Genomic DNA, 72,089 nt, shown 5'->3' on the forward strand with positions numbered 1-72,089 from the left:
GTCAGAGGGTTCATTCGATTGAACTGTTCAACAGTACAACCTTCATGGGTTGGTGGACCATTCCATTCCTTGGAGTTCCACAAAATTTTTGCCATGACTTGTGCCATATCACGCAACACCATTGTAGCATTGTTGTCTTCTCCATTGCAAGTCCCCATATTATTCGTGTTTCCTTCAACATTCACGTTGTTGTTCCTCGGGTACATTCTGAGAGAAAGGACCAAAGTTATTTTAAACCCATAACCTTATATTTAAAGTTTAATCAAAGTCATAGGCAAAAGAAAAACATCCTAGTTTACCTGATCCTACCCACAACATGGTTTATGCCTATGTTCTGGTAAAATTATTTACGAAAGTCTACAGAACCTATAACCTATGCTCTGATATCAAATGTAAGGACCCAAACCCGAATGAGTTCCTAAATATAAATTTTCAACGGAAGCAATTAAATCCAGTGTTGTAGTGTACTGAGAAGTAGAGGGTGCTACTTGCTACATATAAATTGACAAGAGAGACTGAAAGATGGTGGACGACAGTGAAACTTCTAGAGCAGCAGAAGATAGTGTCTATGGAGATGACATAGGAACGATTTAAGGAGATATTTTTCAACAGATATTTTCCAACCTCGTCCAGAGAAGCCAAGATAGAAGAGTTCCTGAATCTGAAGTAGGGACAGCAGACAGTGTAGCAATATGCAGCGAGGTTCATTGAGCTATCTCGCTTCGCCCTGTACATTATTTTAGACGAGATGAAGAAGGTAAGAAAGTTTGAAAGAGGTCTGAGGAGAAAATTATAAAAGCAATTGTCGATACTGAAATTACAAGATTTTGCCAAGCTAGTAGATAAGGCAACTATGGCAGAAGCCGGAGAGTGGTTGGAGGCTGAGGAGCAGAGACAAAGAAAGAGATCCACGCCTTCTGGTTCCCAGCAGGGGTCCAGTCGGGGTTCGTGGAAGAGAGGTGGCTACTATAAGGATCGTGGGTTTCAGGGTATGCCATCTTTTCCAGCTTGCCCGACTTATGGGAAGAGACACTTGGGTGAGTGTCGAGTCGAGCAAGGTCTCTGCTACCGATGTGGGGAGCCAGGACATATGATGAGGGATTGTCAGGCTCAGATTGGAACTGCTCCCGCTCCTAGACCTGCTTGGAGAGGTTATCAAGTGCCTCGTGGAGGTTAGCAAAGGAATACGGCTCCAGCGAGAGTTTATAATTTTTCGCTTGGTGACGCTAAGACAGCCGGTGACGTGGTGAAAGGTATGGTTAGCATGCTTGCATTCAAAGTTATTGTATTATTTGATTTAGGAACCACGCACTCGTTCGTGTCTATGGGGTGTATTATTTTGTGTGGGGCAGAAACACATTATTAGACATTGAACTGTTAGTAACTACACTGACTGGGTCAATAATGAGGTGTAATAGGGTGCTCCGGGGTTGTCTAGTGGATATCTAGAGGGGAAGTCTTGCCTGCTGATCTGATAGTGCTGGACATGCATAGGTTTGATGTAATATTCGGCATAGATTGGCCAGCAACTAACTTTGCCAGTGTAGACTACTGTTCAAGAGAAGTGATTTTTAGACCTCTGGAAGATTAGAATTCAGGTTTATGGGGTCATGAGTACAATCCCACCTCAATTAGTTTTAGCTATTCAGGCGAGGAGACTGCTCCTGAGTGGTTGTCAGGGATTTGTAGCCTTTGTGAAGGAAATGTTAGGGAATGAATTGAAGCTCACTAGTACGCTAGTAGTAAAGAAGTTTACAAATGTTTTTACAGATGAGCTACCAGGTTTACAAACCTGATTGTGAGGTAGATTTTCCTATTAATCAGCTTCCAGGTATAGCGCTGATTTCTAAAGCACCTTATCGAATGATGCCAGCAAAGTTGGCAGAATTAAAGAATTAGTTGCAAGATTTGCTTGATAAGGGATTTATACGGCCTAGTGTATCTCTGTGGGGAGCTCCAGTGTTATTTGTGAAGAAAAAAGACGGGACCATAAGGGTGTGTATAGATTATAGGGAAATTAATAAGGTGACAATCAAGAACAAGTATCCTCTACCCTGTATAGATAATTTATTTGATCAGCTCCAGGGTACACGGGTGTATTCTAAGATTGATCTCAAATCAGGTTATTATCAAGTAAAGGTAAAGGCATAAGATGTATCGAAGACAGCCTTTCGGACCAGGCATAGGCATTATGAGTTTCTTGTTATACATTTTTGTTTGACGAATGCTTTTGCAATATTCATGGATTTGATAAATAGAATCTTCCACCAGTATTTAGATCAATTTGTTGTTATTTTTATTGATGATGTACTGGTCTATTTGAAGAACTATGAGGAGCATGAGACACATTTAAGGCAGGTCTTACAGACGCTCAGGGAAAAGAGGTTGTATGCCAAATTCAGCAAATGTGAATTCTGGCTCGAGAAGGTTGTGTTTTTGGGGCATGTCATCTCAGGGGATAGAATTTCTGTGGATCCTAGTAAAATTGATGCGGTAGTGAATTGGGCTGGATCGAGGAACGACTAGGAGATCAGGAGTTTCTTGGAATTGGCTGGTTATTACCATCATTTTTTAAGGATTCTCAGCGTTATAAAGGCCTATGACGTGACTGACTAGGAAGAACGTCATATTTGAATGAGACAACAGCTGTGAGTAGATCTTTTAGGAATTGAAGTAAAGGCTTGTCACGGCACCAGTGTTGATCATCCCGTCAAGAGGTGAGGGTTATGTTATCTACAGTGATGCATCATTGAAGGGATTTGACTATGTATTGATGTAGCATGGTAGGATGGTAGCATATGCTTCCAGGTAGTTGAAAGAATACGAAAAGAACTATTTTACCCACGATCTATAATTGGTTGCAGTAGTATATGCATTGAAGATTTGGAGGCATTACCTATATGGCGAGTGATGCGAAATCTTCTCCAACCATATGAGTTTAAAGTACTTTTTATTCATAAGGAACTGAACATGAGGCGGAGAAGGTTGTTGGAGTGTATTAAAGATTTATATTGTACTATCAGTTACCACTCAAGAAAGGCAAACGTGGTAGTTGATGCGCTGAGCAAGAAGTCTGTGGGACTAGTGCTGGCAGTTTTGGAGATTCAGTATCCGATCATGATGGATATAGAGAGACTAGGCATAGAGTTGGTCAAGAGTGATCCTTAGGCATGTATTGCTAGTTTAGTGGTGCAACCTACTTTGTAGGAAAGGATTAAAGCTGCTTGAAAGGAGGATCCAAAATTAGCAGAGGTAATGGTCAGAGTATAAAGTGGTCAAGGAAAGAAATTTAGTATTACAGATGACAGAGCTTTGCAGTTCCGTTCTAGATTATGTGTTCCTGCTGATGCTGATATCAGAAGGACCATCCTAGAAGAGGCTCACAGATCTCTATGCACAGTTCATCCGGGCAGCACGAAAATGTATAGGGATCAATGAGAGTCTTATTGGTGTAATGGTAGGAAGAAGGAGATTGCCGAGTATGTAGCACAGTGTTTGATGTGCCAGCGGGTAAAGGTTGAGCTTAAGAGGTTAGCAGGCTAGTTACAACCACTTTTTATCCTAGAGTGGAAATGGGATCACATATATATGAATTTTGTTTCAAGGCTGCCATTGGCATTGCATGGTCAGAATGTAATTTGAGTGATTATAGATCATTTGACTAAGACCGCCCATTTCCTTTCCATCAAGATCAACTACTCCATTAACAGACTGGCAGAGATTTATATTCAGGAGATAGTTCATTCTCACGGTGTTCCAGTGTCTATAGTATTAGATCGAAACCTGCGTTTCACCTCACGATTTTGGAGGAGCTTGTAGGAGGCTCTAGGGTCTCAGTTATCTTTCAGCACGGCGTATGATGACCCAAAAAAATATATTTATACGATTAAAGCACAATGATAATAAAATAATAAAAATGGTTATTAAGTTAATATCAATGCAGAAGTGTTTTTCAATAGGATCATTGATTCCATGTTTGATGTTTAAGAAAGACATTGTCTTAACGAGTGCTCAGAGACTATTGCGACTCAGTCACTCCCTAGAGGTCCGACTGGTCAAAATGAAATTTCATAGGATAAATAGGATAGACACTGTTTGTACACGTAAATAAGTATATATACATAAAATAGTGTTTTGACAGATATAATTTGTAAAAATACATAGTAAGATAATAATAATATAGGTATCATATGTGGGGCCCAAAAAACTATGTAGGGCCCACATAAGTCCCGAATCCATGTGGAGGTTTACACGAGTCTCAAAGCTGTGTAAGGCTCATAAAAATCGTATTAGGATTATTGGAGTTACGTAAGATTCATTTGGGTCTCGAAGTTGTGTGGGGCCTACATGAGTTTTCAAAATTCAAATTTCATTCTTTTTCAAAAATAATTAATAAAATAATAAATACTAAAAATAGTTTAAAAGTAATAATAATGATAATAATGATTAAAATAATAAAATAATAAAATAATTGATTAACTAATTAATTAATTATTTAAGTAAGTAATTAATTAAAAATTTATTTAATAGGAATGGTGGCAAGCACTCCCACATGGCCTCCATCCCTATCTCATACTCAACCCATACCTTGCCCATCCCTTGCCTATTCTTTAATTTTAAAATAATTATAATTTCACCAATCTCCCCACACTTTTATAAATTTTATTTATTCCCCAAAATTTTCCTATAAATAGGAAGCTCTCAACCTTCATTTTTCACAACAATTTTTTCAAGAAAGAAAAGGATTAGTGAGTGAAATAATTTGTGGTGGAGAGAGAATTTTTGAATAAGTTCTCACTCACCCACTCTTTCCAATCTCATTTCTTAGAGATAATTATTGTGTTCGTAGCATAAGGTAAAAGAAGAAGGTAAGTAAATTTGATTATGTTAGTTTTTTTTATTTAAAATTCATACCCGAGTTTATTTTGTAAGTAAATTTGATTATGTTAGTTTTTTTTTTCTATTTAAAATTCATACCTAAGTTTATTTTATAAGTAGATTTCAATTATGTTAGTTAGTTCCACAAAATTTTCATGAGTTTATTTTTATTCATATTTAATTATACCAGTTCTATCTTTAATATACTTGCATCTATTTTTCGGTTAAGAAATGTTCTCATCTCCTCGGGTAAATTTTCAGCATTTCTTTCTATTAAAAAAAATTATATATATTTTTAACACAAAAATTGTATGGCATGAGTTTATTTTTACGTTGCATTTTTCATGAAAATATGAGTAAAGATGAGATTTTCACGAAATTATTTTAAATTGCATAAATTATAATAAGATGATTTTAAAACCCCTTATGGCAAAGCAAGTTCAAAGTTACAGAAGCTCGATACCGCAACTTAAAGTTTAAACAGATCAGAGTACACCCACACTGTTTACAGAGTGGTTATTTATGTTAGTGAATTTCTCTTGAGTGCACACCTGGTTCCAGACCATGACTTAATAAGAAAAATCTCACTTAATATTTACGTACGTTGATTTAGTTTGGTCGACCAGCTAGCTAAGTCCAGTCTTCGGACCACACAACCCAATCATGGGAGTAAACATGACTTACGGCGAACAAAACTAAGGGTGGTTTTTATAATATATGTTTATACATATTTAATTACGTGTACAAAGTTATTGATGATTTGAAGGAAAAACGTAAGTTAACATGAAAATAATCATTCTTGTGCTTAAATGACGATATAAAGAAAACGTATAAGGAAACGTATATATATGTTTATCATTAAATATTTTTACAGTTTTAAAGTTAAAAGTTTAATTTAATAGTTATAGTATATTATTATAAAATTTTAATGTTGTAATTGATGACAAAAGTTTTATGCAAAAATTTTTAAATTTATATTTATTCTAGAAGCAGTTTTGAAGTTATAGTATTAAATATTTTTTTACGAAATTTTTAAAAAGCTCATTTTGGCCACATACTAATAATAATCTTATTTACTTACTGAGCGTTGTCTCACTCCAATCATATTTTTATTTCAGATAACTCTGAAGGGCATGTCGGAAATCAGGTTTAGCAAACATACGGGTGGAGATAGAAAAATAAAGATTGATTAGAAATATTAATATGATGCCAGATATTTATGCTTGTGTAATTTTTCTTCTTTTAAAATAAATGATTGTAAGATGGATAATTAGCGCACTGGTTTAATAATAATTGAGTTTATTTACTTCATGTAACAACCCGAATTTAAAGTGGAATTTAAATGATATAGAGGATGGGAAATGGAAACCGGAAACAGAAGGAACTAGTCGGCTTCGTCGACGAACGCGTATTTTGGAAGAGAAAACAAAAGGGGATCATCAGGGCTTCGTTGACGAATCCCCTATATTCATTGACGAAGGCTTAAGAAAATTCATCGATGAAGAAATACCGAGAGGCGTTTTGAGCTGACTGAATTTCGTCGATGAAATTATTGAAGGATTCGTCAACGAATGACGTGGCTCGTCGACAAATTCCCCTTTTCTATAATTATGGAAATCCAGATTTTAACTTTCTAAGGAAGCTATCTCTCCTCTCTCTCTCTCCTCTTCGGTTTCTCTCTCTCTCTCTCTCTTCGATTTTGGGCTCGTTTCTCGTCAGATCAAAAATTTAAGGCTACCACGACGCTCTTGGCGAAATTCTCTTCAAATCTGCTGGAACGAATTGTTGGTGAAAGCGAGTTGGAAATTATCCTTGAGTTGAGGTAAGGCTTTTTAAGCCAAATTTGGTCTTGTGATAGTTATAGGAAATGATGTACGTATGAAAATACGAAATTTTAATATTGGGAGTTTTTATTTCCAGGGTATTGAGTTAGGAACCCTGCGCACAGGGAAGATTTTCTTAGGGGCTTTTCAAGAATCAGGTAAGGGAATAAACTAAGCTAATTATTTTTTAGAAAATGTATGTATGTATGTATGTATAGTATGTGATTTTTGGAAAGTAAATATGTATATATATACATATGATTTATATTTGGAAAAATATTGTTTAAATAATGATATGTTGAATACGTGGAAAATATGTTTAGTGTGGCATGGGTATAATATGTTAAGAAATATTGTTTTCTGGAAATGTGAATGATACAGATTTTATAATGGAAAAATTAGAGTATGGGCTAAGATTTTTATATGTTTTGCAGGCGTACGGGCCATGCTATGTGATTGTGATTTGCCGGTATATGGGTCGTGCTATGTGGATGTGATTTGTCAGCGTACGGGTTGTGCTATGATATGTTTGCCGGCGTACGGGCCGTACTATGATGTGATTTGCCAGCGTACGGGTTGTGCTATGTGTTGCCGGCATACGGGCCGAGCTTTGATAAAATAAGTAATACCGGCGTATAGGCCGATGATTTTTATGACACACACATATACATGCAAATATGATTGATGTGGAAATTAATGATATGAGATATTCATGTATCATGATTTTAGTATATGTATATGATATCAGAACCTGGTTGGCTTGGTCTAGGCTAGCACTTGCACGGTACCATTGCTATGTGTCCATGGTCCTCATGATCATGATATTTGTGTTAACGCCACTGTACGGAGTGGTGTGAGATTGGATGGTCGATGTGGTTATTAAAGAAGTGTGCTGTGATCACCACTGGTGTACGGACTAGGTCTGACAGACCCATCGGACCTACAGACTACTGTTTGACTTGGCAGTGGTCGGCCAACCATTGTCAGGTCCCGCTTTCGGGCCACACAACCCAGTCATGTGGGGGTAATATATGAAAACAGCCAGCTAACCTACTAAGATGATTTTTATGTTATTATTACTATATGAGATGAGATATGTTTATGAAAATGCAATATGTTCTGTCATGATTTGATACATACATGTTTTCCCATATTTGATAAACAATACTGAATATGTTATATATGATATATGTAGAACATAGAATACTCATGTTACCACATACTGGTATTAGTTTACTTCCTTTACAAAGAGGTGTCTCACCCCTTAATCTTATAAACTTTTCAGGAGCCCCTGATAAAAGAGCGGGAAAAGCTCCGCTAACCTAGTGTTGGATATTTGCCCTTTTTGAATGGTAAGTTTCTTTTTGTAGGGATAGTTAGATTTGGTGGGATATGTTCCTAGATCTATTTTGGGATGTATATATGGAAATACTGTGGACTATAGCAACTCTGGTATATTATAATATATGGTATTGAGATGTACATTATTATATGTTTTCTGCTGCTAGGGCTTTTGCTGTATGTTCTGATATATCCCTGGTACCCACGGGTCCAGGTGGATTGTAACCTGCTGAATTGGAATATGGGAAATGTGCTATTGATATTATTATAAATAAATAAAAAATGAGCAAGTCGTGACACTTCCGCTGTAAATCAATGGTAAAAAGTAAATATCCCAGACCCTTTGGGGTTGGGGTATTACACGACGTTCCATCCTTAGTCAAACGGATAGAATGAGAGGACGATTCATATATTAGAAGATATGCTTTGAGCATGCGTGCTGGATTTTGGGGGTAGTTGGACTCAGTTCATGCCACTAGTGGAATTTGCGTACAATAACAATTATTAGGCCAGCATTGACATGACACCATTTGAGGCGCTCTACGGTAGAAGGTGTAATTCTCCTCTATATTAGGATGAAATGGGAGAACGGCGAGTTTTGGGACCAGAGTTAGTACAACAAGCGTATGATAAGGTTCGGATCATCAGGGATAGAATCAGTGTAGCTCAATGCCGACAAAAGAGTTACGCCAATACCCGCGGTAGGAAATTGGAGTTTGATATCGGCAATCATGTGTTTTTGAAAATAACTCTGTTAAAAGGGGTTATGAGATTTGGAAGGAAAGGTAAACTTAGCCCTAGATTTATTGGCCCTTTCGAGATTCTAGAGAAAGTGGGGCCTGTTGCCTGCAGGCTAGTTTTACCACCTGCAATGTCCAGGATACATGACGTATTCCATGTCTCCCTGTTGAGGAAATACGTACCAGACCTTTCTCACGTAATCAATTATGGAGAATTAGAGCTCAGTGATTCACTAGTTTATGAGGAGGTACCAATACAGATTTTGGACAGGAGACAATAGAAATTACGTAATAAGAAAATTCATCTAGTAAAAGTCTTGTGGAGAAATCACGTAATAGAAGAAGCTTCTTGGGAGCTCGAGGAACAGATAAGCCAGAAATATCCGTAATTGTTCAGTGGGGTTCAGTTATAATCAGAAAAGTGTAAGCGGTTATGAAATGTTTCTTTTGCAGGTTAGTTAGTACATGTAGTAGTTTAGTTAGTAAGTAGTATTTTGGTTTTGGGAGAATTTTATTTTGCATATGTAATCTCCTAGAACTTTGAATGTAACCATGGTATACATCCACCACAAGTGAGGGAAAGTAATAAAATAAGTAAATTGTTGGTTTTTAGGGGATGGATAGTAAATTTGGAGGACAAAATTTTTATAAGAAGGGGAGAATGTGGAGACTCGGTGAATTATATTAATTAAATAATAAAAGGAGGAAGAAAAAGAAATTATAATTTGGAGTTCAATAGGGTCTTGTCGACGAACGTAGCACGTTTGTCGGCAAACATGCCTGATGGGATCGTCGACGTGGACATGCGTCTCGTCGACACGAAGTTACTGAGAAGTTATTTTCAGTTCTGAATTTTGTCGAGGAGGAATAAGCATTTGTCGACGAACTCCCTTCGTGGCCTCGTCGATGAGGTGACGTGTCTCGTTGACAAGCGCAAGTGTACAAGTATCCTAAACTCGGTTTTCTCTGCAGTAATCACGCGAACAACTCCTCTCTCTCTCTCTCTCTCTCTCTCTCTCTCTTCTTTTCGATTTTCCTCCCTTCTCTCTAAGATTTTGGGTTCGTTCTTTGTCGTATCGACGATCCGAAGCCACCATGCTACTCCTAGGGAAGTTCTCTTTAAGTATTCTAGAGTAGATCGTTGGTGGGGCTAACTTGGACTCCATCCCAAGTTTAGGGTAAGACTTTTTATTGAGTATTTGACTTTCCTACAATTGTGAAAAAAAGGTAGCACTCAAAGAAATACTGAAGTTTTGTTCGGGGTAATGTTGTTTTCAGGGTTTTGAATGGGGAACCTTGCGAGTGCAGGTATAACGCCCCGAACCCTTAAACCCAGGTCCGGTGCATTATACCTAGTAAAATCCTGATAATCCATATCTTACGCAACGAAAAACATAAATATAATCTCCATATAACAATATACCAGAGTTTACTAACCCTATCTAAATTTCACAATATCCATCCAACACCTGCATTTTCATAAATACACAAATCTCCAAAACATTTCAGTATGTTCATAACCATTTCATTCTCAACAGACTTAAAACATAAAGACATAAAACATAAATATTTGCATTCCCCCAAAGTATATAAAAATATACCCTTTCTCCTTATACAATCCTCAGAAGGCTAAAAACCCTCGAGCTCTCTAAGCCTGACCTCGAGGATGTCCTAAAAAGAAATAATCATATTCGGGTGAGACACATCTCAGTAAGGGAAGAAATAATATATTAAAACAGCGTGTGGCCAACATGTGGTAAATAGATATCATTTTTATTTCATTTGCAAATCATCATATAACATTGAAATCGTTTTTTGAACCTAAACAATCACACACAAATATTTAACTCACGAAATTATCAAAGGATAGGAGTGATTACCCGCTCATACAAGTAGCACCCCTCTGCTTTGATACTTAGGTAACCCTAAGGTCACAATTAAAACATATTAGAGCACTCACCTTACTCAGTAAGCTCTCAAGTGTAAGATTAATCTCGTACTTACATAGTTCAACAACAGTTTACCGACAAAAACCCTAAAGATAGGGAAATCTACCCGCCCATACAAGTAGGTTCCCTCTGCCCTAGTATGTCATGCGGCTACTAGGGCCGCATAACAAACAAAGAGTAAATCATGATTAGTATAATAGAGTTGCAACTAGAGTTAAGCAATACTTAATATACTAATTAACCAACCATATTCAATAAATGGTTTTAGTTAATGTATAATTTCAGTCTTGTTTGGTACCAATTTTTGAGAGTTTTATTTTTCAATTTTTCTTATTCAAATGAGACCCTCGATGTATTCAATTAAATAAAATTAATTAAACTAATGTAAGCGTACCAGAGTAAATTATGTTCAATTAACTGATTAAACATAATTATAATGTAGTTAGTTAATAATTTAATTTTTTGTTAATCAAATATTTTAAGTTAGTTTGATTGATTAACTGTATTGAGTTTATTGACTTGATTAATCAGATGTCTGCTCCTATCTTTATTTTATTTATTTAATTTTATTTTAATAAATTAACAAGCAAATCAAATTTTTAGCTCATTAAAAATCAAATTAAAACTAAAGCCGAGTCTATTTAATCAACCAACTTCTATTAATTTATAATTTTAAATAAAATCTATTACTGGATTAACTGAACCAATTTTTCACAAAATTATAATTTTAATCTAAAAAAAAATTCTACAAACCTAACAAAAATTATGAAGAAAATTAAACCAAATTTGAAAAATATAAATAATACTTTTTAAATTTGATACCACATAATTTTGTGCATCCTCGAATTTTTTAGCCGTCTGCTTTTCTCAGTCAATGAGGGCCAAAAAACAGAGTCGGTTTGCGCTTGCAGGAGATTGAAAGTTCTTTCCCCTTACCATAAAAAGTCCAGAGAGTATAAAACAACATAGGTACAGATACGCTGATACCGTCTGCACGTGAGCTTTCACAATGCGCGCGTGCGAGATTGGGCCCCACTCCTCCCCGACGGCCCTGATGATTCCGATTGGATGAGACGCCCTCCATGCCTGCCACGTCCCGCGGTACCCATCAATTCCAGGAGAAAACGTGTCAAGCTTTTATTGGATGGGAGCACTGTTCCCCCAACCCAACCAATCTTGAACCATAGTTAACGTGCGAGAAACCGTGGTTGGATTAAAGCCACCGCCAAAAGCGGAGGTCTCCCGGCACTGGGTCCCGCTGTCGCGGCACAGCCCCGCAAAATCTGTGGCTCAAAAGGAATTGGGCCCCGGTTATTTATTTTTTTGAAATTATTCTCTGCCCCCCACCATGCCCATCATCCCATGCGCATCATCCGCCATTCAACCATGCATCTCCCCCGCCGTTGATCCGAAATCGGACTGCCATGATGGGGTCTGAAGTGGGCCCTAGTGACGTGGGGTGATGTGCATGTGGCATGATGCATGGGCATTGATTAACAATGATGCTGGTGAGACCGATGTGTATTATTACGGGAAGCATGGGCTTTATTAAATAGAGAGAGAGAGAGAGGGAGGGGTAATGATATAAAAAATGGGATGAGGAGAGAGAGAGGATGGAGGTTAGATGTCCCGCTCACCACCCGGCAACGCAACTTCAAATGCCGCTTTCTTGTCCCCCCGCCAATCACATTTCTACCCCTGTTTTCTTCTGTCCCCCTTCTTTCTCTTTCCCCTTTTGCCCTTGATTTATTGCACTTAATCTCAATCGTGTCCGTATCTTTTTAACAAAACCCCGCGCCGCCTACTCTCCTTTTACCCATCGAAATTGTGATTTTAGATTCTGGAAATGGGTATGTCCGACCCGTTTCGCGTTAAAACGGGTAGCTATTTCCAAATTACTATATTGCCCCTGCCCGAGGATGATGCTGTTATTACAACGAAAATTTCAATGGACCTGTGTGTGACAAGAATTGAGTATCTGGGGTTAAATATGAGTAAGGACGTCGGGCAAATCCAAAAACTTAAATAGTAGTATGAGAATTGGAAGCGTGAGATTGGTTTTAACCAATTGAAATTTTATTGGCTAGGTTGATATTTGATAAATATGAATATATGAAATTATTTATAAATTTAGACATTAGTTATGAATGAGTTGATGAATATTCATAGAATAAACATTAATGTTTGTCAATTGACCCTTTTAGTGGTAGATAAAATGTTTTAAACAATGATGGACTAATTTAACGTGTGTATTGATTATAAATTGATTTAAGCAAGTTGAATTTGATTCATATTAATAAATTTTTATTTGTTTTGTTAAGTCTAAATGTCATACCGGGGACTCGACGTCACCTGTCATAGAACTCCTACCTCAAGTTTGTAGGACTCTTCTTATCATCTTACATATGGACACTAGTGGCATATTTGAAAAAAAAAAAAAAAAGAATAAATTATTAGCTTTTAAATATGACTCGACACTTCATTTTTGACATTTTTTACTTTTTAAGAAAATAATTTGTAACAAAAAAGGTCAATTTTGTTAAAAAAAAATTGCATTCTTAAAAAGTCTTATGGTACTTTTCGGAAATTTAGAGGTACATTTTCATACATAAAAAATTCAAATTTGTATTTAAAAAGTGAAAAATAAGGATTTGTTTGAAAAATTATTTTCATGTTTCATTTTCAAAATTTCAGGTAAATTTAAAATTATTGATTATTTTTTGCCAAAAAACACATGGAAAAAATTAGGTATCTAGAAATAGTAAAAAATATATAAATTTATTAAATAAATAAACAAGGTGATATTTTGGTTGTTACTTAAAAAATAGAAATAAAAAATAAAATTAACTTCGACAAATTTTTTATTATTTATTAAGTTTTATATAAATACTTAAAAATTATAAAAATAAGATAAAACTTTTGTAATTTTTTTAAAAATAAAAATTAATTTTCATCCTCTACTTAACCGATCCAAACTTATAATTTTTACCAAAATATTTTTTAAAAAAATTAAAAAACACAAATATGAAGGAAATTGAGAAAATATACATAAATGTACCCAACCGACTTTTAAAAGTCGGTTGGGGCTTTAAAAAAAAAAAAAATGAGCCGCAATTCTTGACAGCCAAAAAAAAATAAATAAATAAGAACCGACTTTTCAAAATTCGGTTTGTGCTTTAAAAATGAATAGAATAACAAAAAAATTGAAATAATTTACTTTTGAGAATAATAAGACAAAAAGAACATCTTACTTCCTAATCACATAAATAAAAATTATTTAAAAAAACTAACTTCCATTTTTTTCCCAAAATAAAAAAATTGTCTCTAATTTTAATTAATCTTTCCTTTCCCCGCTATTCTACTTTTCTTTCGAATCAAATAGGACCAACGTACTACAATGGAATCTATCATCTCTTCTATCAGTGCAACCCAAAAGGAGCTATGTGGGGCAACATCGTTTGGGTTTACTCCATCTCAAAGGACCTCATCAACTGGGTCGTCCTTGACCCGACCATCTACTCGTCCAAGCCCTTCGACATAAATGGATACTGGTCTGGATCTGTCACTATCCTCCCGAGCAACAAACCTGTCATCCTCTACACCAAATTTGATCCCTAGAACAGGCAGGTCCAGAACTACACCGTACCTGCTAACCTATCTGACTCGTATCTCCGTGAATGGATTAAACCCGACGACAATCCCCTTGTGGTTTCCACCCCGAACATGAACACGAACGCGTTTTGTAACCCGACCACGGGCTGGATCGGATGAGACGAGCACTGGAGAATGGTCGTCGGCAGCTGAAGGAAGCACCAGGGAATGACCTACTTGAACCAAAGCAGAGATTTCATGAATTGGGTCAAGGTGAAGCACCCACTCCACTCTACTCCGAAAATCGGAATGTGGGAATGCTCGGATTTTTACCCAATTATGGTGTGCGAGTTGTAAAAACCCAAAATATGAAAAATGGGTTTAAATATTAAGAGGGGCAAAATTAGAAATTTTCGGGTCAAAGACTATAAAAGGAAATTTCTATTACTTCTTCATTAAGTAAACTCAATCCTATCTCTCTCTCTCTCTCTCTCTCTAAACTCTATCTACTCTCTCATTCTCTCTAGAATTCTTCGCCGATCATTGACGGAATCGAAATTCACCAATCATTGACGGAATCGAAAAACGGAAGCTACCACGAGGATCGTGGAAGGATTCTCTACAACTTCTACGAATCGGAATCTCATTTCGGAGATTTTCGGGTTTCGGCGTAAAATCGAGGTAAGGTTCGGTTTTTAATTCTGATCCAGTAGTTTTGTAGGTATTAGTCTTGTGAGTATATTCTGTATTGTGATTTGTAGGTTTTGAAACTCGGTTCGCTATTTAGGGACCTTGGAGTTCGGGATTTGCTTACGGGGTTAAGGTAAGGGGAACTATGTTTATATTGGTTATTTTTGAAATCGAATTCGGTGGAATTGTGGTCCACGGTCCTGTGTATGTTTTTGCTACTCATTTGAGGGGATCTAACGGGGAAAACTATAAGTTTTTCATTATTACAGTTTTGGGAAAAAGGGGGCGACGGGCTGAATCCCGGGTTTTGTTGAAAACCGAGTATATGTGTGATTTATACTGTGATATTGGGATGACCGTGCCTTGACTTTGTTTAAACTATATTCGTTTGGAAAACCATGATTTAGATTACCAAATGAGTGTGCTTTGTTTGGTTATATGAGCATGCATGTGTGTGTGATATGTTGAAGTGCTAGTAGGAACGCGGTTCCGAAATTGTTCCAGGTACTGAGAGTGGCTGGCTCTATATCCGAGGGCGTGAGCCTATTCCGGCAGATCAGGCCGAATGGTGTGGATCCACCAGTTAGCGCCGGTACGATGCCATGGGAGTCGAGGACTAGCCATGTGCCGGTGGCGCCGTGCTTCGTGGGTTGGCTACGGGCCAATGCCGGAATGCCAGACCGGCTTCGGGCCGATGGGTGTGACGACATCGGATTACTGATCATGTGTGTGTATTGTTACGGGGTTGCGTATAAATGGCCGCCGTGTGCGTGCATGTGTGCACTGTGTAAATTAGTATTGGATTGCATTCAACTGCTTGTATGCTGTGTCATGATAACACTCAAATGTCACACACTGATATAACTTGTATTCTTCCTTACTGAGAGGTGTCTCACCCTTACTGTACATACATTTTTACAGGTCCTTCGAGTAACCGAAACTAGCGTCCTGGTGTAGGGAGCGTAGTGGTCGGTATATTGCGTTAGCGCTTGGGTAAGTGCTAAGACTGTAGTTTTGTTGGGTTGTCATTTTGAGTTGTACTTGGGCACCCAATTTGTACGTTTTGTTAGAGCCATGTTCTGTTCTTGTATAGACTCTGGTATGGTACTGCATATGTTGATATATAATGATTTTTTCCGCTGCGTATATGATTATGATTATATGTGTTTAAGGTGCCTGGGAACCCCACGGGGTCGAACCCTTAGCCAGTGTACTGTATCTGTGATGATTTATATGATACAGGGACAGGTTAGGTTACAATTTTCACCCCCGGGTCCCATTTTCGGGTTCAGGGCGTGACACGGGCGGCATGAGTTGGACACATTAGTGATGGGAGAACACGTGAAACACATGTTATAATTTTTTTATTTCATTACATTTTTCTTCTATTTCATTATTTCTTTCTAATTGTTTTTTGTGCCTATATTTTTGTACAAGTTTTTTGTTTTGTTTGTTATTTTTTTAAATCAAAACCGACTTTTGGTAAGAAATATTAAAATTTAAAATTTTCCTATATAAAATATACATAAAATAATATGTTAAATAAATTTTCCATTCTTAATTATATATTAAATAATTTTTTTTATGTAATTAGGAAGTAAAATGTCATTTTTTGTCTTAATATTTCTAAAAGTAAATTATTTCAAAAATTTTTGTTATTGTATAAATTTTTATATAATTTTTTGAAATAAAAAAATTAACTTACTTTTTTTAATTCATTTGAAAAATAAATAAAATGTAAAAAATATTTTTGTATTAAATGACACTTAAAAATATATTTTTTATTTATAATTTTTTATTTAAATATTAAAATTTAAAAAATAATATATATTATATTATTATTTAAATTAAAAAAAAATATGATTCCCACTTTCAAGGGGGGAGGCGGGGGCAGCCGGGTGGGTGGGGGAGGTAGGGGCAGAATGTGGGGAGGGGGGAGTTAAGAACCGACTTTTGAAAAGTCGGTTCTCAATTTTTTATTATTTTTTTATTTTGCCAGTCAAGAATTGTGGCTGATGTTTTTTTTTTTTTTTTAAAACCCAAACTGACTTTTAAAAAATCGATTGGGTACATTTATATATATTTTCTCAATTTTCTTCATATTTGTGTTTTTTAATTTTTTTTTAAATATTTTGGTAAAAAACTCCAAAACTTAAAACTGTTTGGTTTCTGGCAGATCGCCACGTGTCCAAATAGACAGATAAAGGTTTTGAATCCGACCCGGACTGGTTTGCGACCCGAACCAAATATTCGAAAATGTCAGGTGTGAAGTGTCCGTCGAAACAGGCGAGTAAAGCTCATTGCGTCCACGAAAAGACACTTCCGACAAAAAAAAAAGGTTCCTTGAATCACAAAGACGACAAAGCCGTACCGTAACTAAAGCGATGGCAAACTCGTCATTTCAGTCGGAAAACATCGACACTTTGGCGCATACCCAGCGCACTTTAGCCTCAATCGTAAAGCCGGAACCAGAAACCGTCTTTACGAAAACCTTTCCCTCTCATTCCTCTCTGGAAATAAAAATTCCATCATGCCACCTGCCGCAACGACAGCCATTTATGTCGAGATCGGACGGCTCACATTCTCCCACTCTGACCAATCTCAGCCGTCGATCTGATTCCCCGTCCTAGATCGGCGCAGGTATATATATCGTAGACTGGGTAGGGACCGACTTTCGGAGCTCGAAGCTTAATAAAGGTAATTAACAATAAATAAACGAATTTTAAAAGAGCACAAACCTTTCCTCTCTATTTTCCGTTTTGCCCCTTCGGCTTTTTATTTTTTCGCTTCGCGTTTCTCGGCGGCCGGCTTACGTTTTTGTTGCCTAGTGCTTGATGGAGGGACCTTGATCTTTCCGGCTCTGTGCTTTCCGTTTCGTGCATTTCCTGCGATTTTTGAAGCGCTTGATCGATCTTCTTTCTCATACACTGCTCAACGGAAGTTTATTAGGTGCGTCTTGAATGTTCTACTTTGTTTTGAGCTTTTTTAATTTTGGCTGCGAGTGCGTTTGTTTTGAATTTTTTTTTTCAGTTGCTTGTTCAGATCTTGATGTTTTGTGATTTTAGTCTTATTTTCTTTTTTTCTTCAGTGCTTTTTGGTTAATTTTACAGTTAGTTTAACAGAAGATATCTCTATTTTTGATGTGTTCTTGCTTTGTTCGACTTTCATTGTCTTTTTTGTTTTCTGTTTGCATCTGTTATTTTGAAGAACCTGAACATTTTTGTAAGCAGGTTGAGCTGGCTTTCTTTGTTTATTTTTGGTCTGTTTGGTTTCCGCCACAATGGAGGGAGCCCGAAGGAAAAGAAAATGAAGTGTTACGCTTCTGCTGTTTGGTTAATTTCGAGAAAGCTGAGCGCTTAATTACGCTGATTTAGTGCTAGCTCTAGGCTTTTTTTACTTTATTATTATATTATCGTTAGTACGGCTAGGTGCCAATTCACTTCTCTTTTCCTATATCATAGAAGTTCAAAATCCATTTTAATTTTCTGACAGTTTGTAAGAAGTTTCTTATCGAACTGCGGAAATTGTTTAGTATTTTTCATCGAAAATTTTGTTCTAACTTTATCTTGTGTATACATATATATATATATATATATATATATATATATTTATTTATATTTATTTATTTATCTTTTTTGGATTAACAGTATCTTAACGATGAGAAATTTTTCCTCGAAATTTTTATTCTAATTTTATTCAAGATATATACTTATTTTGGATTAAAGGTATTTAACGTTGTTTTTTTTTTTTTTTGTTGTTGTAAATCGCTGAGAAATTTTCGTTACATCAATCTTCTACGCCCTAAGCGCTGTTTCTGCATAAGTCGTGGTTTTTCATTGACCATCAAAATTAGGATCAAATCACTATTCACTCGCTCTCAACGAGCCCGCAAACCTTCTGTCTTGTGGCTTTTTGCTAATATTGCTGGAATGGGGTGATTCGTAAGCTTTATGGCAGTTTTAACTTAGGGTTTGGAAGTTGGCATTTGCTTTTCCTACTTTTGGCGAGCCTAAAATAAATTGGACATTTTAATTCTAATTAAATGGTTTTTGTACGGGATATAGAGAATTGTTTTATATTCTAAAGTAATGCATGCTTTTATTATTTTGTGCATATTGTTTTTTACTCTAAGACTATGTAGTGGAGGAGTTTGTGTGAAGGAGCTACATCTGTTGTGCTCCTTGGACATTCTTCTTGACATTTATAAATGTGTGTATAATTTAAAAATTTATGTTATGGTTTATACACTTTTTAGCACTTCTTGAATGCTTATTTGATGCTTGCTTAATGCATTTTAGACACAATGATGATGTGTTATTGTAAAATTTTTGTTTTATTTTTTATTCAAGAAAAAGAGACCACAAAATGATTTATCCAAAACTACCATAAACTTGGCTGCATTTATAATTTGAGTGAGAAACTCAAAATTTTTGATAAAGGAAGAAGAAGACTCATATACTTTATATTGGAATTTGTTTGGAATTTTTGCTGAGTTGGCTTCATGTCACATCTTGCATTTGTGCCTGTGGCCATGGCCAAGTTACTAAGCTCAAGGACATATTATCTTTTGCTGTGTGTATGATTGATCAATTTGTTTAGTTTGATCGTGAAAAATATTTGATTTGTTGAGGGGAACTGTTTCCCCCTACATCAAGTTGAGAAGTTTTCTTTTTGACAAATGGTGTGTTAAGTTGAGTGAGGGGTTCTGTTTCTTTATATAATGGATGTTCATAAAATGTCAAGAGTCCCTTCTGTATTCCTACCTTTTTCTTTAACTGAAATTAATTATTTTTTTTCCCCAAGTAAACTACAACAAATTTGATTTGGTTTACATGTTTAAAGTTGTTTTCGTTTTCTGTATTGTAGAAGAATTCACGATTTCTGAAGTGTGATGTCTCCCCCACTGCTGGGTCCTGAGGAAGAAGGGCAGAGCAATGTCTCTTTGGTGGCTTCTTCAGCCTCAAACTCTGTCTCCCAGAATGGATTAAAAGAACGTAATTACTTGGGATTGTCAGATTGTTCTTCTGTGGATAGCTCACCAGTCTCAAGATTGTCAGAGTGTAAGAACAATCTAAATCTGAGAGCTACGGAGCTGACGCTTGGTCTTCCTGGATCTCAATCACCTGAAATAGATTCTGAGCTTTGCTTGCTGAGCTGTGGAAAACTTGACGAGAAGCCCTTGTTTCCTCTGCTTCCTACAAAAGATGGAATCAGCTCATCCTCACAGAATGTCTCAGGCAACAAACGGGGCTTCTCTGACACCATGGATGGATTCTCTGAGATGAAAAGCTCTATGTATACTGAAAAAAATTGGATGTTTCCTGCTGCTAAGGCTGAGACTGATGCTTCACAGTCCGTGGGACAAGGGAAATTCACTATAAATTCGGGGATGAATGTAATGCTCTCATCTAGGCCTTCTGGGGCTCAGCAATCCATAATGAAAGAGGTTCCCCCACAGGCAGTACAGGAGCGGCCTCGTGCTAATAATGGAGCTAGCCATAATCATATGAATGCATCTAACAATGGCGGCAGTGCACCAGCTGCCAAGTAAGTGCAAACTGCTTGAATCTGGTATCATACTTTCATGAGTCGGGGGGGTAGATAAGGAAGCATTGAGGTTGAACTATATTGTGGTTATTGATATTTCATTGTGGCAGGGCACAGGTTGTTGGTTGGCCACCCATAAGATCATATAGAAAGAACACACTGGCTACCACATCAAAAAACAATGATGAAGTAGATGGAAAGCCAGGACCTGGTGCTCTTTTTGTCAAGGTCAGCATGGATGGTGCTCCTTATCTCAGGAAGGTAGACCTTAGGAGCTACACTACATATCAAGAACTATCTTCAGCCCTTGAGAAGATGTTCAGCTGTTTTACCATAGGTGATCACATGCTATAGTTTCAATTTTTTGTTGATAGCAACTTTTTTGTGGTATTATGATTTAGCCTAGTATGTATGATTAAAAACCAAACAACCTGTTTGCATGGATCTTCTGACTACATCTTTACTTTTGTGATTTAAGGCCAATGTGGATCTCATGGAGCTCCTGGAAGGGAAATGTTGAGTGAGAGCAAGCTGAGGGATCTTTTGCATGGATCAGAATATGTGCTTACATATGAGGATAAGGACGGAGATTGGATGCTTGTCGGTGATGTGCCCTGGGAGTAAGCTGTCAACCACATTGCTTGTTAATCTACCTCAAAGCTTATTATAATTGCATATTAATGTCTCAATATGACATTAAATTTATGATATTGTCAGCTGTTTTCTATTAAATGGCACGTGTAGGATATTGGTGGTTTGCCTGATAGTACTCTAGAAGTTTTCCCCATATCATCAATTGAATAAATACATGGTGAGTGAACATTTTATGCTAATTTAGGTGTATTTTTGTTCAATCTAGTCAAATTTTAAGAACATTTAGGGGCTGTTTGGTATCGTTATAAAAAAATTTGAGAAATGAAAATTAGAAACGAAAACCAAAAATTAGAAATAGAAACTAAAAACTAAAACCTAGTAACATGTTTGGTTATTATTTATAAAACTAATAAAAATTAAAAACTTAATTAAAAATGCTCATTTTCATCTTCAAATCAAATAATATCTTTAAAATATAATTAAAAAAATAAAATTACGAATAATACACATTAAAAAATTACTATAATAAAAATAAAATTTATTAGTATCATTTTACTTGATCGTTCTACTTTCAAAATTTACTTTACAATAAAAAATTTATTATACATGACAATTGAAAAATAATAGAAGTATTCTATAATTGACTTTATCATTATTTTTAAAAATTTATGTATATTTTTATTTTAATTATACTTAAATTCATATGATCAGTTAATTTTGCTTTTAATTTTAAAGTGAATAATTTAATGGAAATTTTTTTTTTTTGGATATTAACTTTTTTGACAATAGGTTCCCAAAACAACTGAAAAATCATAAAATTTGGTTTTTAGTTTTTTGGAAAATGGCCGAAAGTCGGCAATAGAAATAGAAAATTGACAACATAAACAAACGTGATTTTATAATTTATTTATTCATTGTGGAGAAACAGAAAGAGAAAATAGAAAATAGAAAACAATAACGATAACGATACCAAAAAGGTCCTTAGTTTTACAAGTGAGCATGCATATGGGAATGAAACTATGAGAGATTATCAAAGAAGATTAGGATCCCATGCTTTGTGGGCATGCTTCATTCACGGGGAGCATAAGATTATTGCAAAGCCACTTTTTGACTACAAACTAAACGTGGGGATGTGTCACGGGCTGAGCACTTCACACCTTGTGAAGGGCTGTGGGACTCTAGTTTAGAGGAGAGTGAGTGTTCATTAGTCTTGTAAATCTCACTAGCATTTGCAAATGCATTTAGCTTACTTGCATCCCTTGCTAAACACTTGTTGCTTATGGGGAGATGTTAATGAATTACATCGCTTCAATGTTTATGTTGGGATTCCCATTTGCTTACATTATTGCTTATTGCTTCCATTTATTTTTCATATTGAGAATGTGTTCTTGTAGTTAACTGTGGTATAATTTGTTTGACTAGTTGAGCAAGAGTGCATTAGCTAGTACCACCCAATCCTTCACATGAAGTGTTCCGCTTGTGATAGAATTGGATGTCACGTGGCAAAACTGTGTGGACTGAACATACCCTTGATCTTGAAAGTTTCTTAAAGTCCAATTGAGATGTGGCACTAATGTGATATCATTGGTTTTCCAAGGATCAAGATGACATGCTTAGGGTGAAGTTCTGCAGTTGTGGTGCGCAAGACCAAGACCATCTAGGTCAAGGTTGCATATTTTGGTCTTTCCCTTGATGTATGTTTGGTGGTGATGGGCCTAAGCAGGGCTGCAAATGAACCAAGCTGCTTGTGAGCGGCTTGGTAGCTTGGTTCGGTAAGAGTTTGTTTAGGCTTGTTTATTAGATAAAACAAGCAGTTTGGGAGCTGGGCTTGGTAAGAGCTTGTTCATGCTCATTTGTTGGATAAATAAGCAATTCTCAAGCCCAAATTTTAGGCTCATTAATGAACGAGCCGAGCTTGAGTACAACTAGTCTCGGCTTGTTTTGGCTCGTGAGCAACTTGATTGGGCTCAATAATAGGCTAAAAAAATGATGATTTATGGACTTGTTTAATAGACTCAAATTAGGCTTAGGTGTTAGAATTATTTAGCCTTAAAGGTTTGGGTTGCTAGTTTGATCGTATAGGCTGCTGTTTATGGGCTCACTAATTTTAGCCAAAGTTGCTAGTTTGACTGCATGGGAGCAGCCTGCTGGGTGTGGGCTCAGCTCGATTTCAGGTTATGTAAGATGATGTAGGACGGGATTGGTCGAACTATGTCCTATGGTTCAACCCTCATACAAGCACATATATTGAAGACACTTTGGATTAAGAATTTAATTAACTAACATAAACACTATAAATTATGCTACATTTTACATATTGTTGGATTTTTAAAAAGGTGTATGTGTTTGTCCAAAATATAAGTCCCAAGAGTTCTTGATCAAAGAATCAAGTTTTATGCGTAAAGATGTTAATTTCAAAGTCAAGATTACAAGTTGTAAGTTAACAAGCTAACATTCATACAATTGATATTAGCTAGCAAGTATCAATCTTTCAATCTAATGGTTTGAAGACTTTAAACATCTTACACTTTCCACACAAGCATGAGAGACAAATATTAAATACTAACACTAACCACTAACAAAATGAATACTCCCTACTTACTATACACATGCAAGCAAGCTTAATTGTCTTGCATTTTATAAATTAAATATAAAACATATGTCAAAGGGAGGCCCAATCCATGTGGGGCCCACAAGACCGTGTGGGGCTCACATGGGTCTTGGACTTGAACTTGTTTCAAAGTATGAACTGGGGTCTTATTGTAATGAAAGTCTTCAAGTAGTCTTTGAACAACACTATGTGTACTTACAAAATAGTTATAAATAAAAGTGGACATCTGGAAATTGTCCATGTGTCACCATATCTGCAAACGAAATGGGTAAGACCGGTTGATCCTTTGGCTAAATTTGCTTCCCCAAAATTCTCCTCCAAATCGTGAGCCCTTTTCCCTTGTGTTTATTGTGTTTTGATGACAACTCAAGTTAGGAATCTTTTCCGAGGTTGTAGGATTGATATTGAAAGAAATACCTTAATAGATAAGTTGTCAAATAAGCCAAATGAGAGTGCTCGGTTGAGTGTGATGAGACGCATTATGATCATTCCGAAGGATCAGGAGGATTGGCTTCACACTTCTATTTTCCATACTTACATCAAGTGTGGGAGTAAAAGTTGCAAGATGATCATAAAGTGGCAACTGAAGTTGGGATTGAACGTTGAGCCACACCCACAATCATATAAGGTAGCTTAGGTTGACGCCACTACCATGCCCGTGAGTCATAGATGCCTAGTCCCCATTAAGATTGGTGATTTTGAGGTTGAGATTTGGTGTGATGTCCTTCTCAAAGACGTTGCCCATATTTTATTAGGGTGACTTTGGTTGTATGATTTGGGTGTCTCACATAATGGGCGTGCCAACACTTATTCCTTTAGGTGTACTAACAAGAGAATTATTTTGAGTCTACTTAGAGCCGAAATGTGAGAAAAAGAAGAAGGAAAATACAAAAACTAGTTGAGAATCATTTAATAGCACAAGTAAAAATCAATTTGAGCAGGAGAGTCGAGATACACAGGTAGTGTATGTGGTTGTCACTAGGGAGATTGAGGGACCTCTTCCTGAGCATGAAACACCACTGGAAGTATCACCTATACTCTCCGAGTTTGAGCATGTCATCTCTGAGCCTCCTAATGAGTTACCTCCTCTGAAAAACATTCAACATGTCATTAACCTTATTCCTAGTTTAACTCTACCTAATTTACCACATCATAGAATGAACTTGAGGGAACATGACTTTATTTAGGAGAGCGTAAGTCCATATGCCTATCCTGCTCTCCTTACTCCCAAGAAAGATGACACTTGGAGGACGTGCATCGATAATAGAGAAATTAACAAGATTACCGTCAAATATAGGTTTCTCATACTCAAGCTGGATGATATGCTGGATCAAATGGTTGGTTCCAAGTTTTTTTTAAATTGATCTTAACAGTGGGTACCACTAGATAAGAATAAGGCCTGGAGATGAATGGAAGACAATATTCAAAACTAAAGATGACTTTTATGAATGATTGGTGATGCCATTTGGTCTCATTAATGCACCGAGCACCGTCATGAGAGTGATGACCCATATTTTGAGACCTTTCATTTGGGCATTTTCTTTTTGTCTATTTTGATGACATCTTGATTTATAGCCAAACAAGGAAAGAACATCTAGTTCACTTAAGAAGAGTGTTTGAAGTACTGAGAGAGCAGAAAGTGTATGCAAACTTGAAGAAGTGTACGTTCATGACTCCTTAGATAATCTTTCTAGGATTTGTTGTGTCTGAGATGTGGGGCTTTGTGGAGCCTAGTTATGTTTAGTCTCGCCCAAGTGCTCGACCAGGAAGATCCTGAGGGGTGACCAAGTCGAGATTCTGAGATATCCTGAAGGACGAGATCCTGAGAGGCTTGACCATCATCTCGACCAGCAAGACTTAATGGTGCGACTAGGCCGAGGATGCTGAAGTTCAAGATTCTTGATTTCCTATGAGGCTCGACCAGGTCGCGACCATGGGGACAGGGGCGTGACTAGGTAGACGACGACGATCTTCTGTGCGAGATTTTGGTAGAACTTTCCTATTTTGAAAGTTCTAATCTTGTAAACCCTAAGATATATATTTCTAATGTTCGATGCGAAGAGTGGCATAGAGTGGTGTAGTAGCGTGGAGAGAGTGTGAGACTCTTGTGTGCACGATCCATAGGTGTTCGCTTTGGTGTTTAGGGTGTGCACGTTGTTTCTTCCTTGTTGAGAGTGAGAGAAACTGTAATTGCTGCCCTCTGTATACTTCCTTGATAATAGTGAAATCCCTGCAACTCCGTGGACGTAGGAAAAATTGTCAAACCACGTAAATATTGTCTTGTGCGTGCGTGTGATTATTTTGTTTGGCGTGTGCTTGTCTCCATCTTGTTTCTCACAGGTTGTGTTCTGAGAATTTTCCGCGTGTTTCTTTATTCCCCTTTCATGAGAGTGGAGTTTCTGTTGACCCTGAGAAGGTCAAGGCTATCCAAAATTGGCCTACTCTCATAAATATTCATGAAGCAAAAAGTTTCCATGGGTTAGCCACATTTTACAGAAGATTCAACCATCATGACACCCATTACAAATTGTCTTAAGAAGGGAGAATTTGTGTGGCCTAAAGTTGCAACCAAAGCCTTCTTAGACATTAAAGACCAGATGACAAAAGCCTTTGTGCTCCACCTCCCTGATTTTTCAAAAATTGTTTAAAGTAGCTTGTGATGCTTCTAGTGTTGGCATAGGAGGAGTGCTTAGCCAAGAGGGCCATCCCGTTGCCTTTTTTAGTGAAAAATTAAATGATGCCAAGTAGCGTTACTCTAGTTATGATAAAGAATTCTATGTTGTGGTTCAATCTTTGAGGCACCAAAGACATTACTTACTCCCTAGGAGTTTGTACTGCTGAATGTATTCAATCCACTTTACATGCCTATGATTTAGTTTCTTTGGGTGCTCAAATATCTTAGGGCCCGGTGGTCAGAAAAGAGTACAAACTCGTGGGGGAGTAAGTAATGTCTGTAGTGCTTCAAAGATTGAACCACAACAAAGAATTCTTTATCATAGGTTGAGTAACACTGCTTGACATCATTCAATTTTTCACTAAAGAAGGCAACAGGATGACCCTCTTTGCTAAGCACTCCTCCTATGCCAACACTAGAAGCATCACAAGCTACTTTAAACAATATTTGAAAATCAAGGGGGTGTAGTACATGGGCATTTGTCATCTGGTCTTTAGTGTTTAAGAAGGCTTTGGTTGCAGTTTTAGGCCACACAAATTCTCAATTTGTAATGGATATCATGATGGTACTAAAATTCTTAATGAATCTTTTGTAAAATGTGGCTAACCCATGGAAACTTCTTACTTCGTGAATATTTCCAGGAGTAGGCCAATTGGATAGCCTTGACCTTCTCAGGGTCAATAGAAACGCTACTCTCTGACACAACAAATCCTAGAAAGATTATCTGAGAAGTCATGAAGGTACATTTCTTCAAGTTTGCATACAATTTTTGCTTTTTCAATACTTCAAACACTCTTCTTAAGTGAACTAGATACTCTTTCCTTGTTTGGCTGGCTATAAATCAAGATACTCTTAAACCCACTACCATTCGTACTCTTCTTGCCATTGCCATCTCTAGGAAGTGGGGGAGATTAGGCAATTAGATGTTGAGAATTCGATTGATTCTTCATGCTATCTAAACAAAAGAGGTTTAATGTACTAGCTTGAATTCACATTTTCCTCATCATCTTTGCCGTGCTATTTATGGGAAGGATGCAGAGCTTGCTTTCATAGATTTAGCTCTTACTTGCTTGGTCTTGCTTTTCTTTTTAGTCTTGAATGATGCTGGGACAAATCTTATTTGAAAGAAAGTTAGCAATTGTTGGCTTGCAGGACCGAGTCCGTGCTACTGCCTTGGCACCTTGGAATGCTAATAGGAGTCAAATCATTCCTTCTTCACTCTCCCTAGGGTCTTAGAAGACCAATGCCTTTATTTAATATCTAGTACGCCCCTCCCTGCTCTTTCCAAAAATCTTTCTAGGAGCTAGTGGTCTTCCCCCTTCTGTAGTCGCTAATGGCATAAGTGCTGTCTGATACTACAACTAGTTGATTCTCTTTTGCCTATCGGCATCTATCTTCTTTTTGATGAGACTTGTTCTCCTTATTCTCATCTGGTTCAACACTCACATGTAGGGTCTTCAACCTTGTCTTCTATCTCCCTTACTATAATGCCTAGTCCACTTATGTTATGTTGACCCCTCGCTATCACATCTTACAAGTTGGGCCTTCTTAAGACTCCACTCTTGCTACTTCTACAGATTCTACTTGTGGCCATTCCATCTGAGTTTTCCCCTCTATTTTTCTCTTCTTCTTCCTCTCCGGTGCCTATCTCTGAGTTTACTTCTCTCTCTCTTCCTTCTTCACTTTCTTCTAAACATCCTATGGGCACTTGTCTTCGTGCAGGTATTAGGAAAGCGAAGTAAATCAAGATGTCGTCAAAATAAACAAGGAAATGCCCAATGAAAGGTCTCAAAATTTGAGTCATCGCTCTCATGAAGGTGTTAGGTGCATTAGTGAGACCAAATAACATCACCAACTATTCATACAGGCCATTTTAGTTTTGAATGTTGTCTTCCATTCATTTCCAGCTCTTAATTCGTATCTGCTGGTACCTACTCTTAAGATCAATTTTTTGAAAAGATCTTGGAACCAACAATTTGATCCAGCATATCATCCAGCCTGGGTATGGGAAACCTATACTTGACAGTAATCTTGTTAATTGCTCTTTTATCGATGGATGTCCTCAAAGTGTCATCTTTCGTGGTAGTAAGGAGAGCAGGGCAGAAATATGGACTTATGCTCTCCTGAATAAAGTCATGTTCCCTCAGGTTCATTCTATGATGTGGTAAATTAGGTAGAGAGATGAACGATGGACAAGGTTAATGACACGTTGAAATGTTACTCAAGGAAGGTAACCTACTAGGTGGCTCATAGATGACATCCTCAAACTCAGAGAGTATAGGTGATACTTACAGTGGTGTTTCATGCTCAGGAAGGGGTGCTCAATCTACCTAGTGACAACCACATATAGTACCTGTGTATCTCAACCCTCTCGCTCAAATTGATTTTTACTTATGATATTCAATGATTCTTCACTAGTTTTTGTATTTTCCTCCTCTTTCTCACATTTCGGCTCTAGTGGACTCAAAATAATTTTCTTGCCATTACACCTAAAGAAATAAGTGTTGGCACGCCCATTATGTGAGACATCCAAATCATACAATCAAGGTTGCCCTAATAAAATATGGGCAACGTCCATGGGAAGGACATCACACTAAATCTCGTCATCAAAATCACCAATCTTAATGGGGACTAGATAGCTATGGCTCACGGGCATGGAAGTGGCGTCAACCCAAGCTACCTTATATGGTTGTGGGTGTGGCTCAACTTTCAATCCCAACTTCTCAGCTGTAGATTTTGACAACATTCATACAATTACTACCAACTATGATCATTTCGCAACTTTTAACACTTATGTATGGAAAATAGAAGTGTGATGCCAATCCCCTTGATCCTTGTAAATGATCATAATGCGTCTCATCACACTCAACTGAGCACTCTCATTTGGCTCATTTGATAGCTCATATATTGAGGTATTTCTTTTAATATCAGTCTTATGACCTCGGTAAAGATTCTCGACTTGAGTTGCCATCAAAACACAATAAACACAAGGGAAATGGACTCTTGGTTTGGAGGAGAATTTTGGGGAAGCCAATTTAGCCAAGGGATCAATCGGCCTTACCCATTTTGTTTGCAGATATTGTGACATGTGGACAACTTCCAGATGTCCATTTTTATTCATAACTTTTTTGTAGGTACACGTGGAGTTGTTCGAAAACTACTTGAAGGCTTTCGGTACAGGAAGACTATAGTTCATATTTTGAAGTAAGTTCAAGTCCAAGACCCATGTGAGCCCCACACGATCTTGTGGGCCCCACACGAATTGGGCCTCACTTTGACATATGTTTTATATTTAATTTATAAAGACAATTAAGTTTGCTTGCATGTGTATAGTAAATAGGAGTATTTATTTTGTTGGTGGTTACTGTTAGTATTTAATATTTGTGTCTCCCATGTTTGTGTGGGAAGTGTAAGATGTTTAAAGTCTTGTCCCTTCATGCTTTGTCCCCTCCATGCTTTGCAGGCATGCTTTGTCCCCCCCCCCCCCCCCAACCACCAAAAAAAGGCTTTGCAAGCATACTTTGCTTGTCCCCCCATACTCCCCCCCTGCTTTGTTTCCCATGCTTGTTACCCAAGCTAAGTCTATATATACCTTCTCATTGTAAGAACAAACGAGAGTTGAAGTTGAATATTGAAGAAACATTTCTTTGCTTGAGCTTGTTGAGCTTGTTCCTCTCATTGCGAGTGAGTAGTGTGAGGCTACAATGTTCTCTCCGGAGATCAAGTGGTGAGAGACCACTAATCTATCTAGCGACTCTATCATCTCATCCTCCATCAACATACACCCCCACGGTCGCATTTTCTACACTCCATAGCTATGTTTACTTTAGTGTTTCAAAGCTTGTACGAAGGATTTATGGCATGGTCTAAGACTTGTGTTGAACAACGTTAAGTCATCCAACGAATCTTTTGGTAAATTCAGTATTTGCTTGAATCTTTGCTTATTTTTGTGAACCATTGCTAGTAATCTAAAATCCATATTTGCATAACCCATTCGAATCTTTAGATTGCAAGATTGATGCTTGCTAGTTAATATCAATTGTATGAATATTAGGTTGTTAACTTAGAACTTGTAATGTTGATTTTGAAATTAACATCTTTACGCATAAAGCTTGATTCCTTGATCAAAAACTTTTGGGACTAATTTTTTGGACAAACGCACACACCTTTTCATAAATCCAGCATGTGCAATGTAGCATAATTTATGATGTTTATGTTAGTTAATTAAATTCTTAATTCAAAGTGTTTTGAATGTATGTGCTTGTGTGAGGGTTGAACCGTAGGACATAGGTCGACCAATCCCGTCCTACATCTTGGTATCAGAGTTTAGTTTGAATTAGGCAAACCCTCTGAGTCCCAACATCTTCATTTTTTCTGCTGCCATTTTGATGTGCAATTTTCTTTGTCAAAACCTTCCCATCTTCAAAATGTTTGAACACAAAAGTTGTGGGAAATTCTGTTAGCTTTCTTTTGATACCAAGATTGCCCTATTTAGAGTTCTCTAGCAATATGCCCCAAATACCGAAGGGCGTTCACAGGTGAAATTGCCCATCCATTAGCAGCTCGCAGGATTTCAGTATTTTCTAAAACCGTCGACGGTTTTGCTCCAAGAGCCCACCTATATTGTGAATTTTGGATATGTGGAACTATAGTTTGGTTAGGTTTAGGGAGAAAACCTCCAAGGAGGTGGATTGTGTTTACTAGATGGCAACTAGAGCCGGGATCGTTATTATGGTCATAGGAATGATATGGATTGTGATATACTCTTAGATGACCTATAAGACTAGGTTCATGTCTTAACTCAATACTTGACTAATGTACTTGCAAGAATTGAGAGATTGGGAGCTAGTTTAGTTCCTAACCCAACCCTAGAAAATCTAGGACAACCCCTTGAGGTTGATAATGAGCTTGCTTCCCATCACTCTAGGGAGTGAAACCATCCTCCAAGAGAGAGGACACCATCCCAAGAACAAACTCCCATTCCTCCCTCTCAATGACCCTTATGTTCCACACTGGAATGACGAGGATTATGATGAAGAGGATGTCCCACCAAGGAGACCATATCGTAGGGAAAATCATGATCCGGATATGGATGTGATGAAAAGAGTAAAAGTTGAAGCCCTTACATATGATGGTCAAATGGATTCAAAAATTTTTCAGGATTGGTTGCCTAAAATAGATTCATACTTTGATTGGTATAAGATGAATGACCAACATCGGGTGAGATTTGCAAAGATGAGATTAACTAGGCAAGCAAAGCTTCATTAGGTGAATGTCAAAAGACAAGAAGCTCGCCTTGGTCATAGGCCTATAGAACATTGGGATTTGACGAACGAAAAGTTGAAGGAAAAGTATGTCCCAATCCCTTATAGGGATCGACTCATGGATCAACTCTATAGCCTTAGGCAAGGAAATTTGAGTGTGACAGAGTACATGAGCAAATTTGATGAACTTTCCATTAGGGGTGGTGTGGAAGAAAGTATTAACCAACAAATTTCTCACTTTAGGATTGGCTTGCAACCCGAGTTGAGGAAAGAGTTGTTTCCCCATCACATTAACTCACTTGAGCATGCATTTAATTTGGCACATGACTATGAGCAAATGAGTAAAAGCTCAAATGGGTAAGGCCAGTTGATCCCCATCATAAGGGAGCTAGGAAGGTAAATGTGAAACTCTAAAGAAAAAATAAAGAGAAAAGAAAATCGACACAAACCCTAATTTCACTTCTTCGTCCCTCTTGCAATCTCACTTATTTCCTCCTGCTGCCTCTTTGCCTTCCCTGATGGAATACCCTCAACTCCTTCAATTTCTTCTCCAACCCCGTCTTCTTTCCAAGGAAATATTAAATAGCCTCTTTCATTTCAACAATTTCATCTTGCTAGCCATGGTTGGCGTTAGAATCCAGCTAGGAACCACTGGAGCAACGGTGTAGTCGCAGACCTTGTAGTGGATGATGATACCCTATTGACGCTGCAATGACTAGTGGTAAAGTGCATGTATGTGAGGCCAAGGGCCATGGGCTTTCTAGACGAGTTGCAAAAGGCGGGGATGAAGATCTCCTAAGCGGTGACAAAGGGTGAGTTGAGGTTGAGCCCGAGTCTGTAACTTCTATGTTCGAGTCAAGCTTGAGCCTAGATTTGTGAGCTTATTTCAAGCTTAGAGCTCGAGCCTGAGCCAAGCCTTCATCATGCTGTCCAAGCTTGAACATGTTAAAGCTAAGCTCGGCTCGAGTCGGCTGGGTTTGTTCGTAGCCCTTGTTTCAATGGTCGATGTTAGTAGTTTAAAGCTCAGCTTGGCTCGGCTCGGCTCGGCTTGGCTCGGTTTGGCTGGGTTCATTTGGAGCCCTAGCTTTAATGGTTGATGGTAGTAGTTTGGGTTTGTTGTTTTGCAATTGGTGTTTGAATGATTTGTAGGTGGCTTTTGATGGTGGGGCCGGTGTCTTTCTTTGTTCTTATTTGCGAAAATATTGGATGTTAGTAGTAGGAGTGATGGTCATGGACTACTTTTCTTCTGACATGTGGACATGTGAGGCCCACTTTTTGACTAAGATGCGACATGTAATTGGATACTCTAGACCTTATACATGTGTTAGAACAATAGCGATCTTAACTCTTGAGAGACGACCACTAATGCCACTGATGTGGACCACCTTTACATTTTTCATTTTTAGCCGTCTTAATTTTTGTTGAACTAAAATGAAACACAAGAATTTGATTTTCATTGAACGCATGCTACCAGAAGTGTGATGAAGCTGTTAAATCCAATGCTTTTGAAGAGTGTAGATGCTTTTGAAGAGTGTAGATCATTCAGGGAGGAAAGATGAAGATGTGGGGTTTTGCATAAAACAGTCTAGGTTAGGTTTCCTAAGTTATAAAAAAAAATTAAAAGTGAAATCATTTGAAGAGATTATGTGAAAAATGAACATGAACACCAGGCTTATCATAACATTTGGAAAGTTGAATTTGTGATATAAAAATTGAGACCAAATGGTGAAAAGATATAAGTGGTTCAATTGTTTAAGAGTTCAGGAACAAGTTAATGGCTGCTGATTCAAGAGTCGGTAACATGTTAATGATCGATCTTCATTTGTGATATGAGTCTGGGTTGAGAGCTTGACGCTTGTTAATGGAGTGCTTGAGGTCAGCAGTGATGGTCGTGAAATTGGGTTGGGTTGGTGATTACAATAGTTAACAAGGGCATGTGCCTTGGTTCCTATTGGTCAGGTGTGGTGAAATTTGGGGTTACAGGGTGTCCTGCAGGGGTTCTAAAATGTTGATGTAGATGGTAGATTGACTGATAGGGGGGAGGTCAGTGAGTTTTTTTCCTATAGGTTAGGGGATGGCTTGCATCTTTTTTGGAACTTTAGAGAGGGTAGTTTATTTTTGCCTAACTTTTATCTTAAGAAGACCACTTCTGCCCCAAACCCAAAATAAAGGAAAAAAAGAGAAGGGAGTGAATGAATGACAAGTTTGACCATTACTATGAAGTTTCCTAGTAGGTTCATTGTTTTCGATGGAATTGAATGTCAATGATCAGTTTGATCTGGGTGTGAAATCAAAATCTACTTATGAATTGGATGTGGCAATCAGCTTAATTGCAGACTGGAGTTGAAATTCATTGCTTTGATAAAGAACACGTGTCTAGTAAAAAGTAATGCATACTTACCAAAATATCCAGAAAATTGTTATATAACTGTTGCTAGTCGAATATATTTTTAATTTGCATGGCTAGAAGCAGAATAATGGTATTAATGTGGAATTAGATAATCTTATTCCTAGATCAGTTCTAGATTTCCTGTGAGAGAAGGGAGTGAGACAGCTGAAGCTTGTTGGTGGAACTTGAACACTGTGGAGGCTTTAAATAGTTATTTAGTTCCGGAAAAACCCCACAAAAAATGTTATTCGTTTGAAAAACTTGTCTGAAAAAAAATCAAAATCTGCCTATCACGAAATTATCAGTTGTGAAAATCTCATCTAATTCTGACTGCATTTTGATACTAATTGGAAATCATACAAAAATTAAAAAATGTTAAAAATGCCTAATATTTAACGACATATGTACACTATTGAATTAAATGTACTATTTTGGGAGAGAGAGCACTTTTATTTTTTGTTATATATATACACACATAATGAATTCCCCACATCACATGTGCTTCTGCAGCTGGTAGCGAAAGCAATCTTTTGAACAATAGGGCTTGGTTCATTTATTGACTGTCAACCAAAAATTAAAGGAAGAGAGACACTGACTAGGGGGGTCTGACCATCTACAGGCTTCTGCATTTGAGCAAAATGACTTGGCTTATTTTTCTGCCCTTTATGATGAGAGAGAGAGAGAGAGAGAGAGAGAGAGAGAGAATATCATAGCAGCGGTATATAGTCTCCCTGCTCTTGCGGCTAAAGGCATGCTGAACCCCAAAATAGAAAAAAAGGGGGAAAATTGCCTATGTAGGAAAAATCGACCACTTTGTTAGCAAGAAGACTTGCTAACGTTAGACAAAAAATCACCCCCTGCCTACAAGCATTTAGAAAAAACTGGAAAAACACAAAATCAGCCTCAAAATGTGAAATAAGCAGTTCCGAAAATCTTGACAAGTTCTGTTGATATTAAATGAAAATCATGCTAAAATTGAAAGAAGTAAAAAATGACAGAATTTTACTTATGGAGGATGGCAATTTGATGTTGATTCTAAAACACCACATCTTAGGGAAAGGTGGTCCATGAATGCAACTAATTTTGTTGTACAGCATTAATTGAGTATTAGATTTGAACTTCAGCTAGATATTTATTTATTTTTTTGAGAAAATTAACTGAAGGTTATTTGAAGCATGTCTCTTTTGCTTATTATAGTTTTGGGTGATCTGTAGTTGTTTGCCCCAGTAACTCCCTTAACTTGAACCATTGAAAACACCACCCCTCCCTGACTTTTATAATGAGGGAGGGATGATGTTTGGCTGAATGGCTTTCGGCCACTTGGATTGTTTAATTTTTACCATTAATGTAAGTTGAAATTCAGATCCATGATTCAATATATATCTTTTTTATTGAATGTTTATAATACCATTGCTTTCATTTTTCAATTCAAATGGGCATTTTTTATGTGATTGACATTTTTTCTTGAAAGTGGTAAAAAATGAGGAGGGAGGAGATATTTTCTGGAGTTTAGAAATATTAATAAATTAATAAATTTTAACTATGAAAATTTAGTTAATGCTCTGCGAGGGAAATAGTTGCTTTTTACTAATAGAAGAAGCAAATTGAAGCCATGAAAAAATGTTTTAAAATTTCAATTTAAATTACTTAATCTAAATATTCAAAATATAGTTTCATTTAATTATACGTTAATTCTTGTTTTAATTGTTTTGTCTGAATTTTAATTTTATATTTTGTGTAGTTAAAATCAAAAAGGAAAATTCTATAGGATGTCTATGAGACCAATTATGCTATATGGATTACTATGTTGGCCACTAATAAATAACATATCCGAAAAGTAGAAGTTGCCAAAATGAGAATGCTAAGGTGAATGAGTGGTATTACTCTAAAAGGCAAATTAAGGAATGAACTGTGGTTAGTTAGGTGTAGCATTTGTACAAGCTGCTAATGGAGGGGCTGTTGTGATGGTTTGGGGGTTCATGCAATATAGGCCAACTAATGGAGTGAGCTAGTTAATGTTAAAACTGTTGGTGATGGTAGAAGGGGCAAGGGTAGACCTAGAATAACTTGGAATGAGATCATGGAAGGTCAGAAGATATTGTCCAAAATGGTGCAAATCGGTGGAAAATGATTCATGTATTTGACCTATCCTAGTGAGACTTAAGGCTTGATTATTGTTGTAGTTTCTGAAAATGATTTATACTTGTACTTCAATACATAGGATAACTCTTTCTGTGTTCTTACTGTTGATATTTTACTTTTACAACAATTTGCTGTGCCACTGGTATAGTTCCTAATTTGAAATGGTAGCCAAGCATCCCATTTTCTAACTGGGGTTTGTTTTTATAATGCATAATTGAAAGCTTAAAGTAGTGCTTACTCATTATGGTACTAATTTTCCTTTTTAATATATGGAACTGTTGCATCAAAGTTTGATATTCTCACCCTTACTGTGGACAAGAAATTGTTGGCATGGTGCTGTTTTATTTGTGTGGCTTTTGATTTGATTATTGGATGAATGGTGATAGCAGCAGATGCTTTTAAGCCTCCCACCATTGTATTGCTTCATCGTGACTTCTGAGTTTAGTTGTAGTGACGGTCTTCCTTGAATAAAATGTGCTTTTTATCCAAAATCGGCCAAAGCATCTGAAGTTCTGCATGCTGAAACGTACAGTCAGGCTGGCTTTTGCATTGCTCTAACTCACATTTAATGTGTCATAGGATGTTCATTGATTCCTGCAAGAAGTTGAAGATCATGAAGAGCTCTGATGCCATTGGTTTAGGTATGTATACTTTTATAGCTTTTGATTCATTTAACCACTGCTATGTTTGGGTTAAATTGCATCACCTGATTTAATTCCACGTCTTTGTTTTGGAGAACCTTTTACTATTTTTGTTGCTGATCTGGTATTCACAATATAGTTATGCATTCTGGTTGGATATCTATGCTCCATTTCCTGGCTTGCTACTTGCTGCTAGAAGGCAGTTTGTAATATAGGGAGAAATTGATTGGAATAAGTTTCCTGACCAAGAGAATGGGGTGGCCGTGGCCCATTGGAACTGACCATGCCTGCCACAACCATTACCAATAATAAATTTAGTTTTATTCAAGTTTTTGTTGGAATATGGAAATCTCATATATGTGTAAAATGCCTTTCGTAAGTCTATTTATTTAATGAAACAACTGCTTGCAAAGATAGGAACCATGATATTTTTATGAAGTGAAATTGTGCCTTAAAATCTTACTGTGCAATGGCCTGAGATCATTGCCTCATGGTGATTTTTATAATACTTGGTGGTTATATGGGGCAGGGAAGATCTATGCTTAAGACCTGCACCACTGAAATGAAGCACTTTTGGAGTGACCATATTTAAGGGAATCAATTTTAGGGTTCTGGAATCAGCTCTAGTTTCAAATCTCATTTGTATCAATATGGATGTCAACCTCAAAGTTTACTGTTGTTTGTGTGAAGCTTCCTGCATATTTGCAAATTGCATTGCTTATAGCAGAGGATGGAGGCAGCAGTAATCAAGTATCTGCTTGGACTGCTTGCTACCATCCCCCCCCCCCTCTCTCTTCCCTAATCTAGATGAACTTCATTTTTTGTTTGGAGCTCAATTTGAATAAATTGAATATTCACTACTTTTGATCAGCAGAAATCGAGTATCTGCTTCGACTGCTTGCTACCATTCCACCCCCCCTCCCCCCCCCCCCCTCGGCGCTTTCTCCCTAATCTAGATGTACTTCATTTGTTGTTTGGAGCTCAATTTGAATAAATTGAACATTCACTACTTTTGATAAGAGGATTGATCATATAATATCTTTCTGGCTTGGTCCCCAGCTCCCTGGGTTATGGAGAAATCGAAGAACAGGAACTAGCTTGTGTCTGCTGTCCACGACTGCTTTCTGGCTGCCAAAGTTTGTTCGTGATTTCGGTTGATGAGAAAGTGGAGCTGGAGAAGGGAAGTGGCGGGGGATGGCAGTGCATGGGCTGGATGCTTTCTTTGTTATGGCTCGTGTTTTGATTGCATGGAAGAAGTTCCCACGGTAGTCTGTGTTATGTTTATGATTATTATGAGACCTTTTTTTGTTTTTTCTCATTAAGAAAGAAAATTAGTGTTTGGTGAGTTTATTTCTTTATAGGGACCCTTAGTTGTTTGAAGTGCGTTGTATTTGATGGATGTGTGTTTGTGAAAAACAAAGTGTTTATGCCTTTCTTCCCCACGTAACGCCTGTTCTGTCATTTACCTGCTGCAATGGTTCTGAATTTGATTTTAACCTCGTTTGGTTCCGGCGGGGGTGGGGGTGAATAGATGCGAACTATTGACGAGGTTCTTTTACCAACTTTGCAACAAAATTGTACTTGGCCTTCATGGCCAATAATGTAAAATAGATTTTAACAGCTGATGAGATGTCCTTCAAGTAAAGACAGTCTTGAGATTTTTTGAGTTCTGGATGCACGCAATGAATTGGATAGAAATTAATTTATATAATTTTGCTTATTTTTTATATAAATTTTCATTCATATAACTCATCCCCTAGATGTTTCTTGGGGGCAAATAATTTGTTTTGAAGTAATGGGACGTAAATTTCTTAGTTCCAAAATTCTAAAATGGAACGAAATTAATCTTCTAAGAGAATAGACTAAACTTAAGGTAAGCAAATTATAAATTCGTGTTAAAATCCCGAGTATCTTTGTGTGTAATGGGTAAATTAGGAAGGTGTGTAAATGTAGGAGATTATATATTATTCTGTAGGTGGATTATTTCCTTATTTTCTTATTAGAATAGGTGATTGTATTATAAGATTGGGATGTACATAATGTTAATTTACGCAGAGTTGAATAGAATTTGAATTCAACTAACATGTATCAGAGTTAGGGTTTCTCAACCTTAACTAACTATGGCTAGCGTCATCACCAACGGCACCTTCAACAGCAGAGGGTTGACCCTTGCTGAAAATATCGACGATAATTCAGAGATCACATTCGTTGGAGGTTCGAATGGGTTAGACAACACAACTTTTTCACTCGTAGTGGAAAAATTAAACGGAAAAAATTTCCGTGAGTGGGCTCAATCCATAAAATTGGTACTTGAAGGAAAATGGAGGCTAGGTTATCTTACTGGCAAACGGAGGAAACCCGACTCCACCGAAGTTGTAGCCTTGCAAAAATGGAGGTTCGAAAACTCCATGGTCACTGCTTGGCTCGTCAACTCGATGTAGCATTTAATCAGGAAAATCTACTTGTTCTTACCAACGACGAAGGACGTCTGGGACGCCGTTCGTGAGACATATTCTGATGTCGAAAGTTACTCGTAGATTTTTTAGATCAAGACCCGGTTGTGGCAGATGAGGCAAGGTGAGCGAGGTGTTACTGAGTATTTCATGGAGATGACCCATCTCTGGCAGGAGCTCGACCTGAGCATCGAAGAAGAATGGGAATGCTCCGGTGATAGCGCACGATACAAAAAACGACTCGAAAACGAACTGGTCTTCGAGTTCTTGGCCAGCCTCAATCGAGATCTGGATGATGTACGGGGACGAATTCTTGGCCGATGACCTCTGCCATCAACCCGAGAGGTGTTCGCTGAAGTAAGGAGGGAGGAGAGCCGAAGACGCGTGATGCTGAAGCCACAACCGGATCGTGTTGGGTCTGAAATACTAGCCCTAAATTCGGTTGGGTCGGACGTCTCGGCTCTAATTTCAAAAGGCCCGAGAGGATACGGACAAAAACCACAAAAAGGAAAATTATGGTGTGAGCACTGTCAAAAGCCAGGTCGTTCAAAAGAAACCTACTGGGAGATTCATGGAAAGCCTACAGATTGGAAGCCGAGACATTATCAAAAAAATCGTGGGTATCAGGCTACCACTGACAGTTCAACTGAAAAATTACAAGGTGAAAAAAACAATAATATCAGTCCAAGTAGTGCATTCAACCCTGAGCAGTTGGATCAGCTATATAAAATGATTACCTCCATTCAAACATCGGGTCAGTCTTCCACTAGTTCTCTAGCTCACCGAGGTAATTATTTATCAGCCTTAAATACTATATCCTATCACAAATCACCATGGATAATTGACTCGGGTGCATCTGATCATATGATTGGTTCTTATCAATTGTTTTCATCCTATTCACCATATGCTGGAAACCTGAGAGTCAAAATTGTAGATGGTTCACTCTCACTAGTTGCAGGTAAAGGAAGTATTTGCATATCTGACTCCGTAACCTTAAAATCTGTCCTACATGTTCCCAAGTTATATTGCAACTTGTTATCCATTAGCCAGTTAACAAAAGACTCCAATTGCTCTGCTGAATTTGTTTCATCTCATTGTGTTTTTCAGGACCTATCATCGGGGAAGACGATTGGCACTGCTAAAGCGTATGAGGGACTCTACCACTTAGAGGAGGCAAGCTTGAGTGAAGAATGTAATACTGTAATTTGTGATTCTGCATTTATTTCTAGAGATAGTGAACTTTTGTTATGACATTTTAGGATGGGTCACCCAAATTTTCAATATTTAAAACGTTTGTTTCCGTCTATCTGTTCAAATAAAATGTCTCCTGAGTTTCAATGTGAAGTGTGTGAGCTTGCAAAACATCAGCGTGCTTCTTTCCCAACATCCATATACAAACCATCTCGTCCATTTACTATGATTCACAGTGATTTGTGGGGACCCTCAAGATCCCTTAATCGCACCTATACAAAATGGTTTGTTACTTTTATTGATGACCATATTCGCCTTTGTTGGGTTTACTTGTTGAAAAATAAAACTGAAGTTCGTTCCATTTTTGTTAGTTTTCATTCCATGATTCAAACACAATTCAGACTCACATTCAAATTTTACGTATTGATAATGGTACGGAATATTTTAATGATGTTCTGAGAACTTATCTTCAAGAAAATGGGATTGTTCATCAGAGTTCTTGTGTGGATACCCCTCAACAAAATGGGGTTGCTGAAAGAAAAAAACAGACATATACTTGAAGTAGCTCGAGCATTGATGTTTACTACAAAAATGAGAAACTATTTTTGGGGAGATGCCATCTTAACAGCTACACATCTCATTAATCGAATGCCGAGTCGAGTACTTTCCTTTGCCACTCCTCTCTAGAAATTCCAAGAACATTTTCCTACCTCCTCATGACTCCTCTCTAGTATTCCGCTGAAAATCTATGGCTGTACGACTTTTGTTCATATTCATGCTCACCATCGCGATAAATTGGATCCTCATGCCGTTAAATGTGTCTTCATTGGTTACTCCCCTACCCAGAAAGGCTACAAATGCTATGACCCTGTCTCAAAGAGAATGTTTGTTAGCCTTGATGTCACATTCTTTGAAACCATTCCTTATTTCCCAAAGCCCTCTTTTCAGGGGGAGTAATGGAGTGAAGATCGGTTCTTTGACTTCTTTACCACAGAGTCTATCGAGTCTCCTATTACCACTGAATTTGTGCCATCTATTGAGTCTCTTATTACTTCATTCCCTGACCCATCCACTGAGTCTCCCATTGCATCACTTCTTGACCTGTCAAACACAAAAGAGCACTTAACCTCAAGGGGGGATGCAGGGAAGCAAAACAACACAGACATACTAGTTTACTCAAGAAAGCCAAACACAAAGAACATGGAGAATCTCATACCTGAGACACCAAGAGCGTTGGAACTGGTGATGGCTCCGAACAACCATGAGTCTCATGAGCTCTCTTCTGATAATCCTGTACCTGAAGACATCAATTTACCTATTGCAATCAGAAAACAAACTAGGTCATGTACTCAATATCCCTGGTCTAAATATATGTCTTATAAAAGCTTGTCTATAGGATATCGTGTCTTTGTCTTTAACCTTGGCAGGATGAGAATTCCAAAGAATATTCAGGAAGCTCTGGAAATACCTAAATGGAGAGAGGCTGTCATGGAGGAAATGCGGGCTCTGGAGAAAAATGGGACTTGGGATGTAATGAATTTGCCAAGAGGGAAGAAGCCAGTTGGTTGTAAATGGGTCTTCACAGTGAAATATAAATTTGATGGTACAATTGAACGATATAAAGCCCGACTCATTGCAAAAGGATTCACACAGACTTATGGCATTGACAATACAGAGACATCTGCACCGGTGGCAAACTTGAATACAGTTCGGGTTCTCCTATCCTTGGCAGCCAACTTAGATTGGCCACTACAACAACTTGACATTAAGAATGCATTTCTAAATGGTGAGTTAGAAGAAGAAGTCTACATGACAATACCACCGGACTTTAGCAAGAAAGGTGAAGAAAACAAAGTATGTAAACTCAAGAAGTCCTTGTATGGACTCAAGCAATCTCCCAGGGCATGGTTCGACAGATTTGCAAAAGTAATAAAGAACCAAGGATATCGACAAGGGCAATCTGATCACACCCTATTCTTCCAACAGTTTGAAAGAGGTAAGCGAACAATTCTAATAGTGTATGTTGATGATATAATTTTAATTGGGGATGATATAGTAGAAAAGGAAAGATTGAAGAAAGTTCTAACTACTGAATTTGAAGTTAAAGACTCGGGACAAATGTGGTACTTCTTGGGCATGGAAGTTGCTAGAACGAAAAAGGGTATTAGTGTCTCTTAATGAAAGTATATCACTGATCTCCTAATTGAAACTAGCATGCTAGGATGCAAACCTAGTGAAACCCCGATTAAAGCAGTAAAGAGGGCCAAAGACTGTGGAATATCTGTTGAAAAGGAGAGGTATCAGAGATTGGTTGGTAAGCCAATGTACTTATCACATACCAGACCAGATATTGCATTTGCAGTTAGTGTGGTAAGTAAACACATGCATTCACCAAAAGAAGCTCATTCAGATGCTGTATACAAGATCCTTCGATATCTCAAGGGCTCCCCGGGCAAAGGACTCTTCTTCAAGAAATGTGAAAGCAAGGAAGTAGAGATCTTTACAGATGCAGATTGGGTAGGATCAGTGGAAGATAGAAGGTCCACCACCGGTTATTGCACATTTGTTTGGGGAAATCTGGTAACCTGGGGAAGCAAAAAATAGAATGTAGTCTCGTAGTAGTGCCGAAGCTGAGTTCAGAGCAGTTGCTCACACATGTGTGGCATTTATAACTTCAACATCCTGAGATAATACATATATAATTTCCCAATCAAACAACTGAATTAACCTAAATAATTATTGCATACATACTTCCTCAAATGCACATATGCTCAATTCCTAAACTATAATCCATATATCATTTTACCCGCGTTCCTGAAACACCACCCACTGGGGTCCTCAACCCTTGCCTACAGGGTCTCAAAACTGAAAATATAATTCCCTGATTTTACTTCACAAAACTCCAGTATATTCGCATATAATATAAAATCTTGCCTCAAATGAATTAATACTAAAAATACTCAAATAATCTACTTACCCTAGTTTTAAGATGGTTCCCAAACTTCTCAAATCAACATTTTGCTCCGGTTATGTTGTAGAGAATCTCCCCAGGATCACCGTGGTAGCTTCTGATTATCGAACCGGGGAGAGACGGAGCTAGAATCTTAGAGAGAAGTCAGAGGAACCATTTTAGAGAGAGAAAGAAAGAAACTGTAAAAATGAATTTTCTTTGTTAAAAATCCGAATTTGGCCTACTTATACACCTGTCGTCGTCAACCAGACACGTCACTTTGTCGATGAAGCCAAGAAGGGATTTCGTCGACAAAATCACAACCTTCGTCGATGAATTTCAGGCCCTGTAATTACCCCTCTGGATAATCTTTCGTCAACGAAACACGTAGTGTGCGACGAATCCAAAAGGGATTTCGTTGACGAAGCTGGTGGGTTCGTTAACAAACCCTGCTTTTCCCTCATTTTTAAAATTTCTTTTTTTCCTTTCTTCTTTTATTCGTTAATAGTATAATTCTTCGGGTCTCTACAATCAGCATCTACATAACCCTGCAATTTCAAACTTGCACCCTTGAAACAAAGACATGTATATGATGAACCCCTCAAATATATCAGAATTCACTTGATTGCTTCCCAATGCTACTTTCCTTGCTTACTTATGAATCTGCTCACAACTCCCACTGCATGTGCAATGTCTGGCCTTGTACACACCATGACATACATCAAGCTTCCAATCGGTGAGGCATAGAGTACCTTGCTCATATGGTCCCTTTCTTCTTCTGTCTTCGGTGACTATTCTTTACTTTGTTTGAAATGACTACCCAAGGGTGTGCTCACTGGTTTGGCTTCATTCATGTTGAACCTATTGAGAATTTCTTCATATACTCTGACTGTGAAAGCTTCAATGTACCATTAGCCTTGTCTCTAATGATTCTCATACAAAGGATTTGCTTTGCAACTCCCAAATCCTTCATTGCAAATTGTTTTCACAATTGCTTCTTCAAATTGTTAATCTCCTCAATACTAGACCCTGCAATGAGCATGTCATCTACATACAACAGTAGAATGATGTAAGAATTTCCAAAGAACTTAACATAACAATAGTGATTGGTTTCACATCTCTTGAACCCAATTTTATGCATAAAGCTATCAAATTTCTTGTACCACTGTCTTGGAGCTTGTTTTAGGCTATACAAGCTATTTCTCAGTTTACAGACTAGATTCTCTTGTCCCTGGACATTGAACCCTTTAGGCTGAATCATGTAAATGTCTTCCTCCAAGTCACCATGAAGGAATGTCGTCTTCACATCTAATTGCTCGAGATGTAGGTTTTCTACAGTCACCATTCCTAGTACCAGTCTAATTGTTGACATCTTTACAATTGGAGAAAATATTTCTGTAAAGTCAATGCTCTCCTTCTACTGGAATCCTTTTACAACTAATATGGCCTTGTAACGCTTGTTACCATTATGCTCATTCTTTATTCTGTACACCCACTTGTTGTGCAAAGCCTTCTTCCCTATTGGAAAATCAATTAGTTCCCACGTCTAATTCCCCAACAAGGAATCCATCTCATCCTTCATGGCTAACTGCTACTTGCTTGAATTTTCATCCTGCAACGCTTCATCATAACACTTTGGCTCACCACCATCAGTCAACATGAGATAATTTAGAGCGAGTGAATAATGCTATGGAGGTCTAATGGTCCTGCAAGATCTACGAACCATAGCTACATGTGTACTTTAATCTACCTGTAATTCTACATTCTCCTTATTCTTTTCACCCCTTTCCTGAACAATACTTTTAGTAAACTCATCTAAGTTAACAAACTCAGATTTCTTCTGATCTATCTCTGTGACATCTGACACTACAGTTGACCTGTCCTTGTACATAACATATTCATTAAATATCACATTTCTACTTTTAATGATTTTCCTGTTTTGCTCATCCCAAAATCGATAGCCAAATTTCTCATCATCATAGCCAATGAAAAAACATATTTTAGACTTTGCATCAAGTTTACTACGCACATTAGAATCTATATGAACATAAGAAACACAACCAAAAACTTTTAAATGGGAAAAATTTACCTTTTTATTGCTATAAACCTCTTCAGGAAGTCTGAACTGCATGGGAACTGAAACTCCTCGATTTATCAAGTAAGCTGCAGTACAAACAACATCAGCCCAAAAAGTTTTTGGTAGTCCAGCATGCAACCTCATACTCCTAGCATGCTCATTGAGAGTTCTGTTCATGCGCTCAACCACACCATTTTGCTGTGGTGTCCTAGGAATGGTCTTCTCCACCCTGATTCCATGTGCAACACAATACTCACTGAACCCTCCATCTATGTACTCTCCTCCATTGTCTGACCTCAAACATTTTACTTTTAAACCCGTTTCTATCTCAACCATAGCCTTCCACTTCTTAAAAGTTTCAAATACATTAGATTTATTTTTCAGAAAATAAACTCATACCTTTCTGGTTAAGTCATCAATGAAAGTAATGTAATACCTTGAACCTCCAAGCGATGCAACTAGAGAAGGCCCCCACAAATCAGTGTGCACTAAGTCCAATTTTCTAGCCTTCGGTGTCCTGCCAGTTTTCAAGAAACTCACCATTTTCTGCTTTCCCAAGTTGCAGCTTTCACACAAGTCAAAATCAACGGACTTCATTTCTGGTAGTTTCCATTTTGATAGTAACATCTTCATCCCTTTCTCACTTATGCGACCAAGTCTGTGGTGCCATAAGCTCGTATAAGTACTTGCTTTAGCAACTGTAAATGTATCTCTATGATTTGAGGTCATGTATAGTGTACTAGACTTCTTTCCACGAGCCAATACTTTAGCTCCCTTTGCAACCTTCCAGGTGCCACCAGTAAACAACATTGTATGCCCTTCATCATCAAGTGGTTCGACAGAAATGAAATTCCTTATCAGATCAGGAATATGTCTTACCTTCTCTAGTAACCAAACAGACCCATTGGACAACGACATCCAGACGTTTCCCATACCCATGACATCCAAGGCTGTACCATCAGCCAAATACACCTTACCAAAATCACCTTTTACATAGTTATGTATGATTTCATGGTGTGAAGTGGTATGAAACGAAGCTCCTAAGTCCAAAACCCAATCATCCAGTGGACTGTCTACAGCAAGAAGTAATGCATCCTGTACCTGTTCTGTTACAGCATTAGCAGACTCATCCTCATTCTTCTTTTTAAGACTTTTACATTGCCTCCTAAAGCGACCCGTTTTCCTACAGTTCCAGCATTGTCCTTTTTTGCCAGATCTAAATTTACTTCTGTTCCGATTATAATTTCTGAATTTTGATCCACCCCGATCTGAATTTCGGTCATTACCTCTACCTCTTGTCTCAAGGTTTAAGGCAGAACCAGATCCTAAGGTTTCACCTGCATCTCTTCTACGAATCTCCTCAGCCAGAATTAAATCTCGTATATCATTGTACTTCAGTTTTTCTTTTCCTGTAGAGTTGCTTACTGCCATCCTCATTGCTTCCCAACTGTTTGGCAACGAAGTCAAAACGATCAGTGCATGAATCTCATCATAAAAATCAATTTCTACAAACAACAATTGATTTGTGATAGTGTTAAACTCATTCAGATGTTATGCTACTGATGCATTCTCTGCCATCTTCATATTAAACAGTTTCTTTATCAGATGTACCTTGTTATTTGCTGATGGTTTTTCAGACATATTAGACAAATCTTTCATCAGATTTACTGTGGTCTTCTCCTTCACAACATTGTGTGCAACAGACCTAGACAGAGTTAATTTGATAACTGCTAGTACTTGTCTGTCAAGGAGAGTCAATTTCTCATCCTTTATAGTAGCATGTTTTTCTCTTAAAAGCTGTAGATGCAACTTCTTCTCATAGAGATAATCCTCGAACCAGATCCTCTAGAATCCAAAGTCTGTGCCATCGAACTTTTCTATTGTAGACGCCTTTTCTGTTTCCTTTACCATTGCTCCCACTCGAACCTAACCCTAAGCTCTGATACCAATTGTTAGGAATTAACATGAGATTCCCAGATCCCGTGAGAAACAAAAATAGAGAAACAATCCACCCCAAAGAAAAACAATCACACGCACAAGACAATATTTACGTGGTTCGACAATTTTACCTACGTCCATGGAGTTACAGGGATTTCACTATTATCACGAATAAAAATACAGAGAGTGTCGTACAATAATTTTCTCTCTCGCTCTCAAAATGTTGGCCTAATCTAATCACCCAAAAAATAATTGTTTTATATGCAGCACACAGGGTTCCGAATGGGCTACAAAATGAGCCCAAAATTTTTTTGGTCCAAGCCTTCGCTCCATGGACTAAGTCTTAGGATAGAAATCTCTCTTTAAAAGTCACGCAGCATTAATTCGGATCGGGTCATCATTATTCGGATCAAACAAAATTAGGCTCCGCAAAGCCCAACACTAACTTTTTCTAAGGTTTCAAAAATTTTAGAGACCTTTCCTGAAGTTTCAAGAATTTCGTTGACCTTGTCTAAGGTTTGCTGAAAATATACAAAACTCTCCTTGTACTTTGGAAAAAGATAAGTTTTTTAAGTGAAGGTATGTGTCCTTTTGGTAAACTTGAGGGGAGGTTTGTGATATTTTTGAAACTTTTGGAGATGTCTTTATCTTTTTACCAAACTTTAAGGAAGGTGAGTGTCTTCTACCTTAATAAAAATACAATACTAATATCACATCTGAGCCTAAAAGGGGCACGATGTACACAATCTTTGTTCCTGTGAACTTTTAATTCCTAACCTGCAAATTTAAATTTATGGGCTATGCCTGTAAATTGCACCAATCCTTGTAATGGAAACAGTGATGAATAATTAATTGGGCTTACACCAGGCTATAAAAAGTTTCAAAAATTTTAAATTGGGGTGAATCTATAATTGTACTAATTAATAAGATTGTAAATGAGATCATTGTTTAATTTCAAATAATTGTTTCGACACAACATAAGTCATCCAAATGATCGCATAGGCTTATGAAAGCACAAAAGTCGGATTTTTTCAAGAGAAACAGAGTGCAAAGTGCATGGATAAGCTCACACTAACCGTTAAGCTCACACTAACCGTTAATTCAGGAAGGAATTGGAATGTTAAAAAGCCATTGTCAACAGTAACTCAAAGTGTAAAATAGCTCAGCAGCAAAAAGTAGGGAAGTCATTTTCCCACTTCTAAGGTGGAGTGATTAGGCCGCATTTCAGATTTGATCATGATGTTCCCATCTTCTTAATTGGTACCCAAAGTTTATAAGCTTCACATTTTTATCCTCTGTATTCCCAATATAATAAGATATTTTAATGTTCATGTTCATGCTAAGCCCACTGCAATTAGTGCGCTAACTGCTCTTAGATGCAGAGTTATTCTGTTCTTTTTTTTATTTTATTTTCCTTTTTTTACAAGTGATATGATTAAAATTCCTTCACATTTGGTTTCAAGAAAATGATTCTTTTGACTTTCCATACTTGGAAAATCCTCTTCTTCTTGTAGAAACAGGGGAGCATAGTTTGAACACGAGCTTGAACTGAACTGGGTTTGTGTTTGTGCAAGTGGAAAAACATTGATAACAATTGATTGGTTCATCTAAAATAAAATAAAACAAAATAATGTTTAATCTATTAACACATAATGCCAACAGACTGATTTGCTAAATCATCTGAGATCCTTCCCTTACTCTGTACTTTTTTATTTTTTCAATGCTTGATGTGACAATTATCTAGGCCTGCATTGTAGCAATTTTTGACCTTTTCCTTCTGCGAGATTTGACCTTTGCATTTGGCACCACTGTTAGCCCTGTGATGCTCAGTTTCTTTTTCATTTTTTGTTGGTTTTTTTTCCTCCACATTGGTGATTGATTGATACTTTTAATTATTCTCAAATTACTATATGCTTAATCATGCCCAGCATCACTAAATAATTGAAAAACTAATCTCTTAGAGGGGGGACTTTGGATAATCATGATTCCTTGAATTCAATAATAAAAGTTTTATGGCATTTGATGTTGTCCCTTTCTGGTAGTTAATGGCCCCTTGCCCAGAGTAGCTTTGAAAAGTGACAGCCCTATTGGAGCTATTGTACTAGTACTTTTTAGAAAACAGTGGAATTAACCTGTAGAAAACTTTTATCTTCTCCTCTCATTCTTGAAGAGCGAGGACTGATGACTTCATGCCAGTTGTGAGTGAGTAGGGCACCATGTACAATTTTTTTTTTGCATGGTTATGGCATCTGGGGTTGCTAGTACGGCCACTGCCATATGTTTCCCATTTGTTGAATTATATGAGAGAGATTAGATGTGATTCTCATCAGATTGAAGATTGGAGATCCTATCCTATCCTCCCCTGTTCTTGTTCCCCTGTTTTATGCAGTTACAAGTATTAATTTTTTGTAAAATTAACAGTTGTGGGTAAATGGGACAAGACAGAGGGCAGGACAGAGAGCCTAGGTCCTCAATACTTCGAGGTAACAAGTAACAACACCTACATTTTGGTAGGTCATTGTCCTCACATCAACCAAATGTGCCACTATTTCTTTTTAGGCTCATTTGGTGTCATCTGCCCTCTACAAGCAGGGTAGAAGCTTCCTTGAAGAACAGAAAAATATATATATATATATATATATATATATATATATATATATATATATATATATCCCCCCAGTGCATATTAGGAACTTTCCTGCAAATTGGGAACTTTGGATGGTATGAAAATTATTGCATTTATCTTTTAAGCTCAGAATACACTTTTCTTTAATGGAAGAAGAAGAAGAAGAATAAGAAGAAGAAGAAGAAGAAGAAGAAGAAGCCTTTTGGCAGCAATTTCCCAATCATGCTTTCTTACATTTTCTAGTTTGAAGTTTGAACATGGCCCAATTTTTTTCTTATTTGCTGGGGTTTGATCACTATAGCTCTTGATGACTTCTTTTGAAGCTCTGCTATAATTTAAATCATGGGGAAGTTGAACTGTCTGAATTTCAATAAATATTAAAATGAAGAAAGGGGAGGTTAAGGATTGAGTTTAGATGCAGTTAACAATTAATTAGTAAAGAAAGGTGCAGTGGTGGTTGAGCCCTGTTTCAATTATTGACATTAGAAGTTATTGGTTAAGAGAAAAAAATTGCTTGGATTATGTTGCTAACTAAACCTTTCCGCTTACTTTTCAAATTCGGATTATTAAATTAAAAGCTGTATTATTATTATATTTAAAAGAAGACTACATTCAGGTAATAGAAATCTTCTTTTCAAGCAAAAGGCAGATTATGTTAGTGCATTTTGCTGCCGTTAACTAATTTGTTAATTAATCAAGATTAGTACTGCTCCCATGGCTGTTGGACTGCGCGCTGTCCCGATTGATAATCGAGAGACCCTCGATCCGAGGAGCTCCTAAGTGTTGGAATTAGTTTGATTTGTCTCCAAATATTTTTGATCTAGGAGCTTTAAAAAAATTCTGAGTTCATTTTTCCAAAAATGAAAAAAAAAATACCCAGATTCAAGCTGACACTACTAGGCCTACTTCCATACATGCATGTGCAGGTTTTGCAATTTTCATAGCTCTCTAATCCATCTCTCTTAGTTCCTACTTGCACAAGAGTGCTTTAGGAAGCAACTTCAATGAAGATTGACTTGTGGTGGCCTAAGAAATTGCGCATCAGATGCAAAATGCATGCATAAACTCTGTAGAGATATTTGTGTGTGCTTTAAGCTTTTCATGCATTGAACAATTGCAACAGCCGTTTGGCATTGGAAAGATTCTTGTCTTTGTATTGCTAGACACCTAGAACAAAAACTTCAAAAGAAAAAAAAAAAATAAAGACATCTGGTGAAATTGCTATGGCTGCCCTAGAGACCATCTTCCCTCAGATGCTTGCTGGAAACACTCAGTGACAATCAATGGACAATTCAGAGGCTTGCAAGGCTCAGAGCTTTGTTCTGAGGTGTAGCCATCCCCCAAGGGGAAAAAGAAGACAAGAAGAATTTTTGGATTTTTGCTTTTGGGTAATCCATTAAGTTGCTGTTGAGGGGATGTGCCCCTTTTGTTTATGTGTATTAAGCTTTCAGCTAGCTAGGGCTTGTAGGGACAATTATTTGGATCAATGTCTAGTTGGGTAGAATTGAAATAGGTAGGAAGCTGTTTTTCTTGGGCCCAAAATTGTTGGCAAAGGCTCCTCTTATGTTTTGTTCATCACCATTTTATATATTAGACTAGCTAGAGCCACACTATGGCTGAAACTTGTTCACAAGTTAATTAATTAACAATTAACAAGTGAACAAATGTTGCCTACAATTATGAGTGTGTTGTTGCATGAGATTGTTGTGATTGCAAATAGCAAATCTTGTCGAACAGCCGCTAAAGAAAAACGTCTTGGGAGATTACTGTTTGGGAGGCCCTAAGTCATTCCCATAATCTCTCTAAGCTTAAGTTTGAGGAGGATTTGAGATGGGAAAAAAGGGGTTGATGTTTTCTTACCTTTCCTCGATCTTTATTGGGTCCTAGTTTTGTGGCGATTTGATAGGACTAGCACTGGATCGTGGAGTTATTTTTTGCTTAACATTGTAATGGTTGAGAAGTCTATTTTTTTATTCGTAGATTTGCTGTCATTTAGCTCTCCACTTTTCTCACATTGCGAGCTACTAAAGTGGTTGTCGATCTTGCCTTAGCGACATGCATGACACTTGTCTATATCAAGCAACCCTAGGCTTTCCCTTCTCACTGCTTGGCATAAAACGAAAGGGGCAAGGGTGCACAACCACTAGCCTTGAAATGAGAAAAGCAGGACTTAAAAGCACTTAACCAGTTCTACTTTGGATCTTATCTTCCATTTTTCTACCTTTGAATCACTTTGGAAAAATATTGCTAATTAACACCTAGATAGAAAAAATGATTTTTCTCTATTTAAGAAATAACGGTTTAGAGTCATCAATACTTGATCTAAATAACACTCTTAATGACATTTATTAGACTAATTTAAATTTACTGAAAGTATAAAATCTATCTACATTTTTAAAGCTTGACTTTAGGAGTATAGATTTGCACCAAAAAGGCATTAATGTCTCCATAGTTCCTACTTGGCCAATGGTACATCTTCAAACCTAACAAAAATTTCAATTACATTCTATTATTTTTTTTGGTAATACCTACATTATTTTCATAGTATCTAATAAAACAAATAATGATTCTCTCATTTTAAGAATTTTAAGGATACACTATCCTTAATCTTCGCTAAAATAAGTAAATATATTGAAATAGTGGTTGACAAATAAAATCAAAATTATTGCTTTTGTTTGAATATTATATTTCACGACTTATCTTTTATAAGAATTTCTCAGTATGCTATGGAGGCACCATAAGATACTTTTACTTCTTGGTAATATGAGGGATGTCGTTAATTATCATAACGTCCTCTCCAAATTATCCATCATTAAAGTTAGTAAGTAATAACTTGCTCCAAAAAAATTCAACATTAAATAGACAAATAAAACACACATTATGTTGTCAACTTTATTAATTTAGTTTTCAAAAAGGATTCTTGAGCACCGATTGATATTTTAGAAAGGTTCGTAAAGCTTTTTTTGCGCCACGGACATTAATAAACAAGTTGCTATCATAACATTCCTGAATCATTTAATCAACCATCACTAGGGTTTAATTAGTATTTTATACTTAAAATGTTGATAAAAGCTAAAACACGATTAGTTTGCATTGCGTAGTTAAATAAAAAAATAAACACTTTAATTTTTCTACTAAACTTTCTTCTTATATCCCTCTTAATATTTCACGAAAAGATCTTCAAAATTTTCAACTCCTTAAAAAATATTATGCTTCTTGCTATGACTTTACTCTCCAACCTTTTAATTTTTATTTGTGTTTTTCTTCTTTTGGTGAAAAGATATATATTCATGGAGCTTCAAGGCCTCAAAAAATCATGAACTTCCTTGAATATTTGATTCTCACAACACTTATAGGTGCTCCCTAGACTTAATGGTTGTCGATAGTTATTTTTTGCCCAAACAATTTCATAACCTAATTAAATATTTAAAATTTTAAGTTAAAATAAAGAGGGAAGAAAATTCGTACAGGATAGTCGACGAGCCACACCGATCCCTAATTTCTCTATTTTTATTTTTATTTTTTTTGAAAAAAGAGAGCGGAACCTCCTCACTTTATTAGAAAACCTCTCACTTATGACAAAGGAAAACCATGGTTCCAGTAAAGTAAATTACAAACATATAGAAACAAAACGTACCGAAAAGGAAAACAAAGACAAAACAACACATTAGACTCTTAAATTAGGGAGACCAATTTTGTTAAGTTGTATCATGCCTCTAACTAGATGAGGTAAAGAATCAAACTCTAGATATCTCATAGTGGTACCTTCCTCTCCTTGATGTGCCAACAAATCCACAGCCTTATTTCTTTCTCTGAATTGGTGAGCAATGGTAAAGTTTATCATGGAAAGAGCCTCAAGCAAACTCTTCCCAAAAATCTCACAAATACCATACTATGCATTTATGAGAACGAACTCAATCGACCACTACATTAGAGTCACATTCAATCTCCACATTCATATAACTCATCTCTTTGCATATCTGCACTCCCTCCGTTAGGGCCCTAAGTTCAGCTTTATTATTAGTGTCATAGCCAAAAAAGGACGAATAAGCACCCAGGAAATCCCCGCTGCAACCTCGAATCACACCACCCCCTCCACAAGTCCCTGGATTCCCACGATAACTACCATCTACGTTCAGATTGATGGACCTAACCCGAGGAATCCCCCACCTAATTTCTCTATTTTTTCATGTATATGTAAAGAGTTCTAGAGTCACCGTAATAGCAGTCAATTAGTCTCTATGGGATGGTTGAATGGTTCAATTAATTTTCAAAATTAGAATTTTTTTTATTTGAGTGGCTGATAGATCCAAGTGTGCCAAATGTAATGATTGTTGTCACGTGTCAGGCAATGAACCAAGTTGTTGTTTGTTGATTATTGGTGGTTGTGTTGGTTGAAATTTTGAATTTGAAATTTCAACTCCATATATCTCCACCATATTTATATAGACCATGCATGGTTCATTTCTTAGAATATAGAGAACTAAGTCTTTTGGGTGCTAGGAATATTCACATTTGATATATGGGTAAATGTTTAAGAGAGATCCCATCAGTCTCTTATTTCTTTCTTGAGTAATTTGGGTGAGTGTGTTGGGCTTTGTGGAACCTAGTTGTTTGTTGATCCTAATGATGTCCCAATCCGAATTAATGCTGCGTGGTCTTTAATGAGAAATTTTAATCCTAAGGCTTAGTCCATGGAGCGAAGGTGATTGATCAACCTCTGAGACGTGGTCGAGGGGCTATTTTACAACCCTTTTCTTTGAACTTTTCTTTGATTCTGGTGTTGTTGATGAGTCAAAACATTCACTAGAGTGTATGGTAGAGTCTAGTTGTTGACAAATTGATGTGCCTTAATGGTTCAAAAATTTTATTTTTCAAGCATTTCTCAAAAAATTATAAAATTATAAAATGAGTGTCCATGATGTGACCTCTCGATATTTTCTAGAGGTTTTCAAGGTCACTTTCAAAGAGATTTGAATGTATGTAGATTCCTAGCTCTCCCACCAAGCAACCAATTTTAAAGTCAATTTAGAAAAATGACATTTTTTTTAAAGTAATCATCCATGAAGTGGCTTGAGGATGGAAAGATATTTGATTTTCTAAAATTAACAAACTTTATGATTTTGTTTTTTAGAGTTTTTTTTTTTTGGGAAAGTAATATTTTTTTAATTAAATAAGGTTTTTTAATCAATATTTCAATCAAGATTTCAAGTGTCGTCAAGAATCATCAAACATTTTCTAATCTAAAATTAAAAATATTTTGATGAATTACAAATGACTTGATTCCTCTTTTAAAGATATATAGACAGTCTACTTTATATATTCAATTGTCACAACCGAAAAATCATTTTTTTTGTGTTGTTTAATGTTTTGAAAAGACATTAAACTAGTAAGATCTACATAGGTTCAAGTCCTCTGCATAAGTTTTACGAAAGTCTTTTTGAAAGGGGTTTGGGTGATTGAATATTTCTTATTAAAATTTTTTTAACAAAGGGAGATTTGTCTTTCGTAGGTGATCAACCATCCATTAAGGGATGGTCGACTAGCCTTGCTTGAGAGCAATGCAAATTGATCGATCTCAGGAGGGTGGTCAATTGGTCCTAGCTACCTCCCATATTTAATAAATTTTGACACTTTTTATTCACATAAAATTGATTTTTCTTTAGGGAGACACACATACACGCGCATAAGGTAAGAACGGTAACCATTTATAGAATGAATGTTTTATGGTGCTAATCTCTTAATTTCACTGAAATCAAATTAAGGGATTACCTTTCCTATTCACAATTGTACTTCAAAACTTAAAAATCTTTTAAAAAGAATTTCCTTTATTTTGCCTTTTTTAAAAAATTAAAATAAAGTGATGATATAATTTTCTAAAATAAAAGGATAAGTTGGATAGCCAGTAGTTCGGTTATATATACGTATTTTTTCAAAATTCTCTTTAAATTTATTGGCAACCAAATGGGTCATCCAAGATCAACGTCAATAATGGTAAATTAGTGAATAAGTACAAGTGTCTGGGGAGATCCATGAAAATTCCAAAATTCAAAGGAGATTTGTGTCTTTTTGTCAAAGTTCATGTAATTTTTGAAAACTCATGTGAGGTATGCATATTTTAATTTCTTAAAGCTTAGGAGAGATCAATTTTCTTAATTTTATAAATAATAAAAAATAATTATTAAAACGGGAAGGCTTCCCTCCGTTTTTTTTATGATAACAACCTAGATTTTCCTTTCTACCTCTTGCATAATTGGTGATAGTCCATTTTGCCTGGGGATAGCCTAGATACTTTTTGAAGAAACTAACCCTAATTAAGTTTCCTCTTCTTTTCTCTCTCTTCCTTCTCTTTCTCTTTCTCTATTTCTTTATCTATGGAAACCTCACAATTTCTTCTTCTCTTCTTTTGTTATGATGGTGATTACGAGTGAACTGGATTCTCCTAGATAAAATTGAGCTCATTTCGAGAAGCTTCTCTCTCTCTCTCTCTCTCTCTCTCTCTCTCTCTCTCTCTCTCTCTCTCTCTCTCTCTCTCTCTCTCTCTCTCTCTGTTTCCTTAAATTTTCCCATGTTTTTTTTTTCATTTCTTTTTCTATCCTATACCCTTTCTAGTGATATGGAGTAGATTGACATTGAAACTTTTCTATTTTTTCTAAGATTTTCTTTTTAAATTTTTAGGGTTTCGATGAAGTATCTCTTCCTAAATTTCTCTTTTGATTCTGACAATTCATATTTTGAATGCTATTATCTCTATCTCATTGACTCTCTGAAACTCTTTAAATCTTTCCTTTTTTGAAACCTCTGTGCTTTCTAGGATCTATTCTTTGATTCCTTCAATGCCTTTTGAAATCTCTTTAACTCTCTTTAGAGATTCCCTTAGAAAATGCTCGAGAGCCTGGTTTATAGACAAATTTCCTTGAAATATTCTTATAAGAAATGGTTCCTCCACATATGCTTTGAAATTCACCAGTTACCAGACGTGATCTTAATACTTGGATCCATTAAAATATTATGAGACACCCAAATCAAATCATATCTTTTACTTGAATGAGTTCAAGCCAATATGACATTCTCTGGTTGATAAATTCTAAATCTTCTATGGAGGAACCATTTCTTATAAGTCTTTCTCAATCTTTTCTTTCTTGGCGCCAAAAATTTGATGTGGCAGGCCTTATGTACACTCACTTACCCGATGCAAACACCTCATAGTCATTATATACTTGCTCCTAAACACACCAAACCAATTCAAAATGAGTGTCTACACCTTTCTTTCCCTTCTAAAACAATTCTCCTCATACGTACCATGCATGCTTTGATCTACATATCTCTAAATTGTCCCCTCCAGCTCACTTGGTTAATTTGATGCTTGCTTTGCTCTTTAAGTCATGATTTTTCTACTTTTACCCTTGCTATTTGTATGTGCCATTTGTCAATTTGTGAATTTTTTATTTCTCTCTTATCATTTTGACTATTATTGTGTTCGAAGGGGTTAGCCTCATCCAAATGGCAAAGATTGACTTTGAGAGAGAGAGAGAGAGAGAGAGAGAGAGAGATCAAATGTCATAGCTACCATGTGGAAATCCGTAAGGCTACCACGTGTTGCCAATGGATTGCACATTCCAATCAAAAACATCTTGCTACCCGAGTAAGCTCAAAAAGACCTACAACAAATTTATGAAAATTTTTACTATTAATTTTTCATTTTTCTTGTACTTTTTAAATTAAATATATATACAAAACTTTAACAATAAAAATGTATTAAAAAACACTGGTTTTGCTATATAATTATCTGACAAAATAGAGTTTTTAATATGATAATAGACTCTCATGATAATAATTTGGAAGCAATTTTATCGTGCGTAAAGGAAGGAATAAATGACATTTTCTTTCTCTTTTCATTTTATACTTATAGAACTTTTCAACTCAAGTTTTGAGGAGTCCCATGCCCTCGAGTTAAAGCAATCCCTCCTTTATATAATTCCATCTCTTTCATATTCTTTAAGTTTTGTTCGAGTTCCAAATTATCTTAAAAACTACAGACATATCTCATTTTACCTCCTTTTCCGATACATATATCTATATATATGCACAATTAATTCAACTTGGACATTTACATATTCAATTCTCTCCCTTCTAATTAATTAATATATGCTCATCCTAATACATAAATTGAGTAATTTAACAGTACTACTTAGGTTAATAATTATGTTATAAAATTTTTATATTTCACTTTTCCGTGGAAAATCTAACCTTCATATCTCACTTTCAGAGCGATGAGCAGAATTGATCGAGCTCTAGGTCGAGTTCATAAATTTGCCTACGAAAATTTGTGCACCACAATATTAGATATGAGCGTCATACTCATGCAAGCACAAGATTTCCATACGCAAATTTACCCATTTGATTTTTCAAGGACAACAGCCCAGATGAGAGACGATGCCTCTCTACCGGATGGCGAGAGAGAGAGAGAGAGAGAGCTGATGCAAACAATATAAATTTTAATGTTTGATTATTAAATCTTTCCTATTCACAATTGTACTTCAAAACTTAAAAATCTTTTAAAAAGAATTTCCTTTATTTTTCCTTTTTAAAAAAATTAAAATAAAGTGATGATATAATTTTCTAAAATAAAAGGATAAGTTGGATAGCCAGTAGTTCGGTTATATATACATATTTTTTAAAAATTCTCATTAAATTTATTGGCAACCAAATGGGTCATCCAAGAGCAACGTCAATAATGGTAAATTAGTGAATAAGTACAAGTGTCTGGGGAGATCCATGAAAATTCCAAAACTCAAAGGAGATTTGTGTCTTTTTGTCAAAGTTCATGAGAGGTTCATGTAATTTTTGAAAACTCATGTGAGGTATGCATATTTTAATTTCTTAGAGCTTAGGAGAGATCAATTTTCTTAATTTTATAAATAATAAAAAATAATTATTAAAACGAGAAGGCTTCCCTCCTTTTTTATGATAACAACCTAGATTTTCCTTTCTACCTCTTGCTTAATTGGTGATAGTTCATTTTGCCTGGGGATAGCCTAGATACTTTTTGAAGAAACTAACCCTAATTAAGTTTCCTCTCCTTTTCTCTCTCTTCCTTCTCTTTCTCTTTCTCTATTTCTTTATCTATGGAAACCTCACAATTTCTTCTTCTCTTCTTTTGTTATGATGGTAATTACGAGTGAACTGGATTCTCCTAGATAAAATTGAGCTCATTTCGAGAAGCTTCTCTCTCTCTCTCTCTCTCTCTCTCTCTCTCCTTAAATTTTCCCATGTTTTTTTTTTCATTTCTTTTTCTATCCTATACCCTTTCTAGTGATATGGAGTAGATTGACATTGAAACTTTTCTATTTTTTCTAAGATTTTCTTTTTAAATTTTTAGGGTTTCGATGAAGTAACTCTTCCTAAATTTCTCTTTTGATTCTGACAATTCATATTTTGAATGCTATTATCTCTATCTCATTGACTCTCTGAAACTCTTTAAATCTTTCCTTTTTTGAAACCTCTGTGCTTTCTAGGATCTATTCTTTGATTCCTTCAATGCCTTTTGAAATCTCTTTAACTCTCTTTAGAGATTCCGTTAGAAAATGCTCGAGAGCCTGGTTTATAGACAAATTTCCTTGAAATATTCTTATAAGAAATGGTTCCTCCACATATGCTTTGAAATTCACCAGTTACTTGGTTAATTTGATGCTTGCTTTGCTCTTTAAGTCATGATTTTTCTACTTTTACACTTGCTATTTGTATGTGCCATTTGTCAATTTGTGAATTTTTTATTTTTCTCTTATCGTTTTGACTATTATTGTGTTCGAAGGGGTTAGCCTCATCCAAATGGCAAAGATTGACTTTGAGAGAGAGAGAGAGAGAGAGAGAGAGAGAGAGAGAGAGAGAGAGAGAGAGATCAAATGTCATAGCTACCACGTGGAAATCCGTACGGCTACCACGTGTTGCCAATGGATTGCACATTCCAATCAAAAACATCTTGCTACCCCAGTAAGCTCAAAAAGACCTACAACAAATTTATGAAAATTTTTACTATTAATTTTTCATTTTTCTTGTACTTTTTAAATTAAATATATATACAAAACTTTAAAAATAAAAATGTATTAAAAAACACTAGTTTTGCTATATAATTATCTGACAAAATAGAGTTTTTAATATGATAATAGACTCTCATAATAATAATTTGGAAGCATTTTTATCGTGCGTAAAGGAAGGAATAAATGACATTTTCTTTCTCCTTTCATTTTATACTTATAGAACTTTTCAACTCAAGTTTTGGGGAGTCCCATGCCCTCGAGTTAAAGCAATCCCTCCTTTATATAATTCCATCTCTTTCATATTCTTTAAGTTCTGTTCGAGTTCCAAATTATCTTAAAAACTACACACATATCTCATTTTACCTCCTTTTCCGATACATATATCTAGATATATGCACAATTAATTCAACTTGGACATTTACATATTCAATTCTCTCCCTTCTAATTAATTAATATATGCTCATCCTAATACATAAATTGAGTAATTTAACAGTACTACTTAGGTTAATAATTATGTTATAAAATTTTTATATTTCACTTTTCGTGGAAAATCTAACCTTCATATCTCACTTTCAGAACGATGAGCAGAATTGATCGAGCTCTAGGTCGAGTTCATAAATTTGCCTATGAAAATTTGTGCACCACAATATTAGATATGAGCGTCATATTCATGCACGCACAAGATTTCCATACGCAAATTTACCCATTTGATTTTTCAAGGACAACAGCCCAGATGAGAGACGATGCCTCTCTGCCGGATGGCGAGAGAGAGAGAGAGAGAGAGAGAGAGAGAGAGAGAGAGAGCTGATGCAAACAAATAATGAATAGCTATATATATATATATATATATATATATACAGAGAGAGAGAGAGAGAGAGAGAGAGAGAGAGAGAGAGAGAGAGAGTTATATTTTGAATATGTCTGGAACTTATTTTTACAAGAAGCTGGTCTGCATCCTAATCATGTTTCCTAGATGCTGGCCTAGCGAGCTACCCGATCAGTATCTGATTTATATATATATATAAAATAATATGTCATCCCTAGCTATGTGCATGCATAGGAATTTAAATTTGAATTATTAGGGTTATCATGATGAGGGATTGATTGAGATGGGATTAGCGCACTTGTGCTATATATCTACATAAACATATGGGCGCCCTTTGTCCCCCCTCCTACCTCTGTCTCTTTCTCCGTCTCAACTCAGACTCTACGTGATAGATCGAATGACAGAGAAGAGAGAACATTCAAGTTTGCTAGCTAGCTGTGGAATTTTCTTATGGACAAATGTTTTGTTCTTGACTTGTAGTGTAAATGGAAAGAAAAATATAATCGTTGGACGTTGGATTATACAGAGAACATACTAGGTACACACGTTGTAATTATACATGGAGAGAATACTAAGTATATTGGATGTATATATATATATATATATTGGAGAGGGTATTCATGGAGTCATGGGTTGGCTTGGATCGAGTTGAGGTTAAAATTTCAACTGATCCAATTGTGTCGGTTTGACGAAAAACTAATCATAAACGGAATCATTGAGAATATGATTTGGGTCAATTTGAGTCGGGTTGAATTAGGTTGGACTTAAAATTTCAATTAATCCGATCTTATCGGTTTAATAAGAAGCTAACTCTTAGCAAGACCTTTGAGGATGCAGTTTAGATTGATTTCGGGTTGGACTTAAAATTCCAACCGATCCGATTTTATTGGTTTGACAAAAAGCCAATCGTAAGAGGAACCCTCAAGGATGTAGTTTGGTTCGGTTTGATTATTGATTGGATTGGTTCGAGTTGGCGGTGTAACTTGTTTAAAACATTACTATAATTGAAGTAGAATTGAAAACAAAAAAATTATAGCACTCCAAATGTATATAAAAGCATTAGAGGAGGGCTAGATTAGGTCAGGTGGATTAAACACTAAATGTGAAAATCGACCCATACAATCAGGTTATGGAAAATGGGAAACCGCCAATCGATTCATAAACCATTTAAAATTGACTTTTCAGGTCGGGTCGGCCGGATTCATTAGGTTGGTTAGGTTGAGCACCCTTAATATCATATCTAATATGATTTCGCCATGTGTAAAAAACTACTTAATTAGTTAAAATCTATACAAATTGCAAAATCATATTAGGTCCATTGTATACACTAGATGTATCTAATAATTTTTTGTATATATCGAAATCAATATAATTTCACCATGTCTATATTTTAGCTAAAGGTCACTGTTATAATTTTTTTTTTCTGTAAACATAGTGAAATCATATTAGTTTCGGTATATACAACCAGTGTGCCTAAATTTCTAGGTTGCACATGATACATATGCTTGTTGATTAGCAAAATTTAAGGGTATTTTAGTTGTGTAAAATAAATTTCTTTATTTCTCAATTTAGTTTTAAAAAAGAATGATAAAAAAATGTTTGTTTTTAATTTTACAACATATTGGTATATAAAAATGGAAAATAATGACAAAATTTGAAAAAAAAAATTTATTTTTAATTTTAAAAATGGTTACAAAAATATTCTTTATTTTTTAATTTTTAAAATTTGTACAAAAAAGTTGAAAAACATTTTCTTTTCCTTTATGTTTTCTAGATTTTCTAGAAATAAAAAATATATATTTTTAAAAAAACTAAACATAACTTTTGTTTTCTATGTTTTTAATATAAATATTTTAAAATTTTTTAAAAAATAATTTGATGCTTTTATAATTTTTTGTAAAAATGAAGAATGAAATTTCAATTTTTCATGAGTAAATAGGTGCTAAGATGTCTTGCTAGATGGAGATTTTTGAATATTCTATTAATTATTAAGATTTGCCACTTGTGAATATTTTATATGATTTGCATTATAGTCAACTGTGTTATTGCATTTTAAAATAATAATATTGTACATAATACTATTATGACATCATAATATATTATTTCTTGTTTTCAATATTATATTAAATTAGTATTTACCAGAAAAATATATAATACAATTATATTGTCTAGGGTATTTTTGTCTCCTTCAATTAAAAATTAAAAAATTAAGTCTTTCAATTGACTATAAATGCAAATACCACATCACTCTTCCTATTGTCCTAAACGAAATGGTATCACCCTTTAAAAAAACTCATAATATTCCATAAAAAAATTTTGGCAGTATGTACCGAAAAACACCAATCAAGAGCTTGAATTTTAATTTTTTGAATTTGAATTTATGTGAATCTAGATTTTACATAAATATTATATAAATTTATATTTATGATTTTTTAAAATTTATGTAAATTTAAATTTAAAATGTAAAATTTATAGTCCTAAATATAATCTAAAAATGAAAAATGAATCAAACAATTGTGGGGTTCAAAATTTGTACAATGCTGCATAGTTCAAATTTTCATTTTCAAACATTTGGACATTTCTTTTAATCACAGTGAGGTTGTAATATAAAAAGAAGAAGAAGAAGAAGAAGAAGAAGAAGAAGACTTTTTGGGGGAGGAGAAAAATGAATGATATGGTCTGTACTCCAGAGGACAGAGCAGCAGCCAGCAATTCTATATGGGCTTCTGCCCTACTCTTTAATTTGGTATCTAAGTTTAATTGCCCTGCTCTTCCGGGAGAGAGACACAGTGGTGTAAGTAGTAGCAGAAAGAAGAATTAATGTAGGTTGATTGGGGTGTGTACTTGGAACCACAGTATTGGTGGGCATGCATTATGTGTGTGTTTCATTTAATTTTTTTTTTAAAATTTTAAAAATAAAAATTTTAAATTTTTTTTAAAATTTTAAAATAAAATTTATTTTAATTTATAAGTAAAAAAATAATGATTCAAAATTGTTTAAGATTTCTTTAATTGATATTGAAACATATAGTTATGTAGTATTTTTGAGACCCTTTGGATATATACATTAATTTTTTTATTTTTTATTTTTGAAAAGTGTAACCCCAATTTTATTGATAGCTCTAGCTTATGTCGGAAGAATACTGTGGTTACAAGTAGGACACATGATGTAACGACCTACTTAATTAATTGGGTTTTTATTTTATTTTATATACTATGATATTTAAGATGCTCTGATATCATATTGGGGTAAATCCAATCATTAACCTAAGCAACGAGAAGCAGAAATCACATGAACATAACCATATGTAAACATATATATATATATATATATATATATATATATATATATATATATATATATACACACACAATACCAGAGGACTAATATGTTTCCCAAAATATATACATATATCTGGTTCCCAAAATACCCTCAACTATGTTGGGATATACAAAAATCTTCCACAAACATACTCATTATCTACTGACGGGGCAGTACTGAAGCTCCTCTATCTACGAGTCTGGTCTACTCGCTTACCTGGATCACCTGAAAAATGATTCAACACTGGGATGAGCCAACGTTCAGTAAGATGAAATATGCTATTACTAGTGTGTGGCAAATGAGTTACAATATTATGAAAATATATTTCTATACAATCATGTATAACTGGATATGTAAGTACAGTTCAAGTAATAGAATACACCACCCTTTCCATGTTGCTTAACATAAGAGTATTGTAGGTTACTATTCAAAATACTTCTAGTGTACATAAGTATGTTCCCTGTTTCTGTAAAGCTGTATATACGTAATAGTAACTGAAAACTTTTCCTGTGGATAACTGTGTGTCATGATTTAACCCCCCATAACAGGATTGTGCGGCTTGTAGGCGGGATCTATCCTGGCTGGCCGACCAGGATAAACCACTATACTCTATCGGTCTGATCTGCTCACCTCAACCTATATCTGATGGGGAGCCTGTCCACGTCAAGGGCCTAAGTGATCGACCTACTACCACGTATTATCTAAATAAGTGGTTGCACTCATAATATAAATATCTGTAGCAATGGTACTATGCTCTATAACTGCACAGTCTAACAAGGTCTGATACTATATAGTATATTTTTATATACAATTATATGATTTACCATGATTCTGAAATAACTGTAATAATCATGATACTGAATAAACTGTAACTGTAATTCATACGTTATAGTACTAAGAACTGCATAATCATAACACTAAAAACTGCATAATCATAGTACCGAAACTCGTATAATCATGGTAGTGAAATTCGTATAATCATGGTACTGAAATTCGTAAAACATATCTCCGTACTATATTTATATTCTCAAGTCACACCATACTTTAATATATAATTTTCATAATCTAATAAACTGTATAATATTTTAAAATTACCTAACATAGCATATTTCCCTTACCTGACTACTGGAAAGCCCCTATGGTATACTGGCCTAACACCTGCAGGGCCTCCTATGCAACACCCTGAAAATAACATTTTTCAGAACAAAATATCAGTATTTCTTTGTCTGTATCATTTCTTATAACTGTCAGAAGGCCAAAAATGGACTAAAAGGCATTACCCTGAATTTATGATGAAATCCAACTTCGTTTCACCAACGGTCCGCTCCGACAGACTTGTAGAGAACTTCGCCCAGAGCATCGTGATGGCTTTGGATCGTCGATCCGGCGACTGGCGGGGCCAAAATCGAAGAGAGAAGGGAGAGAGACCGTAGGAGAGAGAAAGGAGAGAGAGTGCACTTAAAATGTGATAAAAATACGAGTTTTCACTACTTATAGGGCCAGATTCGTTGACGAGACACGTCACCTCGTCAACGAGTCCTTCAGTAAATTCGTTGACAAAACTTACCCTTCGTCGACGAAATTCAGAGCAGCCCAAATCCTTCACTCGGTATTTTCTCGTCGACGAAATCTTATCTTCGTTGACGAGGTCCTCTTATGCCTTCGTCGACGAATCCCTTGTGTTCGTCGACGAAGCCCCTGAAAAATTCTCGTCCTATTTATTATTAAAATACTATTATTCTTCGGGTCACTACATTCTCCCCTCCTTATAAAATTTCGTCCTCGAAATTTACTATTTGTATCTCTATCTATACACTCCATCATCTAGTAGAAAAAAATGATCTACTTATTTTATTACCTGCCCTCACTTATGGCGGAGGAATACCATGGTTACATAGGTAGTTTTGGGAGATTACAACCATAAAAGAAAATTTTCCCCAAAACTAAAATACTACCTAACTTATGCTTTACATTACAATTACACTGGACTCAACAAAATAAAATTACCATCTTAGCATATACATCAATACTATAATTCATCAAATAAATGGGGATATTTTCATTTGATTTCATCTTCAAGCTCCCATGAGGCTTCTTCAATTGCGTGGTTTCTCCATAGAACTTTTACTAGTGGTATCTTCTTGTTGCACAATTCTTGTTCTTTCCTATCCAAAATCTGTACTGGAGCTTCTTCATACGCTAAAGCCTCACAAACTTCTAGTTCTGCATGAATAATGATATGGGAAGGATCTGGGACGTATTTCCTTAGCATAGAAACATGAAATACGTCATGAACTCGAAATAGAGATGGCGGTAAAGCTAGCCGATAGACTAGTGACCCAATCTTCTCAAGTATCTCAAATGGGCCAATAAACCTATGACTCAACTTACCCTTCTTCCAAAATCTCAAGATCCCCTTCAGTGGAGTTATTCTCAAAATTACATGATTACCCACTTCAAATTTCAGTTCTCGGCGGCGAGTATTTGCGTAGCTTTTCTGCCGACTCTACGCTGCACTAATCATATCTCGAATAAGTCGGACTTTATCAAACGCTTGTTGAATTATCTTTAGACCCAAAACTCATCTTTCACCTACTTCATCCCAGAAAAGAGGAGATCGACATCTTCTACCATACAATGTCTTGTAGGGTGCCATGCCGATGCTAGTCTGATAACTATTATTATAAGAAAATTCAATTAGCGGCAAAAAATGGATCCAATTACCTCCAAAGTCTAACACACAGGCACAAAGCATATCTTCTAATACCTGGATTGTTCTCTCAGTCTGACCATCAGTCTGAGGGTGGAAAGCTGCTAAATGCTAGCTCAGTCCCTAGTGCCTCCTGCAAACTCCTCTAAAACCGTGATGTAAAACGTGGATCACGATCCGAGACTATGGATACTGGCACTCCATGGGGTTGAACAATCTCCTGTATGTAAATCTCTGCTAACCTGTTCATAGGGTAGCTGACTTTAATGGGCAGAAAATGCGCTATCTTTGTCAACCTATCAACCACCACCCAAATGGCATTCTGACCATGCGGCCCTGGTGGCAGCCCAGTAACAAAATCCATGGATACATGGTCCCACTTTCACTTGGGAGTGAATAATGGTTGTAACTGACCAGCCGGTCTTTGGGGCTCAGCGTTAACTTGCTGGCACGTCAAACACTATTGCACAAACGCTGCTATTTCTCTCTTTATGCCACTCCACCAGAAATAATCTCGTAGATCCCTATACATTTTCGTACTGTCAGGATGAACAGTGTATAGAGATCTGTGTGCCTCCTCTAAAATCGTCCTCCTGATACTGTCATCTGCAGGCACACACAATATGGTGCGAAATCTCGGAGCCCCATCGTCAGAAATACTGTATTCCTCTCCCTGACCATCTTGTATTCTGGCAGTCACCTCCACTAACTATGGATCATCTCTTTGAGTAGTTTTAATTCTCTCATAAAGTGTAGGCTGTACAATCAAACTGACAATAAGCGTTTGAGGATCATCTTCCACTAATTCCACACCGAGTCTCTCTAAGTCCATCTGAAATGTATGCTGAACTACCGCTGCTAGCTGTGTTGTGTCTCTTGATTTACTACTCAGAGCATTAGCCACCACATTTGCTTTACCTGGGTGGTAACTGATGGTGCAATCGTAATCCTTAATGAGTTCAAACCACCTCCTCTACCGCATATTCAACTCTTTCTGTGTAAAGAAGTACTTTAGGCTCTTATGATCAGAAAATATCTCACACCTCTTGTAACGACCTCAAATTACTTAATATAAAATGTAACATAATAAATGGAAAAGTCAACCGGAACCTATGGGTAATGGGGACACCTGTCAATCACAGCGGAAACCTAAGTAGCAGTAAATATAAAATCTTAATCATCCAACCAAAAAAATATAATACTAGAGTTTACTATATCATCAAAATACTGTTCCTATATACAACCTCCAAAAATTCAAAATAACACTAGGATCATACAACAAAAATCTTCTGATCCTAGTTCAACACTTACCTTTCTAGTAGGGAAGCTCCAACCACTCAACGGCGGCCCTAACCCGCCAGTCTCTCTGGATCTCCTGAAAAATATATTAATTTTGGGGGTGAGACACTTCTCAGTAAGGGAAAATAAACTAAATACAGTTGTGTGGTAACATGAATAGTTAATGTAATTATACATATACAGTACATTTCATATTTTCGTAAGCGTTCATCATATCATACTAAATAATCACATGCTTTCATATTTTCTAATAAGTCATATCATACATAAAACATCTGTTATAACTGATAATACTGAAAACATACCCAGGATGAATAGCTAGCTAATGTCATGTATTACCCCCCATAACGGGTTGTGTAGCTCGAAGGCGGGACCTGACAATGGCTGGCTAACTACTGCCGAGTCAAAAATGTCTGTAAGTACAATGAGCCCGCCACACTCTGGTTCGGACTGCCAGGTGAACGTCCACACTCTACTGAAAGCCACATCGACTATCCATCTCCCACCCCCTTGTGGAATGGTTAGCACTAATCTGAACATAGATATCAGATCTATATAGCTATGGTACCGAGCTCCTGAACTGAACTAAACTAACATTCGGGTTTTGATAGCATATAGTACATGATAATATAACATATTTTATAATTTTCATAAAAATGGCCTCGCGCCACACATTTCATACATACGGCCTCGTACCGATCATCTCATAAATACGGCCTCGCACCGAAATCATACATAAATACGGCCTCGCGCCGAAATCATACATAAGTACGATCTTGTGCCAAAATCATACATAAATGTATATCATTCTTAAAATAATTAATATATCATGTATTTTCAACATCATAATGTACTGTATTCTTTCATAATTTCTCAAAACATATTTCATTCGTATCATTGTCGTAACATAATATTCTTCTATGTAAAATAATATTCATGCCACACATTTGTTGTATAAAACCATACATTTTATTCTAAAATCATAGTTTCTAACCTCTCATACATATACATACATTTCAACATAATAGCAGTATTTTTCCCAAACGTGCGTTTCCTTCGTAATATACATATATTATACATGCTTTCCTGAAAATAACTTTTCTTATAAATAATAATAATTGACATGAAAATAACTGCTTTAGTTTATTCCCTTACCTGACTATTGAGAAAAGCCCATATAAACTCTAGTCTCACACCCATAGGGCTTCCTAATCAATACCCTGAAAATGAAAACTCGTAGAACTAAACTTTAGTATTTTCGCGTGTATATCACTTTTTATAACTACCATAAGACCAAATTTAGCCTAAAAAGTCTTACCTCAATTCAGGGATGATTTTTAACTTACTTTCACCAACGATCCACTTCGACAGATTTGGAGAGAACTTCCCCAGGAGCATCGTGGTGTCTTCAGATTGTCGATCCGGCGTAAATTTGGCCCAAAATCGAAGAAAGAGAGAAAGAGAGCTGAAGGGGAGAGAGAGAGAGAGAGAGAGAGAGGAGAGAGGTTGCTTAATAATGAAGTTAAAAATTCGGATTTTGATATTTATAGTACTGGGGATTCGTCGACGAGCCACGTCATTCGTTGACGAATCCTTTAATAATTTCGTCAACAAAATTCGGTCTTCGTCGACGAAAGTCAGTCAACTCAAAATCTCTCTCGGTGTTTCCTCGTCGACGAAATTCAGTTTTCGTCGACGAATTCTTTAATTCCCTCGTCGACGAATCCTCTCTTCGTCGATGAGTCCTCTGATAATTCCCTTTTTCCTATTTATTATTTAAATTCCATTTTATTCGGGTTGTCACATCCTCCCCTCCTTATAAAATTTCATCCTCGAAATTTACTATTCACGTAATTTATCATCCCTTTGGCAAAATGATCTATTTATTTTATTATTTACCCTCACTTATGGCGGAGGAATACCGTGGTTACATCTCAAGTCCTGGGAGATCACATATACCAAAAGAAAATTTCCCCCAAAACTAAAATATTACATACTAACTAAAGTATTACATGTACCTGTAAAAGAAAACTACATATTTACTTACATTTTCTAATTACATTTAAACTTCTTGGAATAGTTGCGGATATTTCTATCTGATCTGTTCCTCGAGCTCCCAAGAAGCCTCTTCTATCGCATGATTCCTCCATAAAACTTTTACCAGAGGAATCTTCTTATTACGTAGTTCCTGTTCCTTTCTGTCCAGAATCTGCACTAGTACCTCCTCATAGATTAGTGAATCACTGAGCTCTAACTCACCATAACTGATAATATGAGAAGAATCTGGGACGTATTTCCTTAACATAGCTACGTGGAATACGTCGTGTATCCTGGATAGTGTAGGTGGCAAAGCTAGCCTATAAGCCACCGGTCCCACTTTCTCTAAAATCTCAAACGGACCGATAAACCTAGGGCTAAGTTTACCCTTCATACCAAACCTCATAACTCCTTTTAACGGAGCTATCTTCAAAAATACGTGAGCACCCACATCAAACTCCAAATTCCTACAGCGATTGTCGGCATAACTCTTTTGTCGGCTCTGAGCTGCACTGATTCTTTCTCTGATGAGTCGAACCTTATCGTACGCCTGCTGTACCAGCTTTGGCCCCATAACTCGCCACTCACCCATCTCATCCCAATATAAAGGAGATCGACATCTCCTATCGTATAGTGCCTCAAATGGTGCCATGCCAATACTGGACTAGTAACTGTTATTATATGCGAACTCTACCAACGGTATGAACTAAGTCCAACTACCCCCAAAATCTAAAACACATGCGCGGAGCATATCTTCTAGTGTCTGTATCGTCCTCTCAGTCTATTCGTCTGACTGAAGATGGAATGCCGTGCTAAATGATAACTGAGACCCCAGAGCCTCTGGCAAGCTCCTCCAAAATCGTGACGTGAATCACGGGTCTCGATCTGACACTATGGATACTGGTACTCCATGTGAACGAACTATCTCCTGGACCTAAATCTCTGCCAATCGGCTGAGGGAATAACTGATCTTGATAGGGAGGAAATGGGCAGACTTAGTCAATCGGTCTACTATCACCCAAATCACATTCTGGCCATGTGATGTCGACGGCAGCCCTAAAACAAAGTCCATGGATATATGATCCCACTTCCACTCTAGGATAAATAGCGGCTGCAACTGACTCGCTGGCCTCTGGTGCTCAGCTTTTACCTACTAGCATGTCAAGCACTGGGCTAGATATCTCCCTCTTCATTCCACTCCACCAGTAAAACTCTCACAGATCCCTGTACATTTTTGTACTACCGGGATGAACTATATACAAAGATCTGTGAGCCTTATCTAAAAGAACACACAGTCTGGAACGGAACCGCAAAGCTCTATCATCTGAAATGTAGAATTCCTCTCCCTGACCACTATGCACTCTGTCTATCACCTCTACTAACTCTGGGTCTTCTTTCTGAGCAGCTTTAATTCTTTCTTGCAGCGTAGGCTGCACCACTAGGCTGGCGATACATACTGGGGTATTACTCTCTATCAATTCAATGTCGAGTCTCTCTAAGTCCATAATGATCAGGCACTGGATCTCCATAGCTGCCAACACTGATACCCCAAACTTCCTGCTCAGTGCATTAGCTACCACATTTGCTTTCCTTGGGTGGTAACTGATAGTACAATCAACGTCTTTAATTAACTCTAGTCACCTTCTCTGTCTTATGTTCAACTATTTCTGGGTGAAGAAATACTTTAAACTCTTGTGGTCAGAGAAAATCTCACATTGCTCACCGTACAGATAATGCCTCCAAATT

At 36.5% G+C, this 72,089-nt stretch overlaps 1 protein-coding gene across 2 annotated transcripts; it reads left to right on the plus strand.

Moving 5' to 3' along the window:
* Positions 1-17,489: 17,489 nt before the first annotated feature.
* Positions 17,490-38,335, plus strand: LOC131165089 (auxin-responsive protein IAA9). Of its 2 annotated transcripts, XM_058122775.1 has the most exons (6): positions 17,520-17,961; positions 19,879-20,559; positions 20,670-20,896; positions 21,038-21,179; positions 36,813-36,874; positions 37,934-38,335. In XM_058122775.1, the coding sequence occupies exons 2-6, from the start codon at positions 19,904-19,906 to the stop codon at positions 37,969-37,971; spliced, it is 1,125 nt and encodes a 374-aa protein (XP_057978758.1). In that variant the 5' UTR covers positions 17,520-17,961; positions 19,879-19,903; the 3' UTR covers positions 37,972-38,335. The 2 variants fall into 2 exon arrangements, with proteins under 2 accessions (XP_057978747.1, XP_057978758.1); XM_058122764.1 differs by having other exon boundaries at positions 17,490-17,961; positions 36,813-38,335.
* Positions 38,336-72,089: the final 33,754 nt, after the last annotated feature.

This window comes from Malania oleifera, chromosome 1 (genome assembly GCF_029873635.1).
Source record: "Malania oleifera isolate guangnan ecotype guangnan chromosome 1, ASM2987363v1, whole genome shotgun sequence".
NCBI lineage: Eukaryota > Viridiplantae > Streptophyta > Magnoliopsida > Santalales > Ximeniaceae > Malania > Malania oleifera.

What these genes read in the sequence shown, in the direction of transcription:
- LOC131165089 (XM_058122764.1), top strand. Translation starts at nt 19,904, where the DNA reads ATGTCTCCCCCACTGCTGGGTCCTGAGGAAGAAGGGCAGAGCAATGTC. An exon ending in GTTCAGCTGTTTTACCATAG is followed by an intron (nt 20,897 to 21,037) that starts GTGATCACATGC and finishes TTGTGATTTAAG; the next exon opens with GCCAATGTGGATCTCATGGA. An exon ending in GTCGGTGATGTGCCCTGGGA is followed by an intron (nt 21,180 to 36,812) that starts GTAAGCTGTCAA and finishes AATGTGTCATAG; the next exon opens with GATGTTCATTGATTCCTGCA.